The 68,142-nt window shown below is 40.0% G+C and overlaps 3 protein-coding genes across 3 annotated transcripts; 1 reads left to right on the top strand and 2 right to left on the bottom strand.

The window, feature by feature from the left end:
* Positions 1–8,257: 8,257 nt before the first annotated feature.
* LOC148879602 (26S proteasome non-ATPase regulatory subunit 13 homolog B) lies at positions 8,258–43,806 on the bottom strand. The gene is made up of 6 exons (XM_088961171.1): positions 43,484–43,806; positions 33,315–33,761; positions 31,863–31,943; positions 13,471–13,667; positions 13,261–13,360; positions 8,258–8,721 (listed from the first exon to the last, which is right to left on the bottom strand). Exons 1-6 carry the CDS (start codon positions 43,631–43,633, stop codon positions 8,536–8,538), a joined length of 1,161 nt encoding a protein of 386 aa, XP_088817297.1. The 5' UTR covers positions 43,634–43,806; the 3' UTR covers positions 8,258–8,535.
* A 1,299-nt stretch (positions 43,807–45,105) lies between these two features.
* BPG2 (P-loop containing nucleoside triphosphate hydrolases superfamily protein) lies at positions 45,106–52,576 on the top strand. The gene is made up of 4 exons (XM_088961170.1): positions 45,106–45,275; positions 45,387–46,757; positions 49,583–49,746; positions 51,685–52,576. Exons 1-4 carry the CDS (start codon positions 45,152–45,154, stop codon positions 52,018–52,020), a joined length of 1,995 nt encoding a protein of 664 aa, XP_088817296.1. The 5' UTR covers positions 45,106–45,151; the 3' UTR covers positions 52,021–52,576.
* Positions 52,577–58,497: 5,921 nt separating this feature from the next.
* On the bottom strand, positions 58,498–61,039 carry ABCF4 (general control non-repressible 4). Its single transcript, XM_088961169.1, has one exon. It carries the CDS (start codon positions 60,895–60,897, stop codon positions 58,714–58,716), a length of 2,184 nt encoding a protein of 727 aa, XP_088817295.1. The 5' UTR covers positions 60,898–61,039; the 3' UTR covers positions 58,498–58,713.
* Positions 61,040–68,142: the final 7,103 nt, after the last annotated feature.

Here is a 68,142-nt window from a genome sequence, read left to right as displayed (position 1 = left end):
TAAGATGGGACAAAAGTCATCACTGCCTTGCAATTCGTCATAACGATATGGTTGGCATTACAGGGAGGGGGGCATGTTTGATCACCATCAACTGAAGACACATCCTTGCCGCTTCAAAAACATTTCTCGTCTTCTACTTTGTTTTAAAGATATGTCAGTAACCAAGAATCAAAACGGATAACTTTGCTTCCCAGCTGAAAGTAAAGGTGCCCCACAAACTACGTCTATATTTGAATTGCACAGAAAATCATAAATTCGAATTCCCACACAAATGTGTAGCAAATCTCCTCCATTGTACTGCTTTTTTATAAGCTTACCTGTGTTCCCACTTCCCACATGTATCCTGAATTCTAATACCCTTAATGGAATTGCCTTCTCGAAAATTCTACGAGAAGGGGAGAGGGGGAGAGGGGGAGGAGCTGAGATGGGAGAGGAACTGTGTTTTCATCTGGTGCCATTGTCTGAGATGGTGAGAGGGTGAGAGGGTGAAGGAAAGAGAAGGTTGCCGAGAGGGTGAGAGGGAGAGGAACTGTGTTTTCATCTGGTGCCATTGCCTGAGTTGGTGAGAGGGTGAGAGGGTGAGAGGGGGAAGAGCTGAGATGGGAGAATTTGTGGAGGTAGGCAGTTGGAAAAAAGTTTTGAAGATTGAATCTAAGGAACTCCTATTTGAGGAACAGAGATTAAATGGTCAGCTGAGCTTGAAGATCAGGGAAGCAAAAAGAGGATGGTGCTGTTAGAAGGATTGGGGGTAATTGAAGGGCTCAAGGAGTTTGTGGAAGGTGCAAGTAACAAAGGCAAGCAAAATAGTTGGAAAGAGCTTTTCTCAGAATCTGGAAGAAGGGTTGTTGTAGAGTGTAAGACAAACCTTAAAGGTTATTTTATCTCCTTGACAGAATTTTTTGGCAAGGGTAGAAAGCAGATCTACTTTCCAGAAGGAAGGAAGAGTCAGGGCTGGAAGGTAGTTCTTGGCGCCTTATGTGAACTGCTGAAACGCATGAGTGTAAAAAGAGAATCAATAGTAAAAAGGAAGTTAAGCAGGTCTAGTAATATGGTGAACAAGACTAAGCAAGAGACTCCTTTAGTGTTAGCTGGGGTAGGTAATTACAGAATGGGAGTAAACATACAGAGAGGGGATTGGGAAAGTAAATTGATAGTCGAAGCTTCAGCTCCCATTCTTGACTGGAGGAAAGTTGCAGATCTGTTAATAGCAAGGTTAAAGTTGAAGAGCACATTTATTTTAACATCCTTTGAGAAGAACAAGGCTTTGCTGGATTTGCTTGAGAACAGAGTAGAAGTTGAGGCTTTAAACATCCAAGCTAAGCTTGGAAATTTCACAGTATCAAGATGGTGTCCGGGATCAAACTCCAAAGATTTCTTTGTTGAAGATGGAGTGGTGGTGCGTCTGTTAGGTCTTCCCTTTCATTTGTGGAAGCAAGAAATTGCTGAAGCCTTTGCTTTGATATGTGGAGGATCACTAGGAGGGGCCTTTTGGGGAGACCTTCGTTCAGCTTCCATTTCATTGAATGGAGTAAAACCTGAGGACGTACCTCGGAAGATAGAGGTGCTAGTCGAAAGGCAGTGCTACTCAGTGTGGCTGGCTTCATCCTCTGATTCGATGCTCTGGAAAGAGGCTCGTTTGGAGGGAGATGAGAAGGTTGGAGAAGAAGAACTGCATGGCAAGAAAGGGTTGGAGGATTCAAACAAGAAAAACACTTTCACTAAAATGGAAAAACATTTGCTGGAGAAACAAAAGGGTAGTAGGCAGGGGGTGGGATTTTCGCGTGTGGAAGAAGTAAGCAGTCTGGAGGGTGGCAGGTCCTTTGCACAGGTTGTAACTGGCGCCAAGGCTGTTCTGAACAGGGAAAAGGGGTTGGGCCAAGTAAGATTTGAACATAAACCTGTTAGAACCAAACCGGGGTCGGGGCTGGACGCGCGTGACCTTCTTAAAAGTCACATGAGCTCACGGGTGCTTACAAATGGGCCAAAGCAAAAGCCCATGTGGACTGCTAATGGTATTCTTAAAGGCCCAAACAGGCCAGTGGGCCCGACCCAGATTGTTAATAAGTCGCGTGAGCCACTAAAGAAACACGTGACTGGGGTTTCGACTATGATAGACATCAGTTTCGGCCTATCATCGTCCCCAGTCGTGAGCCAAAAGGGGGAATGCGCACCGCGTCGAAAACCAAGAAAGAAGAGGGCGTTACAGTGGGTTTCCCGACACAACTTGAAGGAGCTTAGCTCCATGCAAGGCTTCTCAGAGAGGCTAGAGCTAAGTTTCACTAGGGGAAGAACTGAAGAGAAGAAAGAGAAGTTTGAAGGGTGGGTGCAGTGCGATGAAGACGATGGTGAACCGGAGGACCTTTCTGTCGATGGCTCTAGCGTGGGCAGCGTAAACGATGAAGGCAGCTGTGCTGGAGGTGATATGGAATGGTGGAATATTGCAAGATTATTCCAGGGTGAAAATTGCAATCGGATTATCTCATTCCCAAGACCACAGAGTGCCCAAGGTTTATCAGAAGGGGAAAATTGGGAGAACCGGAAGCAGAGCAGGAATATGCTATCTAAGGGTGACCCAGGGGTAGAGTGGAAAGATCACCAGGTTAACTGAAAGACAGAAGTACTTCCCAACCAACTCGGGAAGATAATTATTTACCAACCTTCGAAACAAGAGAAGGATTTCGGAAGCAGTCCTATTCTAGCTTGTCCTTCAGTCCCAGGTAACCATGTGATTTCGGTTTATGCTACTAATGTGTCTCCTGTGTCTTTGGTTCTAGATTACGTTCCTGTACCATGTTCTGTAGCCCATGAATATGCAGTCGAGCTAGTAGGTGGGCTCTTTGAGGAGGGGGAGAGGGGAAGGAAGGATTGTAGGAAGGAGCGGGAAGAAAGGTATAGAAGTGGACAAGTGTGGGAAATCATTGAAAGAGTGTTTAAGGATGTGGAATGGCAGCTGATATGGAGGAGGAAAGGGGAGGAAGGAAGAGAGGAGGGACAGGAATGAGGGTAGAGATGGAGAGGTTTACGGGGAGAAAGCAAGGAAGGAGGGAGGTAACAGTAAGAGGAGGAAGGTTGGAGAGGAAAGAAGTGAGGTGGGAATAGAGAAGAGGAAGGAAAGGCAGGTGGACAAAGATGGAGGGGATTCTGTAGGAAGGGTAGGGGTGGTGGAATCGGTGAGAGAAGACACGATAGCAGAATTTGTAGGGAAGTTGGGTTGTAGGCTGGAGGATTTGAACGAGTTGAAAGAAAGTTTACAGAAGAGGAAGATGCAGATCATAACAAAGAAGAGGAGGTTGAGTGAAGTAGAGAGACTAAAGAGAGATGTAGAAGGAGACAAGAAGCTCGAGGTAAATGGAAATAGAAGGAAAGGGGGAAAGTAGCGGGTATGTGGCAAGGGGTTTGTAAAAGAAGCGGAATGAAGATTCTTAGTTGGAATGTGAGGGGAATTGGGAGTGCGAAGAAGAGAGCAACAATAAAAGAGGTAATAAGATGGTATGACCCAGACATTGTGTTGTTGCAAGATTCTAAGAGAATGGAGTTTAGTGACAAATGGGCAAGGAGTGTATGGAAAGCCAGGGGGATTAGCTAGGTGGCGGCTCCATCGTGGGGTGCTTCTGGGGGGATTGTAACAATGTAGAAGAGGGATGTGATTGAAGGGATGGAGGAGTTGATTGGAAAGTACTTGATTTCCATGAAGTTTAAGCAGCGAGAGGATGATTATATGTGGATGCTCACAAATGTTTACGAACTAAATGATCACAGAGAGAGAAAGGAGCTGTGGGAGGAATTGGCTGATGTTAAAGGGTTGTGGGATGGGCCTTGGTGCATGGGTGGGGACTTCAATGTGATAAGGTTCTCGGAAGAGTCCAATGAGGGTGACAAAAAGCATGAGGAAGTTTAACAGTTTTGTGGATGCCTTTGAACTTAAAGAGATTCCCCTAGCGCATAAGGCATTTACATGGTCAAATCTCCAATCTAGACCCATTTGCTCTAAGCTGGATAGATTATTGTTCTCTTTGGATTGGGAAGAACATTGGGGAACCTTGGATGCTAGAGCTCTCCCAAGGGTGACCTCGGATCACTGGCCCATAGTGTTATGCAAGGAGGAAAGAAGGTGTGGAGGTCCTACCCCCTTTAGATTTGAAAATATGTGGTTACTGCATTCAGGGTTTACTAACAAAGTGAGGGAGTGGTGGCATGAGTGTAACCCGTCGGTGGAGTGGGAGGGGATATAATTCCATAAAAACTACAATTCTTGAAAGCAAGAATTAAGGAGTGGAACTTGATGGAGTTCGGGAGGATAGAAGAAAGAAAGGGAGACTTTATGAAGAAGATTGAAAGCCTTGACTTTAAAGAGGAAATGGGAGAATTTGGAGAGGAAGACAATGACCTCACGAGAGAATTGAGAAGACAGTTAGAGGATTGCCTGCACAAGGAGGAAATTAGCTGGAGGCAAAAATCTCAGTGTAAATGGTTGCATGAGGGAGATAGAAACACTAGGTATTTCCACTCTCTAGCAGATGGCAAGAGAAGGAAGAACTTTATCTCCAAATTGGTAGTAGATGCAGTTGAGTTAGTACAGCAAGAGGAGATTGCCAGGGCCTGTGTGGAGCATTTCAAATCTATTCTAAGAAGGCTTGTGAGTAGAAGGGTGTGGGTAGAAGGTTTGGATTGGCCAGATGTAGGGGTGGAGAACAGGAGAAGGATGGAAAGAAGCTTTAATATAGAAGAGATCAAGGAGGCTATGTTTTCTATGGATAGAACAAAAGTTCCAGGGCCGGATGGGTTTACAATGGCTTTTTATCAGGATTGTTGGGATATTTTGAAAGATGATCTCTTGCGAGTGTTTGAGTTTTTCAGGAGAGGAATTGTCAATCCGGGTGTGAACTCTACATTTATAACCTTAATTCCCAAAATGAAAGATGCATCCCACCCGAAGGATTTTAGGCCAATAAGCTTGGTGAATAGCTTGTACAAGATCATTGCAAAAGTGTCGTCTTTGAGGCTGAAGAAGGTAATGTCGGATATCATTGAACACTATCAAGGAGCTTTTGTGAGTGGAAGACAATTTACAGACCAGATTTTAATTACTAATGAGAGTGTGGAGAACTTTAAGAGGGATAAGAAGAAGGGAGTGGTCTATAAGATGGACTTGGAAAAGGCTTATGACTTGGTGGACTGGGAGTTCTTGAGGAAAGTTTTAACCAAATTCGGGTTTGGGGCTAGATGGTGTAAGTGGATCATGGGTTGTGTCTGGAATTGTCATTATTCAGTGCTAGTGAATGGGGCAGTGGTAGATTTCTTTCCAACCAATAGGGGTATAAGACAAGGAGACCCCCTTTCTCCTTTCTTGTTCATTTTAATTACAAAGGTTTTGACGAAATTGATTCACAGAACAGATTCTAGGGGTCTCATTAGAGGCTGGAGGGTTGGGAGGATGGAAACCCCCCTCACACATTTACAGTTTGCTGATGACACGATTCTGTTTTGTGAAGGTGGTAATGTGAGGTTTATCAGGAATTTAAAGTCGATGATACAACTGTTTGAGCAACTGTCCAATTTGAAGGTTAACCTTGGGAAAAGCTATATAGTGGGGGTGAATTTGGAGGAGGGAGAGATCAGGGAGAGTGCTAAAATGTTGGGGTGTGAAGTCACGGGGTGGCCTCTGAACTATTTAGGATTATCATTAGGTGATAATCCCAAGAGAGAGAGATTCTAGAACCCGGTGATGAAAAAGTTTGAAAAAAGATTGGTATCCTGGAAAAAGAATTACCTCTCTCTTGGCGGGAGAATTACATTAATTAAGGCCACGCTTGTTAACTTACCCATCTTCTTCATGTCGGTGTTTAAAATCCCAGTGAAGATTGCTAACAGATTAAAGAAGTTAATGAGAGATTTCCTGTGAGAGCCGGGAGAAGAGAAGAGGGATCATAGATTTAGCTAGGAAATAGTGTGCAGGAGTAAGTCGTGTGGTGGTTTGGGGCTTGGGAGTATTAGGAGAAGGAATGACTATGCTGGGGAAGTGGTTGTGGAGGTTTCCTATGGAGAAGGATAAGCTATGGGCTAGAATAGTGGCAAGTATTCTTGGGCCGGAGCACAACGAATGGGACGCTAGAATCAAAGCTAGGATCACAAGCAATTCTCCTTGGAAAGCCATTCATGACATGCTACTAGTTTTCATTCCTAATATCATGTATGACTTGAATTTCGGTAATTCCATAAAATTTTGGGAACAAACCTGGGTGGGGAGCGCCCCTCTAAAGAATCAGTTTCCGTCTTTGTACGCTCTTTCTGATTTGAAAAATGAGTCGATCACGTCTTTCACCACCCCGTCCTCTTTCAATTCTGGGATTTGGTGCAACTTTGGTCTAAGAACGGATTTGAGGGATTCAGACTTCGACTGTATTTTGAGCCTTCTTGCAATTCTTGATAACGTTGTCTTAGACCCCACTAGGGTGGATTCTAGAATTTGGACACCTAACCCCAATGACATATTCTCTTGTGCTTCTTTCTTTAAAGTCTTAAGTCAGTCCACCAGTCCTACCATGTCCCCTTTTCCTGTTGGTGAGGTCTGGTGCAAAGCTATACCTCCTAGGGTTGGTAGTTTTTGTTGGGAAGCCTATCTGGAAAGAATCAACACCGGTGATCTACTCCAAAAGAAGAAACCCAATACTTCCTTGTCACCTCAGTGGTGTGTTCTGTGTAAAGCAGATGGGGAGACTGGTTTTCACCTAATGGTGTCGTGCCACTTCGCGAGGTCATTGTGGGGTTGGGCTTTTTCCTTATTTGGACGCAGCTGGAATCCCCCATCAGACATGCAGGGCCTTTTCGCCCCCTCCTCCTTCGGGTGGCGGTTAAAAAGGGGAAGGACAATGTGGAGAGGACTAAGGGCTGCAATATGTTGGACACTGTGGGAAGAAAGGAACTCCAGGATATTCTTAGAAACTCGGAGAGGGACAGCAGATTTGAGGACTATCATACAGTTTAGGGCGGTATAGTGGCTGAAATCTATGGAAATATTCACATATTACATTGTGGATGACATGTTGAGGAAGTGGGGTGAAATTGCAAGTTGCACGCAGACCAAGTCAGTAATGAGTGTGGCTTGGACCCCCCAACCTAGTGGATTCTTGAAATTAAACTTTGATGGATGTAGTAGGGGAAACCCGGGACAATCAGGGATTGGGGGTGTTTTTAGATATGAAAATGGAATCATCTCTGCTATGTTCTCAGGCCCAATTGGAGTGGGTGACTCCCTTAGATCTAAGATATGTGCAGTTATGGAAAGAGCCCGGAAAGCTAAGGAATTAAACATCAAGAAACTTATAATTGAAGGGGATTCAGAGGTGGTGATAAGGTGGCTGACCAAAGAATAAAATGATCTTTGGAAGTATAACAATGAGAAGAGGAAATTCAAATGGCTGGTGCGGGAGATGGAAGTTAAGACATATTGGATTAAGATATCAGCTAATTCCCTAGTTGACGGTTTAGCAAAACAAGGGGCAGAAAGGGATTCCTTGTTTTGGGCTAAGTTGTAATGTTAGTGTCCTTGTATCTTTGTATTTTATTCTTTCATTTCTTGAAGTTCTTTGTGACTCTTGGAAGATAAGTGTGTTTATCATACACTTGTAAATTTTTTACTGATGAATTAATGAAAGTGTTATTGATCAAAAAAATAAATTTCTACGAGATGGATAATGTGAACTTTGGGTGCAGTGATGTAGGTATTCTGTATTTACTCCAATCCAACCCAATCGAGTGAGAAAGCAGCTGGAGAGAGCCATGTAATTTTGAATCCAATGGCATCATATACCAGCTTACACATTTCTAGTTGCCATTTCTCTGTTCTTCGGCAAAGACGAGCAAATCTTGGTTCATTAGTTTTCTAACCTAGTAAGGCAATAACTAATACAACGTGCATCTCGGTCAAATGGTGGTGGTTGGACATTGCTGTTTGGTCCAAAATTGGCCCAAGCATTTAAGTGAATGACACAGGTAGCACATGTCAAATTGGGTCGGCATTTTTTATTTTTTACATCACAAGATAGACACGGAGCTTACGTGATTTGAGCTCAGAAATACAACCTTAATCAGGAAGTGACAACCTCTATTGGCAATTGGCAAAGCATTAGCAATTTTATCCGAGCAAAACAACATCGCACGCTCAGAGCTAATCAACGGTTTGGGGGATATGAGCATGAATCGGCAATGTTCTTCATCCAATGTAATATTACCGAAAAGTGTAGGAACTTGGAACATATAAATTTAAGCATCATTCATTAGAATAAAGATAGATATTTTCTGAAAGCACTACTCAACATGTCTCTTAATCATGCCCTCGTGAATCCAACTCCAACGAATAAAAAAAAATACAAGACATTAGGCTGCACCTTCCAAAAAATGATTCAAGAAAGATTAGCCAAAAATGTAAGTGCCTTGAGTCCAACAAGCAACTAGCATTTCCCCCATCATTTTTTCTTTGACCTTTTCAGGGTGCCACATTGATACAAGCATAAAAAAGATACTAGCAACATACAATCACGACGCCACTAGGTCGGGTGTTTCCGCCTCAACAGACAACAAAGCAGTATGAACTTTGTCCAACCAGTTGTCCAGACGGTCACGCAAGGATTTGATCTGGGGTATCCCCAAAACCCTTGGTTGCACCCAAGAAACGTGAACCGTTCCCTCAACTTGATCAATTATCCCCTCAATAAGATGAACCTGCAAATGAAATTCTTGAGTTAACTAATCAAGAAAGCTTCCAAAGCATGTCAAATATCACCCAAATATAGAAGGATGATAACGGCTACTTTGTAATTGCAGAATGCAGACTAATCGTTTCTAGATCAATGCATGACCAAGTCTTTGTTAGAAAACTTGAATACAAGTAAAAACATTCAATCATGTTATAACCTTGTACTTTGTAATTGCAGGGCATGTTGTCAAGTTATAACCTTGTACTGCATTTTTTTATATTACTTCTGCTAACTTCCATCTCATTCTCAGTGGCTCAATGCAGGCAGGCATATGGAAGATGCATATCAAGCAATTAGATTTACTTTGACAAAAAGATTTCAGTTTGTTATAAACTGAATACATAAATATAAACCAACAAGCCCTCTAAAAGAACAAAGCATATTTCCAATTATTATATCACAATAAAAAAAAAAAAAAACATTTTCCAACATCATGTTTCTCCGTTTCATTTCTCATTCAGATCTCAAGCAATTATTATTTTGGACTCTCCCACCAGACCTGTCAATATTAAATTAACACACTTAAGAGACTACTAACCATCCTTTCATCCATTGGCCCAATAGAACCAGAGATAATTATTGTTACATACTGTACCTAGTTTTTGATACAATTTTGTGTTCTTTTGATAATTAACTTTTTTACCAAAGTTAAGGCATTGGAGCATAAGATAGTTGGAGCATTTATTGATGGGCCCACTCTTTGCACCGAAAAAAAGTAAATATGTAGTGTACATATTTACATTTGGATTGCAACCAAGCGCAGCCTAAAGTCTCTGAATGTTAAGTTAGGAATATTCAAGGTCAGTTAAGGACACTTTGGACAGCTGGCATCAGTAATCCACATTCCATATGGATCCAAGAATGGAGTCATTCCAGCCGCTGTTATCTGGACTGTCTGGTTGGAACATCACTCAAGAATTTTTCAAAATGAATTGCACAAAAAGGATGAAATACTGAAGAAAGCAGTAGCCATGGCAATCTCTCCTTTCATGAAGAGTCTTACAGTTTTTGTACAGTTCCCTGTCGAATAGATTTTGGGGGTCCAGCTTTTTGAGATCATCTTTTAGATTGTATACACACATTAACAATTACGAAGAGTTTTCAGTAAACATGTACAGAACTCCTTGGTCATAAATAGACATTTAACAATTACAAAGAGTTTTTTTTTTTTTTATCAATAACACTTTCATTAATTCATCAGTAAAAAATTTACAAGTGGAAGACAAACACACTCATCTTCCAAGAGTCACAAAAAACTCCAAGAAATGAAAGAATAAAATACAAAGATACAAAGACACTAACATTATAACTTAGCCCAAAACAAGGAATCCCTTCCTGCCCCTTGTTTTGCTAAACCGTCAGCTAGGAAATTAGCTGATCTCTTAATCCAACAAGTCTTAACTTCCATCTCCCGCACCAGCCATTTGAATTTCCTCTTCTCATTGTTATACTTCATAAGATCATTTTGTTCTTTGGTCAGCCACCTTATCACCACCTCTGAATCCCCTTCAATTATAATTTTCTTGATGTTCAATTCCTTAGCTTTCCGGGCTCCTTCCATAACTGCACATATCTCAGCTCTAAGGGAGTCACCCACTCCAATTGGGCATGAGAACATAGCAGAGAAGACCCCATTTTCATCTCTAAAAACACCCCCAATCCCTGATTGTCTCGGGTTTCCCCTACTTCATCGATCAAAGTTTAATTTCAAGAATCCACTAGGTGGGGGGTGGGGGGGGGGATCCAAGCCACACTCATTACTGACTTGGTCTGCGTGCAACTTGCAATTTCACCCCACTTCCTCAACATGTCATCCACAGTGTAATCTATGAATATTTCCAGAGATTTCAGCCACTGTACCACCCTAAACTATATGATAGTCCTCAAATCTGCTGTCACTCTCTGAGTTTCTGAGAATATCCTGGAGTTCCTTTCTTCCCACAGTGTCCAACATACTGCAACCCTTAGTCCTCTCCACATTGTCCTTCCCCTTTTTAACCGCCACCTGAAGGAGGGGGCGAAAAGGCCTTGCATGTCTGATGGGGGATTCCAGCTGCATCCAAACAAGGAGAAAGCCCAATCCCACAACGATCTCGCGAAGTGGCACGACACCATTAGGTGAAAACCAGTCTCCCCATCTACTTTGCACAGAACACACCACTGAGGTGACAAGCAAGTATTGGGTCTCTTCTTTTGGAGTAGATCACCAGTGTTGATTCTTTCTAGATAGGCTTCCCAACAAAAACTACCAACCCTATGAGGTATAGCTCTGCACCAAACCTCACCAACAGGAAAAGGGGACAGGGTAGGACTAGTGGACTGACTTAAGACTTTGAAGAACGAAGCACAAGAGAAAATTCCATTGGGGTTAGGTGTCCAAATTCTAGAATCCACCCTAGTGGGGTGTAAGATAATGTTATCAAGAATTGCAAGAAGGCTCGAAATACAGTCGAAGTCTGAATCCCTCAAATCCCTTCTTAGACCCAAGTTGCACCAAATCCCAGAATTGGAAGAGGACGGGGTGGTGAAAGACGAGATCGACTCATTTTTCAAATCAGAAAGAGCGTACAAAAACGGAAACTGATTCTTTAGAGGGGCGCTCCCCACCCAGGTTTGTTCCCAAAATTTTATGGAATACCGGAATTCAAGTCATACCTGATATTAGGAATGAAAACTGGTAGCAGGTCATAAATGGCTTTCCAAGGAGAATTGCTTGTGATCCTAGCTCTGATTCCAGCGTCCCATCCGTTGTGCTCCAGCCCATGAATACTTGCCACTCTAGCCCATAGCTTCTCCTTCTCCATAGGAAACCTCCACAACCACTTCTCCAACAGAGTCATATTCCTTCTCCTAATACTCCCAAGCCCCAAACCACCACACGACTTACTCCTGCACACTATTTCCCAGCTAACTCTATGATCCCTCTTCTCTTCTCCCGGCTCCCACAGGAAATCTCTCATTAACTTCTCTAATCAGTTAGCAATCTTCACTGGGACTTTAAACACCAACATGAAGAAGATGGGTAAGTTAACAAGCGTGGCCTTAATAAATGTAATTCTCCCGCCAAGAGAGAGGTAATTCTTTTTCCAGGATACCAATCTTTTTTCAAACCTTTCCATCACTGGGTTCCAGAAGCTCTCTCTCTTGGGATTATCACTTAATGGTAATCCTAAATAGTTCAGAGGCCACCCCGTGACTTCACACCCCAACACTTCAGCACTCTCCCTGATCTCTCCCTCCTCCAAATTCACCCCCACTACACAGCTTTTCCCAAGGTTAACCTTCAAATTGGACAGTTGCTCAAACAGTTGTATCACTGACTTTAAATTCCTGATAAACCTCACAATACCACCTTCACAAAACAAAATCCTGTCATCAGCAAACTGTAGATGTGTGAGGGGGGTTTCCATCCTCCCAACCCTCCAACCTCTAATGAGCACCCTAGAATCTGCTCTGTGAATCAATTTCCCCAAAACCTCTGCAATTAAAATGAACAAGAAAGGAGAAAGGGGGTCTCCTTGTCTTATACCCCTACTGGCTAGAAAGAAATCTACCACTGTCCCATTCACTAGCACTGAATAATGACAATTCCGGACACAACCCATGATCCACTTACACCATTTAGCCCCAAACCCGAATTTGGTTAAAACTTTCCTCAAGAACTCCCAGTCCACCAAGTCATAAGCCTTTTCCAAGTCCAGCTTACAAACCACTCCCTTCTTCTTATCCCTCTTAAAGTTCTCCATTCTCATTAGCAGTTAAAATATGGTCTGTAATTTGTCTTCCACTCACAAAAGCTCCTTGATAGTGTTCAATGATATCTGGAATTACCTTCTTCAGCCTCAAAGAACACTTTTACAATGATCTTGTACAAGCTATTCACCAAACTTATTGGCCTAAAATCCTTCGGGTGGGATGCATATTTCTTTTTGGGAATTAAGGCTACAATGATCTTTTGCAATTACAAAGAGTTTTCAATAAGATCATACATGTCAATAGAAAACCTAAGATACACATATTTTCTTTTTAATATATTTCTTCTCTTGTTATGCTCTTTGTTTTTGTTTCCCCCTTGTGTCCATATATTGGAGAGGGGGGGTTATTTCACCTAAAACTTAGGGATCGTTCATTTTTCAGGAAATAGGAGGGGAGAAAGTTAGTCAACGGGAAAGTGATTCCCATTGACCAACTATATAGTTTTCTATTTACAGTAAAATCAGGGCCCCATGGTAAAAGCTAGTTTCCCTGGGTATCACTTACCCAGGTAAGTGATACCTATCTCCTAGGTGTAACTTTCCCAAAAAATAATGGGACAAACTTGCCCATTCTAACATTGGCCTTTTATGGGTAAAAAAAGTTGCTATATAACTTAACTAGGAATCAAAAGAACATTTCCCGGTAAGTGTTTCCCAGGAAATATTTACCTGGGTAAGTTCACTTACCCAGATAAATGTAAGTGACCTTTTGAAAAACGAACAAGGCCTTAAGGATAGCATCCACTTACAGAAAGGCTCTTCATTAGAAGGTATTCTACATCTTCTATGGAAAGTTTGGTTCTCTCTGCAATGACACTTAATGGAATAGTGCGATCTTCCGAGGGACGACTGCAATATAAGAAAATTTGCTTAAATGCAGCAATAGTATAAAGAACAAACAGTAATAACTTAACCTTGCCCAGACAAATTCTTAACTAATACTGCTCTCCAATACACACCTGAAGATGATTTCCATTAAACAGAGAATGTTAATTTTTTCCAACAGTTTCTTTTCATTCTCTACTAATGCTGGCTGAGACATCAAAGCAGCTTTATGAACATGGCAGAGTTCTTGATAACGACCTAAATCACCAAAATTGAAAGCCTGGAGAATGTAGTAGAGCCATTCCACTTTTGTCCCTAGAAGGCACTTTATCTGCACAGTCATTAAGAGAGGTTAATACCTGGAATTAGCAAATACCCACACTCAGAAAAGAAATTGACCAGAGGGTCACTGGATGAGAAAACAATAAAGTAGCTTCCAGGTAACAAACCAGAATTCAACCTCTCCCTCACCCACACTGACCATGCATCAAGAAAATAAAAAGGCACATTCTGCTTTTAACCAGCCTCTTTTACAGATCAGCAGGAGTCAAAAAAATGCATAAGATAATCCCATCCAATAGAAATCAACTAATAAAAGGATGCACGGTCTAGCAATTCAGTAACATTCATAATGGTCCTTACAGCAAACCCTTGGTGCATAACCCAAGGTATCAATCAAGGCAATAAAAAGGCAGTGGGATATAAGAGGAAGATGCTCTAACCCCGCAACTAGACTTCATTTACAATGTTCATTATAAAAAAGCCACTGAGGTTTATATACGAAAAAAACAATAACTATTAGTATGCAAATTCCATTTTAACAATATACAAGGTCAAAAAAATATTTACTAACATCAAACATCAAAAACTCAACCACATACAAGCAGCACTGCAGCAGGTTTTCCATTTTACTAATAAATTTCCAATTATTTCCCATTGTGTCAAATCATGTTGAGGGTGATTCAGATCAACGTGATAATCTGGCTGCTATAGTGGTATTTAGCCCCTGTTTGATATCACTTAAAATAAAAAATAAGTGATGGGACCACAAATAAGTGCAAATAAGTACTTATTCCTGTTTGGCAAAAAAGACGACAATAAGTACTTGTTTCGAAAATAAGTGCTTAAAAAATAAGCAGGTCCAGGGCTGCTATTTTTTTTTTTGATCAATAACACTTTCATTAAATCATCAGTAGAAAATTTACAGGAGGAAGACAAACACACTTATCTTCCAAGAGCCACAAAGAACCTCATGAAAGGAAAAAAAGAAGAGGAAGAGAAAAGAAGACGACACTAAAGTTACAGCTTAGCCCAAAACAGTGAATCCCTTTCTGCCCCTTGTTTAGCTAAACCGTCAGCTAGGGAATTAGCCTATCTTTTAACCCAAAATGTCTTAACTTCCATCTCCCGCACCAGCCACATGAATTTCCTCCTCTCATTGTTGTTTCCATAAACAATCTTGATCTTTAGTCAGCCACCCTATCACCACCTCTGAATCCCCTTCAATTATGAGTTTCTTGATGTTCAACTCCTTAGCTTTCCAGACTCCTTCCATAACTGCAAAGATCTCAGCTCTAAGGGAGTCACCCACTCCAATTGGGCCTGAGAACATGGCAGAGATGACCCCATTTTCGTCCCGAAAAACACCTCCGATCCCCGATTGTCTTGGATTTCCCCTACTACATCCATCAAAGTTTAATTTCAAGAATCCACTAGGTGGGGGAGTCCAAGCCACATTCATTACTGACTTGGTCTGTGTGCAATTTGCCCCACTTCCTCAACATGCCATCCACAGTGACTGTGAATAGTTCCAAAGATTTCAGCCACTATACTGCCCTAATATGTATGATAGCCCTCAGATCTGCTGCTCCTCTCTGGGTTTCTGAGAATATCCTAGAGTTTCTTTCTTCCCACAGTGTCCAACATACTACAGCCCTTGGTCCTCTCCACATTATCCTTCCCCTTTTTATCTGCCACCTGAAAAAGGTAAGGGAGAAAAGGCCCTGCAAGTCTAATGGGGTATTCCAACTACATCCAAATAAGGAGGAAGTCAAATCCCAAATTGACCTCGCAAAGCGGCAAGACACTTTTTCTTTTTTTGGTTAATAATACTTTCATTAAATCATCAATAGAAGATTTACAAAAGGAAGACAAACACGCTTATCTTCCAAGAGCACCAAAGAACCTCAAAAAAAGGAAAAAAAAAAGGAAAAGAAAAGAAAGAAAGAAAAAAAACACACTACAGTTACAGCTTGGCCCAAAAAAGTGAGTCCCTTTATGCCCCTTGTTTAGCTAAACCATCAGCTAGGGAATTAGCCGATCTTTTAACCCAACGTATCTTAACTTCCATCTCCCGCACCAGCCACTTGAATTTCCTCCTCTCATTATTGTACTTCCATAAACCATTGTAATCTTTAAGCATCCACCTATCACCACCTCTGAATCCCCTTCAATTGAGAGTTTCCTGATGTCCAACTCCTTAGCTTTTTGGACTCCTTCCATAACTGCAAAGATCTCAGCTCTAAGGGAGTCACCCACTCCAATTGAGCCTAAGAACATGGCAGAAATGACCCCATTTTCATCCCTAAAAACACCCCCAATCCCTGATTGTCCCGGATTTCCCCCGCTACACCCATCGAAGTTTAGTTTCACGAAGCCACTAGGTGGAGGGGTCCAAGCACACACATTACTGACTTAGTTTGTGTGCAACTTGCAATTTCACCCCACTTCCTTATCAGCCACCTGAAAAAAGAAGGGGGAAAAAGGCCTTGCAAGTCTGATGGGGGGGGGGGGGGGGGGTTCCAACTGCAACCAAAAAGGGACAAAGCCCATTCCCAAATTAATCTCGCAAAATGGCAAGACACCAGTAGGTGAAAACCAATCTCCCCATCCGCTTTACAAAGAACACACCACTGAGGTGACAAACAAGTATTGGGTCTCTTCTTTTGGAGTAAATCACCAGTGTTGATTCTTTCCAGATAGGCTTCCCAACAAAAATTACCAACCCTAGGAGGTATTGCTCTGCACCAAACCTCATCGACAGGAAAAGGAAGGAAGGTAGGACTAGTGGACTGACTTAAGACTTTGAAGAAAGAGGCACAAGAAAAAATGCCATTGGGAGAAGGTGTCCAAATTCTAGAATCCGCCCTAGTGGGGTCTAAGACAACGTTATCAAGAATTGCAATAAGGCTCAAAATAGTGTCAAAGTCTGAGTCCCTCAAATCCCTTCTTAGACCCAAGTTCCACCCAATCCCAAAAATGGAAGAGGACGGGGTGGTAAAAGACGAGATTGGCTCATTTTTCAAATAAGAAAGAGCAAACAAAGAAGGAAACTGATCCTTTAGAGGGGCACTCCCCACCCAGGTTTGTTCCCAAAAATTTATGGATTTACCGGAATTCAAATCATACCTGATATTAGGGGAGAAAACTGGTAGCAAGGCACGAATGGCTTTCCAAGGAGAATTGCTTGTGGTCCTAGCTCGGATTCCAGCGTCCCATCCATTATGCTCCAGCCCATGAATACTTGCCACTATTCTAGCCCAAAGCTTGTCCTTCTCCAAGGGGAATCTCCACAACCACTTTCCCAACAAAGTCATATTCCTTCTCCTAATATTCCCAAGCCCCAAACCACCACAAGTCTTACGCCTACAAACTATCTCCTAGCTCACTCTATGATCCCTCTTTTCCTCTCCCGGTTCCCACAGGAAATCTCTCATTAACTTCTCCAATCTATTAGCAACCTTCACTAAGATTTTAAACACCGACAGCAAAAGATAGGGAAATTAGCAAGTGTGGCCTTAATAAGAGTAATTCTCCCACCAAGAGAGAGGTAGTTCTTTTTCCTTGACACCAGTCTTTTTTCGAACCTTTCCACCACCGGGTTCCAAAAGCTCTCTCTCAGGGAAATATCCCATAAAGGCAACGCTAAGTAGTTCAAAGGCCAACCCGAGACTTCACACCCCAACATTTCAGCACTCTCCCTGATCTCTCCCTCCTCCAAATTCACCCCCACAACACAACTTTTCCCAAGGTTAACTTTCAAGTTGGATATTTGCTCAAACAGTTGTATCACTGACTTCAAATTCCTAATAAAGCTCACATTACCTCCTTCACAAAACAGAATCATGTCGTCAGCAAACTGCAAGTGAGTAAGAGGGGTTTACGCCTTCCCCACTCTCCAGCCTATAATGAGCCCCCTAGAATCTGCTCTGTGAATCAATTTCCCCAAAACCTCCGCAATTAGAGTGAACAAGAAAGAAGAAAGGGGGTCTCCTTGTCTTATACCCCTATTGGCTGGAAAGAAGTCTACCATTGTCCCATTCACTAGCACTGAGTAATGACAATTCCAGACACAACCCATGATCCACTTGCACCATCTAGCCCCGAACCCAAATTTAGTCAAAACTTTCCTCAAAAATTCCCATTCCACCAAGTCATAAGCCTTTTCCAAGTCCAACTTACAAACCACTCCCTTCTTATCCCATTTAAAGTTCTCCACACTCTCATTAGCAATTAAAATCTGATCAGTAATTTGTCTTCCACTCACAAAAGCTCCTTGGAAGTGTGCAATGATATCTGGCAAAACCTTCTTCAGCCTCAAAGACAACATTTTTGCAATGATCTTATACAAGCTATTAACCAAGCTAATTGGCCTAAAATCCTTCTGGTGGGAAGCATCTTTCTTTTTTGGAATTAAGGCTATAAATGTAGAGTTCACACCCGGATTGACAATTCCTCTCCTGTAAAACTCCTCAAAAACCTGCAAAAGATCATCTTTCAAAATGTCCCAAAGTGGCAAGACACCAGTAGGTGAAAAACAGTCTCCCCATCCGCTTTACATAGAACACACCACTGAGGTGACAAGCAAGTATTGGGTCTCTTCTTTTGGAGTAGATCACCTATGTTGATTCTTTCCAGATAGGCTTCCCAACAAAAAACTACCAACCTTAGGAGACATTGCTCTGCACCAAACCTCACCAACAGGGAAAGAGGGGGGAAGGTAGGATTGGTGGACTAACTTAAGACTTTGAAGAGCGAAGCACAAGAGAAAATGCCATTGGGGATAGGTGTCGAGGTCTAAGTCCCTCAAATCCCTTCTTAGACCCAAATTCCACCCAATCCCAAAAGTGGAAGAGGACGGGGTGGTGAAAGACGAGATCGGCTCATTTTTCAAATCAGAAAGAGCATACACAGAAGGAAACTGATCCTTTAAAGGGGCACTCCCCACCCAAGTTTGTTCCCAAAATTTTATGGAGTTACCGGAATTCAAGTCATACCTGATATTAGGGGAGAAAACTGGTAGCATGTCATGAATGGCTTTCCAAGGAGAATTGCTTGTGGTCCTAGCTCTGATTCCAGCATCCCATCCATTGTGCTCCAGCCCACGTATACTTGCCACTATTCTAGCCCATAGCTTCTCCTTCTCCATAGGGAACCTCCATAACCACTTCCCCAACAGAGTCATATTCCTTCTCCTGATACTCCCAAGCCCCACGCCACCACAAGACTTACTCCTACATACAATCTCCCAGCTAACTCTATGATCCCTCTTCTCCTCTCCTAGCTCCCACAGGAAATCTCTCATAAGCTTCTCCAATCTGTTAGCAACCTTCACTAGGATTTTAAACACCGACAGGAAAAATAACCAGGGTTGCTTATTTTAAGTATTTATTCTATTTTTCTGGGACAAGAGTGTCACTATAAACTTTTCAAATTTTCATGGAATGACCCTATGAAGAACCGTCTTCTCCATTTGCCCGTGAAGAACTATCTCCATTTTCACTGTAGACAATGCAAAGAAGGCAAAAGTCTCGTCTGTTGCTGCTGGTATAGAGCATATGTTCATAGAGGATTTTGAAATCTACACAGGCATCCACATGTTCGTCGGTGCCGACATTCTACAGATTGTGTTTAAGCAAAGCCCCAACTTTGGATGGGAAATTGAGCAATGGCATGAAGAGGCCCATATGGGAACAAATGTCTCTACAAAGACAATGCAGGCCTGATCATGAGACAAATAGCAAAAGCCAAAAAGGAATAGGCTAGTCGAAGAAGTAGCACGAGATATTATCAGTAGCTACCAGCAGAAGAAGACCGATTTCAATATTAGAGATGTTGATATAGATGATTGTGATGAAAACGACGATATTGTAGTGAGCTATGCAAGTTCTGATCTTTTCGAGCTCAATAACTTAGCTGTAATTGGTATAGACAGGTATAGAGAAGAGTTGCCAATGTATGAAACAACCCGTCTCGCTACCAATCACGCCATCACTAGTGGCTTGATTTTTTAGTTGTTCAACAGTATTATAAAAAAGATTAAAGAAAAAAAATTTGATCAGCAAAAGAGAAATTTAGCTTTTTAATAAACTGAAAAACATATTACAGTTTCTTTATCTACTCTGCACTCCAGAGTATTACAATATGCAAATAAACCCAAATTATATGGACCAACATCCCACTATTGTGAACTTGTGATACAGCCAGCTACAATTTAGCCCAAAATAGAGTAGGTCTATCAACTCCCTGTACTCTAAAAGATGAAAGATGATGAAAGAAATATTGTCATCCTTTTTCAAATTTTAATGGTTTGGAGGTTTATTTTACATTAGGGAATAATTAAGTGCTTACCTTTCTTTGGTTTTTGTACAAGACCTTCTATTTTGGGTTAATTTTTTAATTTATTATTATTATTATTGTTGTTGTTAATATTATTACTACTATTAATATTATAATTACAAGAATTTTTTATTATTTGAAAGTACTATATTATTTTGTAAAAGTACTTTTTGAATGTAATATAAATTATCATTATCATTATTATTATAATATTGTTATTATTCTTAATTTTATTATTATTATTGTATTTTCTCATATAATATAAATTATTTAATAGCACCACGTGTAACATGTGCAGTGCCATGTGATGACATGTGGGCCCATGTGTATTGTGAGGGGTAGAGTTATCATTTCCACTGAAATAGTTTAATATAATATTCATAAAATAACATTTATGTGCATTTGTTATGTTGGGGATATAATTGTCATTTCCACAAAAATAAGTACTTATTGGTTAAATGGCTTACCAAACCCCGAATAAGTACTTTAAATAAGTAAAATAAGTGTAAGTGGTTTGGAAAAGAACCCCAAACACCAAATAAGTACTTATTTCTCAAACCACTTATTCGCCAAACACAGCCTTAGCCCAGTAGAGATGGATCAAGAATGGGTTTGCAGTCCAAGAGACTACTAATCAATAGACACTCTGTGCTATATTTTACTAAACTTGCAACCCTAAATGTTGACAAATAACAACATATTTTCAACCCTAAATGTGTCCAGCATTGTAGGCCTTAAGCTCAACGGAAAGACCATTATTAGAATTCATATGATCAGAATACTAAAATCCTTCCCACCCGAAAGATTTTAGGCCAATTAGCTTGGTTAATAACTTGTATAAGATCATTGCAAAAGTGTTGTCTTTGAGGCTGAAGAAGATTTTGCCAGATATCATTGCACACTACCAAGGAGCTTTTGTGAGTGGAAGACAAATTACTTATCAGATTTTAATTGCTAATGAGAGTGTGGAGAACTTTAAGAAGGATAAGAAGAAGGGAGTGGTTTGTAAGCTGGACTTGGAAAAGGCTTATGACTTGGTGGACTAGGAATTTTTGAGGAAAGTTTTGACTAAATTTGGGTTCGAGGCTAGATGGTGTAAGTGGATCATAGGTTGTGTCCGGAATTGTCATTACTCAGTGCTAGTGCATGGGACAGTAGTAGACTTCTTTCCAGCCAATAGGGGTATAAGACAAGGAGACCCCCTTTCTCCTTTCTTGTTCATTTTAATTGTGGAGGTTTTGGGGAAATTGATTCACGGAACAGATTCTAGGGGGCTCATTAGAGGCTGGAGGGTTGGGAGGATGGAAACCCCCCTCACACATTTACAGTTTGCTGATGAAGTATGAGGTGTCGGGGAGGTGTATAGGATTGCAACAAGATTTCTTTGGAGACCACAAAGGACACTCCACAAAAAGCTTCAGAATTAAGAGCCTAAGAATTGCAAAGGTGGATTATGTGTGCTTTCAAATCTTCATATTCAGCAGCCTCGTTGTCAAAAGATCCCCCCCGATGCCTATACCTTGAAAATGCCATTGAGACATCACATCAAGGATATGCTCAGAAGCTACCCAGCTACCACCAATCAGGTTTAGGAAGAAGTTCCTTAAGCATCTTGCAATCGGGCATTGAAGAAAAAGATGGTTTGCAAATCCAGTGTCCTGCAAGCCATGATAAAGACCTGAGGGGGAATCCACAATCTATCCAAGTTCTTCCTTTGCAGCAGATCAGAAGTATTGGTTCTCCTTAGAACACACCTCCCAAACAAAAAAGGACACTATCAGGGGATAACGGGGTTCCATACCTTCTTGTCCTGAAACATAGAATCATGTGGGCCTGAAACAAGTCTTGAAGAAAGAGTTGGTAGTAAATTTAGGGTGGACCTTCCAGATTATGAGGTCACAAGAAGGAGAAATATAAATTTCCTTGAGAGAATCTAGGAAGGTGGCAACTCCAGTGATTTCATGGTTCCTAAAGGGTCTTCTAAGAGCTAAATTCCACAAGTTGCCTTGAACAAAAGGAGTTATGCAGGAGGAAATAACAGTATTTTTGTTTAGAAACAAGCTTAAGATATGGGGAAAAGATACAGCCAAAGTTCTCTAACCCCACCACCAAAGGCCAGTCCACAACTTGATTTTATTACCTTTACCCACTTGGAATCTAAGTGAAATTGATGAAAGGTTATAGGTTTGAGGGATGCCTTTCCACAGGTTGGTGTATTTGACCCAGTCCAAGTGGTGATTGTATTCCCAACCATTGGCATCCCTCCCATACTTATGATCACCACAGCCCACAGAGCATTTGTTTTAATGGGGAACCTTCAATCTCCAAAGCCATTTTCCCAACAGAGCTAAATTCCTTTCCTTGATATGCCTGATCCCCAGCCCACCAGCCTCCTTTTGCTTACACACCTTTTCCCACTTCTTTTTTTATCGGTAAACACAAGTCCCACTTCACCAAATGGTTTCTTCTCGCACTATCACCTTCCCACAATAAGTCCCATTGCAGCTTTTTAAATCAGTCATTCACATTAGCAGGAATGCAAAATACCAAAACGTGATTGGAAGGTTAGATAGATTAATTTGGATGGGGGAGAAATCAGGAATTTTCAGTCAAATCCTTTTATAACAGATTGTGCAATGATGAGGAAAGTTTTCCTGAAAACAGGATCTGGAGATCAGCAGCTCACTTCAAAGATTCTTTTTTATGTGGGTGGCAGTTTAGGGGAAGTGCTTAACAGCTAGCAACTTATCAAAGAGAAGGATGGCGGTGGAACCTAGCAGATGTGTGATGTGTGGTGAAAATTCTGAGGGGGCGGAGCATCCTTTCATTTACTGCAGTTTTGCATGGGAGATATGGATGAAATCTTGATGTTTGGAGTACATTTCTGTTTCCCAAGAGACCTGTTGGCATTACTATGGAGTTGGAATGTGTTGGGGAGATAGTTCCAGCAACAGTGCTGTGGTCAATCCGGATAGAAAGAAATAGGAGGTTTTTTTTAAAACAATTTCATTACAGTAAATACAGTAGCTGGGGAAGGATATACTCATGGACAGCAATACTATGTTTTTTTTTTTGATAACTGAAAAAGGATTTATTAATGATATATCAGAAATGTTACAAGTACCCCAAGGAGAGGCACGAGGTGCAACCTCCTTTGATATTAAAGTGTAAAAGCTACACCAAAAACATTACAATGTTGCCCAGTACAGATGTTCCCTCAAAACCTTTTTTTATCAGCAAAAGAGAATTTTATTTGAAGTTAGGATCAAAAATTAAAATAAGGTTTTACAGCTTTGTGTATGGGATTAAACTCCCACATTACTGCATATTTCTGTCCCACTTTACATTGCAGCCCAAAACAATTGTTGCCTCAAAGCCCCTTGTTTAGCAAGATGTTCCCTCAAAACCTTATAGCTATTTTTTTATCTCAGTTATCTTTTTGTATGCAATTAATCAAAGTGGAATTTGGGTTGTACAAAGAAAATACCTGCCTTGCCCAGTACCTTAATGTGTGTAGAGAAGATGGGCCGAATGGCCCATAGGCTGTTACTGTATGTTATCTCTATGTTCTTCTCTGTAATGGGCCTTATTCTGGGCCCATACTCTTTTATGTTCCTTTTTTGTAATTTCTTGTCCAACTAAGGACCTCTCTTGTAATTACAAAAAGATTAACTTAATAAAAGTGTATTAGAGAGTTAGAGGGAGGTTATGTTCGAAACACTCATCCTCTAACTCTCCTTGCCGCAGCTCTCTCTTCTTCTCTAATCTCTCTTGCTAGTCTCCTTTGTTTCAAACACAGTCCCCACTTCTAGGACTGTTTTTCAACTTGGTATCAGAGCAGGCCACTGCTTGGCGTGTCCCTCATGTGGTTCTAGTCCAGCCAACTACATGAGGAGGTTCTAGGGCTGAGAGTTTACAGTCATCCGCCTGATTCTTGGAGGTCATTGGAGGGTTCCCAAGCTTCTACACACTTGGAGAAGGGTTCGGTGGCTAGGAAGAATCAGAGAACAAGTTGCTTTGCCTGATTTAAAATCAGAGAAAAGGGTTTTTCGAAGTCATCCTAGAGGACAAGTGTTCGGCCTGGTTTATTGTACAAACCAGAGACTCTCTTACTGTAAGTCTTTGCTCAGTTGTTTCTGGGTTAATTTTTCACTGTTCTGGACTGTTAAAAGGGGCCGAAGTTTCCTTGAAAACAGTGCTACTATTCGGCTATCCTCTGGTCTGACTTAATCCAGAGATTTCTGGGTTGTTTTTATCTCTTTTCCGGACTGTCAAGTAGCTGAAATACCCATGGAATCACTGCTACTGAGACTACATCATTCGGCCACTGTTGCAGGACTGCTCCTACCCAGAAATCTCTGGGTTGTTTTTGGAGGTCCTATTCGGCTGATTATTGGGGTTGGGAAGTTGCTGAGACTGTTAAAACTAAGAGGTACTAGTCTCATCTTCATTCCAGCCCCTTCTTGAAGGCTGAAACAGTAAACAGTACCCTATACTTTGAGGGTTGAAACAGTAAACAGTGTGTTGTCAAGTATTGCACACTGAGTGTTCGACAGAAGGTGTCTCAAGGACTGTATTTCTTTTGCCTTCCTCTTGGGACATCGACTGTTAGAATCAGAAATATCTTGTATTTGGAGGTTGTTGGGTGTCTTTTGGAGGCTGAAACAGAAAAGAAAAGAATTATCATCGAACTTTGCAAAATGGATTTCTCAAACTTTGAAAACAAGAATACTGCTGAATATGGGCAGATGTTGGGAACCCCAACCGATTCTATGCTAGCTGTAACTACAGTCAAGCTTGATGGGACCAATTACTTAGCTTGGTCACAATCAGTGAAAATCCATATTTGTAGCAAGGGAAAATGGGGTTTTATTTCTGGGAGCAAGAAAGCTCCTTCAGAAGATGATCCATCTTATGAGAAATGGGTACAAGAAAACTACACTGTGATTGGGTGGCTTGTGAACTCAATGCAGCCACAGATCAGTCAACATTATCTGTGGATGAATTCGGCTAAAGAGATCTGGGATAGTGTTGCAGAGACTTATTCCCAGAAGTTGAATGTTGCTAGAGCTTACAAACTGAGAAGTGATGTGAAAAATCTAAGACAGTGGGAGAAGTCACTTGCAGCATACTTCTCAATCTTAAAATCTATATGGCAAGAGATTGATTTGATAGAGGCCGTGACTTGGGATACCCCCAAGGATGCTGAAACATACAAAAAATTGGTTGAGCGGAATAGGATGTTTGAGTTCTTGACAGGGCTGAATTCTGAAATATGATATTACAAAGCAAAACATCTTGTCCAAGGAAGATGTTTCATTGTCACAAGCCTATACTCTGGTCAGCAGTGAAGAAAGTAGAAGGCAAATGCTGGTTCAAAGATTTGGTATTAATGATCATTTTGCAAATATGGGAATTAAACCCAAAGGGGTTACAAAAGCTCACAGTGGCTCAGGAAGGAAAGAAGTGGTGTGTGAATATTGTAAGAAACCGAAACATTCAAAGGACAAGTGCTGGAAGTTGCATCCCAATCTTGTACCTATCAGATTCCAGAAGAAGATTGATAGTAGAAAGACAGGAAGTGCACATTCAGCCGCAGGCACAGATACAGAGGTTGAATCTACCAGTGCACAGTTGGCAGCCATGAAAGCTGGTTATGAGAAGTTTGGAAAGATGATCAGTCAGCTTGAAGGTGCATCTTCATCATCCATCCCTTCTGGAAGTTCAGCCACCATTGCCTTTGCTCACTCAGGTATAAGGCCTTCTGCTAACCATGCATCCACCTCAGGTAAACACAAAACCCCTTGGATCATAGACTCAGGTGCTTCTGATCACATGACCAACATTTCCACTTTATTTGTTTCATATGACTTACTTCCTGGCCATGACAAAATCACCTTAGTTGATAGTTCTCTTGCCCCTATTTCCGGCAAGGGAACTGTCAAGGCTACAGACTCCTTACTCTTACCTTCCACTCTTCATGTGCCTAAATTAAATACCAATTTGTTATCTGTAAGTAGCCTGACCAAATCATTGAATTGTTGTGTAACATTTTTCCCTTCTCACTGTGTGTTTCAAGACCTGAAGTCTCAGAAGGTGATTGGGAGTGGCCATTAAGCGAATGGAATATACTTGCTCGACACCCCTGGCCAATGTTGTGATCATCCCAAGAATGTTGCTTTTGGTTCTACCTTTTCAGAGTCTGTTAGTCAAATTATGTTGAGTCATTGTCGGTTGGGTCATTTACCTTTTTCTGCTTTAAGCCATTTGTTTCTAAAACTGTTTAAGGAAGTCAGTGTGTCCAGTCTCAATTGTGAGTCTTGTCAGTTGTCAAAGCATTGTAGAAAAAATTACCCTATGAGCAATAAAAGATCCTCTTTTCTTTTTCATATTGTGCACTCTGATGTGTGGGGGCCATACCATTTATCCTCTATGGGGGGTTACAGATATTTTATCTTGTTCATTGATGACTTCTCTAGATTCACCTGGATATACTTAATGAAATCCCGGGATGAAGTCCCAAGACTTGTGAGGCAATTTCATGAGCTTGTTCTAACTCAATTTGGTACCAGAATTAAGGTTTTCAGATCTGACAATGCAAAAGAGTACTTTGAGAAGAGTTTATCCTTGTATCTTTCGGACATGGGGGTTATTCATCAAAGCTCCTGTGTTAGAACCCCTGAACAAAATGGAGTTGTTGAGAGGAAAAATAGACATATTGTTGAAGTTGCAAGGAGCCTTTTGTTTGCCTCACATGTTCCCACAAGATTTTGGGATGATGCTGTACTTACTGCTACTTATCTCATAAACTATATGCCTTCAAGGGTTCTAGGGTTCAAATCCCCCTTCAGTCTTCTTCATCTAGACAAGGATCTCTTCCCAATTCCTCTTCGTGTGTTTGGTTGTACCTGCTATGTTCACATTCCAAGTGTGCAAAGACACAGGTTTGAACCGAAAGCCCACAAATGTATCTTCCTTGGTTACTCCCCCACACAAAAGGGTTATTGCTGTTTTGATCCAAAGACTGGCACCCGACATGTCTCTATGGATGTTACATTTAATGAACTTTCTCCTTTTTATAGTTCCTCTCAGGATGGACTTTGTCCACAGGGGGAGAGTCTGTCACAAGTTTTTGCTCTTCCTCTTCCTGTCCCAGTTGAGCCTCTTGACAAACCTGTATCCTCACCAAATGAGTCAAAGGAGGATTAATCACTTCATACCTCTTGTCCAGGGAGCCCTATTTCTTTACCCCCTCGCCCTATCCATAATCCCAAAGTGTATCAAAGACAGAGATCCAGGAATGAGCAAGTGGTTTCCCTTACAACAAATAAAGCTCATACATTCCCAATCACAGATGAGATAACAGGTACTGCTTCAACTCCTTTAGAATCATCTTTTCTAGACCTTGATGTCCCCATTGCTGTTAGGAAAGGGAAGCGGAAATGTACTGCACACTGCATTTCCAAACACCTTTCTTATGACCTGCTTTCTCCTTCATACTTTGCCTATCTCTCTTCTGTTGCTTCTAACCCCATTCCTAGGTCTGTCTCAGAAGCTCTTGGGATTCCAGAATGGAAAGATGCTATGGAAACCGAAATGGATGCTCTACATGCAAATGGTACTTGGGAGGTGGTGGATTTGCCTGAAGGGAAGGATCCGATTGGGTGCAAGTGGATTTTCACCATTAAATACAGGGCTGATGGAACTATTGAGAGGTACAAGGCTAGGCTTGTTGCAAAAGGGTATACACAGACATATGGAATTGACTACCTGGAGACTTTTGCCCCTGTTGCCAAGATGACATCTGTGAGGGTTCTTTTATCTCTGGCAACTCACTTTGATTGGCCTCTCTATCAGTTGGATGTAAAAAATGCATTCCTGAATGGTGACTTACATGAGGAAGTCTACATGTGCCTTCCCCCAGGGATGTATGGGAAAGATATGCAAGGAAAGGTATGCAGATTGAAGAAATCTCTTTATGGTCTCAAACAATCTCCTAGAGCCTGGTTTGAGAGATTTAGAGCTGCATTTGTTAGATTCGGCTATGTTCAGACACAGTCGGATCATACTCTGTTTGTGAAGAGAAGTAGATCCTTGGCAGTGTATCTCATTGTGTATGTTGATGACATTACAGTGACTAATGATGATGCCTCAGGCATTCTGGCTCTTAAGTCTTTCCTCCATACAGAATTTGAGATTAAGGATCTGGGGGAGTTGAGATACTTCCTTGGCATAGAAGTTGCCAGATCCAAGGATGGGATCCTTATTTCCCAAAGGAAATATGTTCTTGATTTATTGTCTGAAACTGGAAAACTGGGTGCAAGACCAACTACAACTCCCATTGATATGAGTCACAAACTTTCAGCTACAGATGGAACTCTGTTGGAAGACAAAGGGGTTTTTCAGAGACTTCTTGGGAAGCTCTTGTACCTGTGTATGACTAGACCAGACATTGCGTATGTTGTCAGTTGCATTAGCCAATTCATGCATGCTCCTAGAGATACTCATATGACAACAGCAAAATGGATTTTGTGCTATCTGAAAGGCTCTCCAGGGAAAGGAATCCTATTTACCAAGCATGACCACTTGAAACTTGAAGCCTATACTGATGCTGATTGGGCTGGAAATATGGATGACAGAAGATCTACTTCAGGATATTGCAGTCTGGTGGCTGGTAATGTTGTCTCTTGGAGGAGTAAGAAACAATCTGTTGTGGCCAGATCTTCTGCAGAAGCAGAGTATAGGGTCATGGCACATGGGGTCTCAGAATTGTTGTGGCTAAGGTCCTTAATGGAAGAACTTGGGATTGATCATGACAGACCCATGATGTTGTACTGTGATAATCAGGCTGCCATCAACATTGCTCACAACCCGGTACAACATGATCGAACCAAACATATTGAAGTTGATAGACATTTTATCCGAGAAAGAGTCTCCTCCGGAGAAGTGTGCCTTCCATCCGTTACCTCTGAAGGCCAATTGGCAGACTTTCTAACCAAAGGCATCTCCAAGGCAAGACTTCATCATGACACTGGCAAGCTGGGCATGATTGACATCTATGCTCAGCTTGAGGGGGAGTGTAGAGAAGATGGGCCGAATGGCCCATATGCTGTTACTGTATGTTATCTCTATGTTCTTCTCTGTAATGGGCCTTATTTTGGGCACATACTCTTTTATGTTCCTTTTTTGTAATTTCTTGTCCAACTAAGGACCTCTTTTGTAATTACTAAAAGATTAACTTAATAAAAGTGTATTAGAGAGTTAGAGGGAGGTTATGTTCGAAACACTCATCCTCTAACTCTCCTTGCCGCAGCTCTCTCTTCTTCTCTAATCTCTCTTGCTAGTCTCCTTTGTTTCAAACACAGTCCCCACTTCTAGGACTGTTTTTCAACTGCAAAGGCTTTGTACAGGCTTTGTTTCTTTAATGAAATACTTTATCTTTCCCTCAAAATAAGGAAGGTTTGATAGAGCTGACTTGCTCAAGGTTAATCCACCACCTTTTGAAATGTAGCTTTTCTTTCATTAAGGTAGTCTCTCCTTACACTTTTCTATGACCAGGTCCCAGCGTCCCAGAAGCTCACACACCTCAGATTTCCTCCAAGAGGCATATGGCACACCCAAATACACTATTGGTCAGTTATCCACATTACAACCAACTAACCAAGAGTGTGTTGTAATCTAACACTCTAAGGATCTTAGAATGTGTCATTCTTTACCCCTACAAACTCTACAAGAATTCAAGACTACAAATATTGCCCACCCCACCACTTTCCAGTAGAACTACTTTATCCTCAAAATTTCATCAAGTAACTCCTTCAAAATAGTCCAACATAAGACAAACAGCAGCCAATTCCATAACATAGTTGCCAAAGCACCTTTGTGAAGTTAGGCAACATGGCAATAGGTGCCCACCTAGGCAATGGATTTAAAAAAAAAAAATAAAGAAAAAAGAAAAAAAAAGGTATTGAGGTAATACCCTAGGTTTAATAGAATCCAGCAAATCACCTTTCACTTATAATTACCAATAATCTTCACTAAATAAGCATAAAATTCATATCAAAGCACAGAAAATTAACATATTCATGATCGATCAAAAAATTAACATATTCATGAGATAAGAAATCTCAGAAAACTATAGGGTAGAGCCCCTGTTTTTGTCCCAAGAAAAAAAAGGGGGTGGAAGAAGAAGATTGTCTTAGAAAAAAAGGAAAATACTTAAAAATAAAAAGATGACATAATTTGGTTTCTCTTGTGTTGATCAAATAAAACTTTCAAGTTCTTCCTTTCTTTTCAGTTCTGGTTTTGAAGTCTTCAAGGGTTCAAGGTAGTGTCCACCGACTTATGTATCCCTGATAAATAAGGAAAAAGAAACTAGTAATATGAATTATTAAAATATTATAAGCCCACAAAATGAATAATTTAGTTTATAACATCCACTTTTGTTGATAGATAAAATATCACATTTCCATTAACTCAAAGACAGATTACATGAACAGACCCTTAGAAAGGCATGACATGCTGTCTCTCCAAACAGAATACACATAAGTTAAAGCAAAAAGTACAAGAGTGCTAATAGAAAATTACAGTTGAGCCCAGAATAAGGTTTCCCTATTTGTCCCTTGTTTTGCCAAGACATCAGCAAATGCATTAGCTGATCTCCACACCCACTGTATTGTTACAGACATATTCCTTGTCAGCCATATGAATTTCTTTAGCTCACTTCTGTAACCCCACACGACATCCTCCGGATTATTTAACCAATCCACCACTATCTTAGAGTCCCCTTCAATCAGCAGCTGCTCCACACCCAATTCTTTTGCGAGAAGTACTCCTTGTATTGCAGCTAACAATTCTGCCTGAACAGAGTTCCCAACACCTAATGGACCAGAGTAGAGTAGAACAACCTCTCCAGCCTCTCAGAACACCTCCCAACACAGAGGGCCCCGGGTTGCCCTGGCTAGTCCCATCAAAATTCAGCCTCATTGAACCTTGAGGAGGGGGCACAACTTGGTTTATAATACCAACTTCTTCTATTTAGAATAAATTTAATTATTATATCATACAAATTGTTGCTATTTTAGATATAAATATTATTTTATTACATATGAGCATGCTTCTCATGCTATAAGAGTTTAAAATACTATTAAATCATGTATAGTTTAATATATTTCATAAAGAAAATTTAAAAAAAAAAAATTATACTGATAAGCTTAAAAATAGTGTTTTAAAAGAAAAAGTATCATATCAAAACAAATTATTTAAATGATAATTGCTTACATATAAATTGAAACCTTAAATTAATATAGTTAACAAAATAAAATTTGTTGAAAACAATATAAAAGACTTTTAGCACAGAGTAATATGTCGAGATATATTTCAATAATATTTCATATCAGCACCCATGGAAATGGAAGTATATAATTTTTAAAATTATGAATGCAAATAAGGAAATCAATTACAGAAGCCTTTCCTATGTTATCAGGATACATCCAATTTCTTTTCACCAGTGACCATGTAATACTAAAATGACCCTAGCTGTTTCCTAATTGAAAAACCACAACAGAAACTTTTGGCATGGGGAAAAAAAAGATAATTTTCAACTGGATTAGAACAAGAAAAGAAATTTTGGCATTAGGGCTCTCTGAAGAGATATGGTGGAGCAGCAATGAGTTAACTCAATTGTAAATATGTTAATGTGGTACAATGCAATAACTCAATTGTAAATAGAAACTACACTTTATAATCAATTAAGTTCTTACTAGTTCTTGAAATAAAAACCATAATTTTACAACAAAATGCAAGAAAGAAGTTTCTAAAACAAAGAAAAGAAAATCACTGCAGTCAACATAACAACCCCTGAAGCCATAAAAAGGTCAAAATGTAACAATTTATATGGAAATGCTCTTACGATTGGATGTGCAAGCAATTCTCCAAAGTTGTAGATGTTATCTCCAAGCAGAGCTGAAAGGGACAAATCAAATGCCAAATCCTGAAATAAGATAACAACAATATTAATTAAAAAAAGTGTAATCACAAAAAGAAACCAGGCCCCCCTGTGCATGAATCTTTGGAAAACAAAAAACTGAACCTAATATTAAGCATAACTACTTCTGAAATGTAGATCTAAAGAATATTAAATCAATTTCAAAACCAACAATTTAAAAGGAAGGGGCTGTTAGCAGTTATTTGGAAACTTGGGAATCATAAGTTATAATTTGTTATTGGACTCATAAAAAGAGAAAGTAATCAGAACCATTGATCCCATGATTACTTCATTAATCTCAGCTGTCCTACATGTTACTACTCCGTTACAAAGGATAAAAAATGAAAGAAGCATACATTATCTACATTCCTATGTTCATATAATGCTACTCAGCATTTTTCTATTAGAACATGCCAACATCTGAACAATGTTTTGTAAGATTAGTAGCAATGATTTCGAAGGCATTTGAGGCATACACCTAGAGGCACACCTCCAAGCAAGGCACACTCAAAACACCCTGAGGCATAAAGATGTCTCTAAGGCATACCCTTCAAATGTCTTTTGCATGAGGAGGTTTATCTCTTGCATTCTGAAATCTGAACTACAACACATGCCTAAGGGTAGTGGTATGCCTCATGTCACACCTTCACGTTTTAAAACATTGATAATTAGAGCTTTTTGTGGGACAGTTGTCTTTTGGTGTATAGGTAGATGTTTATAGACTAAGCTCTCGGGGTTGGTATGTTCTGTTTGTTTCTAGGTTGGTTGGCATTGTGTAAGGTCCAGCTTGCTTGTAGTGGTGGGTTTATAATGGTCTTTGACACATACTTGTAGGTGGTGTTTCCTTTTTGATTTCTGCATTTTGTTTTTGGTGCCATTGCTGTGTGGTTGTATCTGTGAGGTGCCTAGGCCACAAAGCCAGTTCATGACTTGTATACCCTCTCTCTCTTTTTCTGATTGTAAATTTTTTACTTTACTATCAATAACAATAACAATAACAACAACAAATAATGATGAAAGACACAAGCAGAGTTTGAAGTGGATGGAACTCCTGGTTTGGTTGTTTGATGCATTCAGATGGCTGGGCAATCTATTTGGGACACATGCACATCTATTTCTGTCATGACTTTATTGATTTTATTTTTATTTCCAGGTGGGGTGGGGAGGTGTATATATTTGTATATCAAGGACTGGCTCCACCATTTTTGCTTGGGCTGCAAATTCCTCTCTTCCCTTTTTATTTTCTTATAAATTTTTTACTATTACCATAAAAAAATGATTGTGATGATGATAACTAAGGTAATAAGAACTTTTGAGTATTTGACTATAAACATTCTGGATTTCACATTTGCATAGCACTAACTAAAAAAAATGTACCAGCTTGAACGTTTCTGAAAGGGACTCCACTGATGTGTATGCTAGATAAAGAAGTGCACTTTTATAGAATTCTGCAAATTCCTGACGAGATTTATGGTACTGAGATAAAACCCAGTAATAGCTTGCATATACTGATGGATCAATATCAGTCATGCCATCAAGTGTAGTCTTCCCATCTTCCAACAGTTTCTTGCACTCTTTTTGGTCCCCTTGCTCAAGTTTGAAAGCAGCAATCTGCATCTTGACATAAAGGATCGGCTCCTCTATACGTAATTCCCTTGTAGCTCGAAGTTTATCAACCACTCCCTCAAGATAAACAATAGCAGCTTCTTTTTCAGGATATTGCCGAGAAACTATTACAGCAAAATGGGCAAGCTTGAGCAGATTGATCTTTGTCTCAAAGTCAGTGATAAAATTATGATACAACTGTATTAAAGCATCTCCAGCCTGATGAGCAAAAGCAAAAAAGTAAGCCCTCATGAATATCTGATCATTAATGGAAGAAGAAGAAGGGGGGAAAAGTAGAAAATGTAAACCCTCGATATTAGGGGTGTCAATTGGACCGGATTTGGTCCAGTCCAATATGAGTCCATTACAGATGGACCAGGTCCAATCCAGTCCAATGAATACTCTGGACCGTTTTAGACCAATCCAATTCAATGTCTGGACCGTCCAATCTGTTCAAAATGGTTTTAATTTAGATTGTTCCAACCTAAACCTGGTCCATTGACACTTGTATTTTTATCTTCTATCAATGGACTGGATATTGATTCAATCAGAGCTAATCCAATATAAATCCTTTACTTATGGACCAGGTCCAATCCAATCCAATAGCTACTTTGGACCATTAAGTCTGGACTGGTCCAATTGAATATGTCTTATCAGCCCATCCAATCTGTCCAAATTGACTTTGATTTGGACATGTTCCAACCCAAAACTGGTCCATTGACACCCTACCCTCAATCTCTCCCAATTAAAGCAGAAATACAGATAGCAAGTTAGTATCACAACCAACATATGTAAAAAGGTGCATAAAGCAGTACACAACACCATTAACAGAAAAAATAGCCCCATCAGTTCATGTGACATTTAAGCATAGTTGCACAACTAGATAAGCAGCAAGTATGCATCACAATCAACATCTGAGTAAGAGTTCATAAAGTATTACACAGAAACACACTTCCAAATTCCACCAAATTCATAGATACTACGTATAACCCATTTATGGGTGAACATCTGTGTTCTGTTGGCAATTAACATGGGAGTCATTTCTATGTCAGACATGGACACTTCAATTTTTCATGGAAATTATGTATCCACTAGTACCTTGCCCATATTCTGTCCTCGCCTTGTTTTTATGCCATAGGAGGTTATTATCTTTATTAACACATGACCGACAAAGGAAACCAGGGAGACCTAGGTGCCTGGGAGCTGGCTTAGGCATTGACTTTTGAAAGTACAAAATTTAACAAAAAAGCCTTTAAGTCCTAAGTTATTTATTATTTTGCATTTCACAAGAAAACATGAGAGTTGAATTCTTATTAGTAAGGTAAAATTCAGAGAATTTATACTACAGATTTCAGAAAATACATTAATTAAATAACTAAGATAGGGTGGAGCCCCTATTTTGGTACCAAATAAGGGACAGTGCCCCTGTTTTAACCCAAGAAGAAGGGTGGAGACCTTGTTTTGGGACCAAGAAGAAAATGAAAAATTACACATAAAATTTGCAATTGGAATGCAAATGGTTCCACTCCCTTTCTTCCAAAAATGATTGTTCAAGTTCAAGAGAGGAACTTTAACAAGCAAGCACTTCAGTTTCTTGTGTTTGTTACTCCTTTTTTTATTTGAGACAACAAGATAAAAATTATTCACTATATCGATTTTATTTTACTACAAATCATCCCATCTCAACCAATTAAAATATATTGATTTTTTTTTATGAATAATAATAAGTTTATTGATTCAGAAGCAAATTAGAGTGAGTTCATACATCATCCCAGTGAGAGGCGCGAGCTGCAGCCCCTCCTTGAAACTTGCAAGTAAAATAGGAAAGAAAAACAAGAATCACAACTGAGCCCAAAATAATTCTTCCCTATTTACCCCTTGCTTAGCTAACACATTTGACAAGGTATTTGCTGATCTCCCCACCCACTGTATAGTGACCAACATATTCCTTGTCAACCAACTGAATTTCTTCATTTCATTCTTGTATCGCCACATAGCCTCTTCAGAATTTTTCAACCAACCCACCACCACTTTGAAATCCCCCTCGATTATTAGTTGTTGTACCCCCAGCTGGTTTGCAAATTGGACCCCTTGTACAGCAGCTAAAAGTTCTGCCCGATGGAATTCCCAATTCCCGAAGGACCTGAGTAGAGCAACAAAATCTCTCCCTTCTCATTTCTCAAAGCACCCCCCACTCCGGATAATCCTAGATTACCCATGCTGCTTCCATCAAAGTTCAACTTAATTGAGCCTTTGGATGGAGGAGACCAGCTTGTAATTGATTTGGCCTTTAAAGATGAACACCTTGCTACTGCTGACCAATTTCTCCAAATGTCATTAAAGGAGAATTGATGAAAGATTTCCAAGGTCTTCAACCAATGTATTGCCCTGTTTAACACACAGTCTTTCAAATCTTGGTTGTTCATTTCCTTATCTTGAAAAATTTTGAGATTCCTTTCTTCCCAAAGAGTCCAAGTCAAGGCAGCATGAGCACATCTCCACATAATTCTCCTTATTTTTGTAGGCCAATAAAAAGTAGAATGGTTGAAGAGCATGTGAACTTCTGCTGGTAGACTCCAACTACCCCCAAACAACAAAAGTAGCCAAGCCCAAAGGTCTGCAGAAAAGGGACAACATACTAATAGATGGTAACAATCATCACCGTGAGCTCTACAAAGGATACACCAATTAGGAGAAATACAGAGAAAAGGTCTTCTCTTTTGTAGGTTGTCTAAAGTGTTTACTTTCCCATGGAAAACTTCCCAACAAAAAGCCATAATTTTGGGGGGGGACTGGCCTAAACCAAATTTCTTTTGACAAAAAAGGTTGGTGAGTAGAAAGTTGAGAGATGGACTTGAAAAAAGAAGCACAAGTGAAGGTTCCATTGGGTCTAGGAGTCCAAACCCTCTTATCTGGCTTGGAGGGATCCAAACAAACCTGATTAAGACACCCAAGCAAAAAAGAAAGAGACTCAATTTCGGCATCCCTAAGTCCTCTACGAAAACCAAAATCCCAAATAGGATCTAAGGGTGTTCCCAAGGGTGAAACAAATTTTGAGACCACCTCTTTTTTGTACAAAGAAATAGAAAAAAGCGAGGGGAACAAATCCTTTAACGATGAGTCTCCTACCCAAATATCCTCCCAAAAAAGGATAGAGTTGCCGGAACAAACTTCATACCTGATAAAATTGAAGAATTGAGGAAGGGTGTTGTGAATAGCCTTCCAAGGTGCTACTAGGTTAGCTTGCCTCGATACACCAGCATCCCATCCATTCTCAGACCTCCCATGAATGCTTCCCACCACCTCATGCCACAATCTCTCCCTTTCCAAAGGCCATCTCCACAACCATTTCCCTAAAAGAGCTTGATTCTTTCTAGTTACCCTCCCAATTCCCAAACCCCCCTCTTCTTTACTTCTGCACACAATTTCCCAATTAACCAAGTGGTCATTTTTCTCTTGTCCCGGCTCCCATAAAAAGCCTCTCATCAACTTCTCCAGCTTCCTAGCTTCCCTAACTGGTATCCTAAAGACAGACAAATAATAGGTAGGTAAGTTAGCCAAGGTAGCTCTTATTAGGGTAATTCTTCCTCCTAAAGAGATATAGTTCCTCTTCCATGAGACTAATATCTTCTCCAATTTTTCTAACATTGGGGTCCAAAATCTACTCTCCCTAGGATTTGCCCCTAAAGAAAGCCCTAAATATGACATAGGCCAAGCAGAGGTGGAACACTCAAGACACTCCGCAATAGCCTCAACCTCCCCTACCTCCAAATTTATACCTGCTATGCAACTCTTTTCTAGATTTATTCTCAAATTAGAGACACTTTCAAATCCTTTTATTAGCTCCTTTAGGTTTGCTACCTTATCACTAAGACCTTCACAAAAAATCATTAGGTCGTCTGCAAACTGAAGGTGGGTGATAGGGACTTGGTGTCTCCCTATTCTCCAACCCCTAATGGCATCTTCGTTGTCAGCCTTGGTAATGATCCTACTAATCACACCAGCTACTAAGGTAAGAAGGAAAGGTGAAAGTGGATCCCCTTGCCTAACACCCCTGCAAGCTGGAAAAAAATCCTTCATCGTACCATTTACCAGAATAGAGTAGTGACAAGTACTGATACACCCAAATATCCAACTACACCATTTGTCCCCAAATCCACCATTTCGCATAACCTCTAATAGAAACTCCCAGTCCACCAAATCATAGGCCTTTTCGAGATCCAATTTACAAATGAATCATTTCCTACTAGACCTTTTCATTTCCTCCACACACTCATTCGCAATTAAGATTTGATCTGTTATTTGTCGCCTTTGAATGAAAGCCCCCTGAGTTTCACTAATGATGGTAGGGAGGACTGTTTTGATCCTCAATGAGAGCACTTAAGCCAGAATTTTATAGATGCTTGTCACCAGACTAATAGGCCTATAATCTTTTGGGTGGTTGGCATCATTCTTCTTAGGTATCAAGGCCAAAAAGGTGGCATTAATTCCAGGGCTTATAGTGTGATTGTCTGCAAATTCCTTAAAGACTTCAGCTAGATCCTCTTTCAACACCTCCCAACAATCTTGATAAAAACCCATTGTAAAACCATCTGGACCCGGAGCCTTGGATCTATCCATTAGAAAGACAGCTTTCTTAATCTCTTCTTCCTCGAAATCCCTTTCCAGCCACCTTGCCACTCCATCAATTCTTCGCCAATCCACCCTTTCCATGATTGTTCTCTCACTCAAAGGCCTTCTATAAATTGATTTGAAGTGGTCCACAATTTTCCTGGCTATGTCATCCTGGTTGGTAATCACCTCCTCTCCTATCTCTAGCTTGGTCACAAAATTCTTTCTTCGTCTCCCATTTGCCAAATCATGGAAGAATCTAGTGTTCCCATCGCCTTCCTTAATCCACTTGTGTCTAGATTTTTGTCTCCAACTGATTTCTTCCCTCAATAACACTTCTTCCAAGTCCTTTTTCAATTGGCTCCTTAACACTTTGTCCTCCTCGGTCAGCCCATTGTGAGATTCCTTTACATCCAAATTCTCTATTCGAGAGATTAGGCCCAATGTTTGCTCCTCAATTCTACCAAACTGATCTCTATTCCACTCTTTTATTTTGGCTCTCAACCTTTTTAATTTCTTGTGGAACTTGATTCCCTTCCATCTTACCCCCCTCTCCTCCTCACCCCACCACTCCTTCACTTTTTTCACAAAATCTGGATGGGTAAGCCACATATTTTCAAATCTAAAAGGTTTGGGTCCTATAGGAAAAGATTCAGTTCCTATTTGGATAGGACAGTGATCGGAGGTGACCTTGGGCAATGCCCTAGCAACCAAGTTTTCCAAACTATTATCCCAGGCAAGGTTAAAAAGGAATCTATCCAACTTCGAGCACAAAGGGGTTTCCTCTTATTTTTGCTACAGCATCTTTCTACGAGTCCTTCCCTTTTATTTTGTTCCTCCATCATTGTACAGATCAACTCCCAAATTCTATCCGCCTCCCCCTTACTACTTCCTTCCAACACCCTCTCTCCTCCTTCCACTATCACCCTCTTGCATCAAAAACTCCTGGATAGGAAGCTGGGATATCTGTTACAGGCATAGCAAACAAGTCAATACCTAAAATAGAATTGACACCCATACCTGATAGAACGGGGGTAGGACTAGAATCACTGAAAATGACTTGCTGACAGGAGGCACATGGTTTTAAGGCCTTTCCCCTTTTTGGACAAGGTTGGGAGGTAGACATGGTGAAAGATTCACTTCCTGACGACCTACCCACTTGGAAAACCTTTCTCTGTGCTTCTGACACTGGAATACTCGCATCCATCCTCACGGCTTATTCTTGTCCCTCTCCACCACCATCCTGTAATTCATTAGACTCAGGGTCAGCTCCCTCGACGAAGGGAGGAGTTTTCACAGCTTTAGAACCAATTTCTTCACCATTCCTAGTCTTCCAGCCACCTGCCTCTTCAGTCTCATCCTCTAAGAACAACTCTGTATGCAAACTTTCTGTTTCAAGAAGATCATTGTTGCTTTTCGAAGACAAACTTCCCAGACATAGCGTTTCGTCCCTATCAGAATCGTCATTGTTGTTTTGTTCACTCAACCAATCTTCAAGCCTTGTTTTGTTCTCATCACTAGGCTTCATGTATCTCGGGTTGCGCCTATCTGGTGAGAGACGGTTCGCCATGTTGGATGGGACCCACTGTAGGGAGCCTCGAGACTTCAAATCTTGAGACTTTTTTGCGCCTGAACTATTCGGTGGAGAGGAAGGGTTTGGGGTTGAAAAAGATAGATGCTTTATCTCGTCTATCAGCTCATCCCTCCTCCCAGTCATGTGCTTACTTAACATGTCCCTCGGCCCATCTGTCTTATAATGGGCCTTGGGCTCAAGACTATATGAGCCCAACTTTAAGTCCTTTACTTGAAAGCCTTCTCCGGCCCACCATAATAGGGAACCACTCGATTGGGCCCTTCTTTTCGTCCCACGTGATCACTTAAAGAGTCACGCCCCCCCTGTTTTAATGGTCGAACCAGCAACCTTCACTGTCTGAGATTGCTGGTTCAGCCTTCTCCCTTTCGACAGTAGAAGCTTTTTGTCTTTTTCCCCTGATACCACCTGCACAAAGGATCTGCCATTTGTCATACCCTCTTCTTGCTTTCTCCAGGTTTGACCTTCCAACTGCCCCAAAGCTTTTTGGCTTCCCAGAATGTGTTGGCCCTTTTTAGTGAAACATCCTTTCCCATTTGAATTACCCAATCTCACAAGTCCACGTAGTGCTTCTTCTTCCTCCTTCTCCCCTCCTACCAACCGAGCCTCCTTCCACAGCCCTGCTTCAATGGAGGAAGCTAACCACACAGAGACAAAGCTCCCCTCTGTTCGTACCTCTACCTTTCGTGGAATTTCTTCTAGCTTCACACCACTTAGCAGGATTGCTACTGAATAGAGATCGCCCCAGAAAGCACCTTTCAAGATTCCTCCACACAACACAGCTATAGACTCAGATATTTCTTGTTTCCATAGATGGAATGGCAAGCCTATTACACGCACCACCACACCATCTTCAACAAAAAAAAATCCTTGGAGTTGGATGTTGGATTCCATTTGAAGATTGTGAATGATCCGAACTCAGCCTGAACATTGATAGCTAATATTTCCAAATAATTCTCTAATGGATATAGGATGGATTTATAGTTATCGAAGGGGGTTACTATGAAAACACTCTTCAACTTCAACCCGGTTGCCAGTAAGTCAGCTACCCTCCTCCAATCATTAACTTTTTCCTTGGCTTGTATCACAAACTTACTATCACACTCCTCTCTCTCTAGACCTCCCACCATTCTACAATGGCCTTTTGTTTTTGCCATGACCACTGGACCTTGTTGTACCCTACTGTTACTAAGATAAGCCTTCTCCTCCCTTATGAAGGCTTTTTCCTCATTTGCTACTCTTTGAGCTAAGAACTCTTTGAGCAACCAGTCTACTTCCCCCCAGCCTTGGTTTTGTTTTCCTGCTGGTAGACACACCAGTTGCCTCTATCCCTTCCCAAAGAATTCAGTCAAAGCTATGAAGAACCCCTTTCTATTCCTTTTACACTCAACAACATATCTTCTCCCTTCTAGTGTACTAAAATCCTGCCGGTTTATCTACTTACCTTTTAAACAGGCTCCAGCTATGAACTTTCTTAGCCACTCGATCACTTCTAATCCTTCCAGCAATATTTAACGTATTATAAAGCAGCCATGTAGCATATTAGGTACCTGCGTGCCTGCCTTGTTGCCTAGCATGTGTGTAATTGACTAAATAGATGCCTTTCAAAAGTTACTTGAGGTGAAACAAGCAAGCTACCCCTTAAAACTGCCTCATTACCTGCCTAGGCATCACCTTGACAACCATGGCCTCAGTAGTTTAGAAAAGGTGCTTACTCAACCTATCAGGTGCACAACTAGGCATCTGGAAATGATAGGCAGGTGCTTTACAACATGCTCAACACATTTTAATTGGTTGACTCATTCTATTAAAAATAAACATGATACAGTGAACAATAATTAAAAACTCTAAACTCTCATATTTTCTGCATATATATATTTGAATGCTTTTTCTTTGTTGGGAACTTTTGTACTCTAAAATGAATCTAAATTAAGATAATGTAAATAGAACATGTGAATGTTTTGATTGAAGAAAAAATATGTGAAAACTTATCTTAGGGGCTATTTGATAAAAGCTTACGAAAATGGCTGAATCAAAGGTTTATTGGCTTATGGCTATTACCTTGTCTTTTAGTGAATGCTATGTGCTTGGGAATGTTAGAAGAAAAATTATGTGAAGACTTATCTTAGGGGTTGTTTGGTGTGGAAATACTTTTATTTTACATTTGGTGTGGAAGTCCTTATAATGTTTATAGTTTATTTTTAATGCAGTTGCTCTATTGAATTATTATATTGCAAAGCCATATTGAAATTAATACATTTAAATGTCTAGTTGTTTACCTTCTCATGAATATGACAATTTTCTATGTCATAATATAAAACTTATAATTTTTCTGATCATATATATAACTTATAGTTATTTGATGCATATTATTGCTAATTGTTAGCATAGATGATTGTTGGTTACCATGCAAAATAAAAAATCAACTTACAATTTAGGGGTTTTTTACTTGCAAAACTAATCATCTAGGTGCCTATGCATCTTAGGCACTCCCTAATTGCCTAGCTTCAGATTGGCATCTTGAAAACTATGTTTGAGAAAATGTGATTAGGTGACCTCCAAAACTGCCTAGGCATTGCCTTGACAAAATGTGTACTGGACATCCTGTCCAGCTGTGTCCTTGCCGTATCTGGGTAACATGGGCTATAACTCCTACAACTTATATGCAACTCCGATTGCATCAGGCCTTAAATAGTTAAAATCTCCAGATAACAACACAGCTAATAAAACTAAATAGGAAAGTGAAGATAGTTATACTTGTGAACCTAATTTTTACATTTATATTTTATCCATTGTGTACGAAATACACACAGGCAGCTGCCTCCTCATATACACAAATTGGATTTCAGCAAGCTCTTTTGAAAAGTGGATAAAAATGAAACTTACCAAATATATCAGGAGAGAACATCAAATAAATACAAACGAAGCAAGATGGTTCAACATTCTGACCATCTCGTGTGCAATAAAGCAGTTCCTAATACGTGGTCCACACACGTAACTACTGAAGCCAACTCCACTACATTTTAATGTATTCTTTGTGGGGGTGCCTATAGGAAGGCTTAACCGTGTGATTGTAGAGAAGCTCTATCTTAACACCCTTCAAAATTTTTAAATTAGAAATGCCTACAAGCCCATCTGTAAATATCGCTTACATTATATAACACCTCGAAAAAAAAAAGGATAGAGAGTTCCTAAATTAATCAAAGCGGATGCTTTAAACGCATTCCTAAACGATCAAACCATTATTTAGACCTACACATCTAAGTCAAAATCCAGCCTACCTACACTACGAGGGAACTTACCAAGTAACAGATGGGCAATTCCTCGAACCCAAATCTCACGGGAAAACCAACAAAGACCAATCTTATATATTACTAACTACTAGAGTGAACAGAACAACCTTTATTCAATAGGGTAAAAGGCAAAACCATACCTTCACAACACAATAAGATAGAAACCCTAATTTTCTCAACAATTAGAAACCCCGCTCCCGTCTGAGACCTCAAAGCATAAGTATTCCGTCAGGAACTTACATTCTAGCAGATCAACTAATAGGAAGAAAGTAACTTTTAGCGGTTCCAAAAAGATCCACTAAAGAGATAAGCGAATTCATATATCATAAAGACTTCGTTCGCAAAATCAAATCTAGTAAAATAACAAAACAAAAAGGAGAACATGGGAGAGTAGACTAAAGCACAACTGAGGAAACAATTAAGATGCACAAAACAGACTGACTGACCTGAAATACAGCTAGGGCAACGAACTGCTCAAGCTTGAGGGTAAGTTGGTGCCAAAGCTTCTTCTGATACAAATCTTCCAACGCATTGTACCAATCGGCAAGCTCCGGCTGAGCGTTACGCTGAGATTCGAGATACTTGAGAGCGGACATGGCGAAAACACGATGAGAAACCAGTATTGGGAACCAATGACAGGATAATTTGTAGGGAGAACAAACTTGAGGCGAGTTTCAGAAGGAAAACCCAAACCCTGCTTTTCCTCGTCTCTCTTTTCTTCTGCAGAAAGAAAGATACAAAGGACACCTTGCTATAAATCTGCCGCATTGAAAATGAAAATCCGAGTTTGGTCCGGTTTGGTTCGCTAACCTGGTGCTGGACTGGTTGACCCAATAGATGTCATCGCTCGTCGGGCCTTAATCGACCATTGGAATGATAAAATGGGCTTGGGCCCTAAAAAGTATAATTCCAATAGAAACTTTTGGGCTTAAAGGTCTCGACAATGGCTTGGGCTGAGCCTTAGGGGTATTTGACTTTTTTAGTAGACCCCGTGGACCAGAATGTAGCCGAACAAATCTTAACCCAATATCAAATATGTATGGTAGCATATAGAGAATCTTCTGATCTAGTGTAGTCTCCTCAATACAACTATGCAAGGGAGCAAACAGAAATGAAATGGGCTGGGCCTACAGTATATCCATCAAAAATCCAAATTCATGTCTTATGGATTTCAGATGCATGTATATTTTCTTTACCTATTAACTTATTGACATGAACAAACATAAAAAATTCTAATTATTTGAATAAATGTTTAATAAATATTTAAACTATCAATTATCTTTCACATGAAATTCAAAATATTATACATTCAACACTTACTACACAAGTTCATATGCCTTCCAATAATAAATAAGTCGGTGGAGTTTTACTTTTTTTAACATTGAATGTTTATTCATCATCTTACATGGGATAAGGTAAAAATTGCCATCTCTAAGCTTGATCAATTAAGATGGGGTGTCAAATGGGTGGATTGAGATCAGGTTGAATGTTGATTGACTATTAATCCACCTATATTGACCCTTTAACCCATTTCCACCCATAATGGGTCACAAGCTGGAGTTTAAATCAACCCCCCACAAGATTGTTCCACACAATGTCCCATAGCACATCCCCATAATGTATTGGAAACATCACCCAATGATAACATCATCATTTCTGGTATATCATTGGGAGATGTTCCCCATACACAACGGGCTGTGGGACATTGTGGGGGCAATCTTGTGTGAGGGGCACAAGTTGACCCTAATGGATCACTTGACCAGATTGACACAATGGATGGATCTTCATGTGGGTGGATTGGTGGATCAAATGAATTAACGTCAAAATTGCTAGCCCAGCTTACTTCCAACACTATGGTAGATTATTAAAATACCTATAGCATTAATGTTAATTTAAATACCCTATGTTCATATGATCCTATTTTCCCTAAATTCCCAAAACATTCAGATTCCATAACACATACCCCCAAATCTTAATGTCGGGTCAACCGGGAAAGGGCTAAACGGGTTTGGGCATACTACGGACAAATCATTGTCTTTATACTTTCTCCTATATGCAGAGTTGGCCGAAATCCCTGCCTGCAGCTGCAGTGCTGCAATACGCTTTGCAGAGAAATGGCTATCCTACTCTCCCCTGCATCATATCTCTCGACAACAACCACTACCCTGAGGTTTAAGCTCCCCAATAATGGCGGCGACGGGAGAGGAGGAGACCCATCAACGAGTCGTTTATTTACTGGTAAGTTATCCAAGTTATCCCGCTAATGTCCCTTGTCTCACATTTCCATTGTTCTTATTTGTTTCAACCAAAAGATTTAAAGCCAATCCATAAACATTAACCTCCTATCAGGCGTGAGGAGGAAGGAGAGCAACAACAGAAGGTCTTCTTGGCAGCTATGTTGTTCGTGGAACGGAGAAAAACGCACTTCAACAACACAGACCCAGCTCGTGAAAGGTTCGGGAAAAGGCCCTCGTTACCCAATCCTGAGTGAAGGGAGAGATGAAGATGAGAGCCTTGGCCATGTCTGTCCTGGCTGTGGAGTTTTTATGCAAGATAAAGACCCAAATCTCCCCGGTTTCTTCCAGAAAAGGAGGGCCCCTCAGAAAGAAACAGCTGAAGACGAAGACGAGGAGGCTTTTTCGGATCAATTCGATGATGAATTGGAAGAATTTGATGAAGGGGAGGACGAGGAAGAGTTATCAGAAGGGTTCCAGAGTAAACTTGAAAGAAGCGATGAAGAAGGAGATGAATTGGAGAAGGATGATGGGATTGATTGGAGCTCTGACGATTGGGAATTTGAAATTGAAGATGAAGACGAGAAGCGGAAGAAGGAGTTGGACGGGTTTGCGCCTGCTGGAGTTGGGTATGGCAACATTACTGAAGAGACGTTGAGGAAGGTAAAAAAGCAGAAGGTTTCAAAAGCTGAGAAGAAGCGGAAGGCTAGAGAAGCTCTCAGAAACGAAGAAGTAGTGGCTACTGTTTGTGCTCGGTGCCATTCGTTAAGAAATTATGGGCAGGTGAAGAACCAGAAAGCAGAGAACTTGATACCTGATTTCGACTTTGAGCGATTGATAACCACTCGGTTGATGAAAACCTCCAGTACCTCCGATGCTGCAGTTGTAGTTATGGTGGTTGATTGCGTTGATTTTGATGGTTCGTTCCCCAAACGGGCAGCAAAATCATTGTTCAAGGCATTGGAAGGAAGCAAGAAGGACCCAAAGCTCGGCAAGAACTTACCGAAGCTAGTCCTGGTCGCAACAAAGGTCGATCTTCTTCCGTCTCAGGTTTCACCGTCAAGATTAGATAGGTGGGTTCGAAATCGTGCTAAGGCTGGAGGGGCACCCAAATTAAGTGGTGTTTATCTGGTCAGTGCACGTAAGGATCTTGGTGTTAGGAATTTGTTGTCATTCATCAAAGAGTTGGCAGGCCCTCGAGGGAATGTATGGGTGATTGGGGCTCAGAATGCAGGTAAATCTACTCTTATTAATGCATTTGCCAAGAAAGAAGGTGCAAAGGTTACAAAGCTAACTGAAGCTGCGGTTCCTGGCACAACGCTTGGGATCATAAGAATTCGAGGGATTTTACCTGCCAAAGCAAAGATGTATGACACTCCTGGCCTCCTGCATCCATATTTGATGTCGATGAGATTGAACAGGGAGGAGCAGAAGATGGTTGAGGTCCGGAAGGAGCTGCAGCCTCGAACTTACCGGATAAAGGCAAGTTTATCCACCAGGTCCACCACTTTATGTTTTTCTTTTGCTTTTGCAACGAATTTTACTCCTTTGCTATAGTAGTGCAAACTGCAGCTAACTGATTGGACCTACTATAATCAATTGAGGTTCTGATCTGCTGATGATAATGAGCAATCTATAACATTGTTTGTTGAAGCCAATATGAGTGTGCAAGCTGAAGCAAAAGAGGGGGGGGGTGGGAAGAAGAAGTCAACTTTTTCTCGTTAGAAAGATAGCTAACTAGATCACTAACATTTAGGGTCCAAACATCCTTGGTTTTAAGTTGTGGTCTTCTTATTTAAGCTACTTGGCCCTTTTGTACCATGTTATTTTATCACTGATGGATATGTAATGAAATATTAGAGTTAAACGTCATATTAAAGCACCAAAGGGAAGTACAAAGCAGTGTCCATCACTGACTTCTACATAGAATCAAAGAGCTAAAGTAAAAACAATAATCAGCACTAGTTCAACAGCTCCCAAAAGAGACCCTTTTTATCTACTCCTCAAGCAAGACTATCAGCCAATACATCATTAGATCTTGGAATCTGGTTGAATGAGAGGCCAAGTACCTTGCATTTCTAATGCATGTCTTACACCCAAAGCCCATCCTCAGATGAATGCATCCAGCTAATTATAACTTGATTGTAGTCTAAATACTCCAAACCCTACTTGAATGTAGGGTTTAGACTACGTGAATGCCTTATACCCAAGGTCCCACTCTTCTACTTGAGTGCAGTCTAAACCCTACGCAAACCCACCTTTAAGCCTTCAAGAATAGGGGTCAATTATGCCTTTATTTTATTCCCTTCACCCATATGTCCTGAATATATTAAAATGGTATCCCCTTTTGATCTTCTATAGCAACATCCAAACCCAATATGCCCAGGGCAGGTTGCCTAGTGTAGTCATCAAAGTTTACTTGGCTTTTCCCATCATTTGAGTCTGGAGGTTCCCATTCCTGAAGTACATGTTGCATGGGTGTAGCAAAGCTGGCCGCCTGGCCATTGGTTGCCATCCTTTGGTGATTGCATCTGCTGACACCCCATGAAATTCTTTGCTTGTGAGTTCTTAAGTTTGATCATGGTGGAATTGACGTTGTTGTTGAGATAGATGGGGGTTCTTGTTATTTTTTTTCCTTTGGGTGTTATTCCTTATCACCTATTTTTATGCCCTCTTTCTCTTTGAATGAATTTTATCTTTAGTACAATAGAAATCAGATCATTGAAAAAGTATTTTTGACAAAGTAAAAAATGAGTTTGGAGGAAACAGTAGTGGAGGGATGATGGTTGCATCTGCAAATTAAGTTACATAGTTCTCTAAATTGTTTAGCATATTTAGCATTAACTATTTTTTCCCAAGGTTGAACATTACATTGTGAGCATCCTTTTCCTTTCATGGGCAAGGTCTGAAGTCTCTACCTAGGCAAATTAGCTTAGTTCTTTGTCAACATTTACTGTTTTCCTTTCTTATTATCTACTTGAATATTTTCATTTGGTTTTCTTACTCTTTAAGATTGTATCACTTTTTATGATTCTACTGGTGAATATCTCCAATACTTTTGTTAAGCTTTAGTCAGATCTGCAACTAATTCTTATCATAGAAAAAAGATGTGCCCACTGGTTCAAATGCTTCTGGTTGGAGGAGAGAATAGCAAGAACCTTCCAAGATAAAACAATGAAGCCAAATTCCATCGTTGAGGTGGTCACAATAAGAACAGAGAATTGGACATCTATGAGAGAAGAATTTGAAGAGGTTTGCATCTATCAATGTTTTAAAACATGGAGGTGTGTCATGAGGCATTCCACTACCTGGAGGCGTGAGGCATAGTTCAGAATGTAAGAGGAGGGTGGGGTGAGGAAAAAGAGGAAGGAGGATCTCATCTATTTATTTTATTTTATTTTATTTTGTGAAAGATGCCTCATATTGAGAAGAATGAAGATGCATAACACTAGTTGACTTTTCTTTTCTTTTTCTCTTTTTTTCTTCTCTTTATTTTTTTTTTCTTTTTCTTTCCCTCCTTTCTTTTTTTTCCCTGTCTTTTGTACGAGGTGTGAATGAGGCACATTAGGCATACACATCTAGCACACCTCATGCATAAGGCGTATGAGGCATCACATCTCTGGTATATGCCTCAGGGTGTTTTTGGGGCACCTTGCCTAGAGGCGAGCCTCTAGGCATATGCCTCCCATGCCTTTTAAAGCACCAGTATCTATTCCATCCTCAGAAGATGGAAGTAATAGTATCTTTTGCTTGGCCAAGTCAAGCACTACAAGGGGAATGGATTCCCCTGCCTCAAGGTCAGGGAGAATTCAATTTCAATGATAGGCAACCAAGAGGCCTTGAGGACACTTTTTGATGTCATAGAGGATAGATGATGGCAGCATATTCTGGTGTCTAGTCTCATTGGAGAAGCAACAGCAATGAGAATAAAAACTGTACCTTAGCTGCATGGTCTATGGATAATCTACTTTGTAGGCATGAAAGGCATAGAGGTTGAAGAATTTTCATCAGTTGTCATAGTCTGGATAGACTCCACATCAGAAGGTCCTTGGGAAGTGGAAAGTACACCATCATATGAGAAAAGCAACATTATTCACAATAAGGATGAAAATACCTTACTCAGCATTTCAACTGGATCCCAAGATAAGCAAACTCTCTAGCAGATGGACCAGCCAGAAGTTCTATTTCCGGTTCTTTATTACTGGCCATTCCTCTCAACTTTAGAGTAGGAAGGCTTTGTATTTTTGACTATCTTTATAAATAATGCACTCTCTTCATTAATGATAAAAAATGTGTTTCTTTTGCAGGCAGGGCAGGCAGTCCATGTTGGTGGTTTAATGCGGCTGGACTTGAATCAAGCTTCAGTACAAACCATTTATGTAACAATATGGGCATCGCCAAATGTTTCCCTTCACTTGGGAAAAATAGAAAATGCAGATGAAATCTGGAGAAAGCATGTGGGCACCAGGTTACAGGTAAAACTTTACCATCCAAATAATTAGAGATGCATCAATGGACAGCTCAAAATTGAGTTAGCTGCATTGCCACCTGATTATGAACTTCCAAAAGAATTAATCACCACAAAACAGTAGCTGTTATTGTAACAATCTGAACAATTAATACAATAACCATTAAATGGCCTCATCATGTCCTTGATCCTTAATTATTTTGAGTTGGGAGGGAGATGTGAACCTGCATCTCTGCCTCCTAAGTTCTGCTTGTGAAATTCTTTGTGCTTAGAGATCTCAACTATATTCAAACACCAACACTTACTAATGCTCCTACTCTTATGCCCTAATTTTGGCTTTTGACCCTACAAACTATCTTGTAGTCTTCGTTAGACGCTCAGATCTGCTACCCACATCTACCTGCAAGACACTGCAGTCATACATCAGGAATATCTCCTTGTTTGAATGTTATCATTCATAGGGAATGTTCCTGATGTGCGGCTGTAGTGTCTTGTGGGTAGCAGATCTGGAGTCTTTGGTTAGCTATGCGCTGTATTTTCTAATGCTCCTACTCTTATGCCCTAATTTTGGCTTTTGACCCTACAAACTATCTTGTAGTCTTCGTTAGACGCTCAGATCTGCTACCCACATCTACCTGCAAGACACTGCAGTCATACATCAGGAATATCTCCTTGTTTGAATGTTATCATTCATAGGGAATGTTCCTGATGTGCGGCTGTAGTGTCTTGTGGGTAGCAGATCTGGAGTCTTTGGTTAGCTATGCGCTGTATTTTCTAATACTTGTTACTGTACAGTTTTGTACTTATCTCCAATTAGTAGCAGTTCTGATTGCTTTATTTAATAAAATCTCTCTGGTTGGTTTAATGATAAAAGAAAACTTTTGTGAAGAATCATTCACAAAGTATTTTCGTCTTGTGCATCTTATGAAGATAGAATATATATAGTAGGTGAAGCATACAGATGCTAGAAATAAAGACTTTGTTCTCTAATATGGTTTCAAATGTTGATGGAATTTGCAAAATTTCAGTTTCATATAAAGCCACCAACACAATTATGAAAATATATTGGGCAGATTTATGTAGGCTGAAATCCCAATGAAACCTCAGAATTTCATTGAAAATATAGGACTTCGGCCATTTATTTTGCCCAAAATTTTAGATTATCAAAATAACATAAAGTCAACAATATAGACATAAAAATACTCCTACAAATATTAGTAAAACAATTGAAATTGATAAAAAAATCTCCCAAAGCTAAAAAATTTAAAACCTTGATGCAAAGAGCTCTTTTGGGATGGGCTTTCCCCTAGTTCAAGGATAACTAGTCAATTCATGGAGATGAAATGAACTGTAAGTGGAGGGACTGCCAAGTGGAGATTAGCTGGTTTTTAACAAGAGAAGATTGCCCTTGGACGGCACAGTCTTCTAACCTGAACTGTTTGTTCGGGTAGGCACCTATATTAGCAAACACTTTTTTGTAACACTACAAGGGGAGGGGCGACTAGGGGAAATCTGGTATGGGGGCACTAGGCCTGGGCGTTAATTTGTAACAAGGTGAAATTTTCTGGTTTTTGATGAAATGACAGGTTGTCGGCCTTCCATTGTTGCACATGTTCCTTCACTTTGATATATTATATTGAAAGTGGGATTTTTTATGCATTAATAAAATAATGGTTGCAGTTAATGATGATTAAGATGATTAAGATGATGATAACAATAATGGCAACAAAAATTAACCAACCAATCAACATTGTTGCCACAGAAACAATGGGACTTGCAAGTTCGATAATAATTTCCCTTTTCTTTGCCCAAGTAATAGTAATTCCTAAATGTATTTCATTTGCAACTCATTCTAACCAGCATGCATCGATCATTCTGTACTTATATATTGTTCAATTTTGTTTGTGCCAAATGCATGACATATTTCACCTCTTTGTTCAATCAGCCTCCCGGCAGTGTAGATCGGGTACCTGAACTTGGGAAATGGGAGCAGAGAGAAATTAAGGTATCTGGCAACAGCTGGGATGTGAACAGTATTGATGTTGCAGCTGCTGGGCTTGGTTGGTTTTCTTTAGGACTCAAAGGGGAGGCAACCTTGACAATAGGGACATATGATGGCATTGAGATGACAGTGCGTGAGCCATTGGTTCTTGATCGGGCACCATTCCTTGAGAGATCTGGCTTCCTACTACCCAAGGCAATATCTGATGCTATTGGCAACCAAACTAAGCTTGAAGCAGAAGCCAGGAAGAAGCTTGAAGAAGAGAGTGTTGAGGTTTAATCACTTTAAGAGATTAGAACTTCTCTTTCAGAAATTATCGTCTGAACTATGAAGGCAGAAGGAAAAAGATGCCCAACCCCATGCACCCATGTCAGCAACCAAGACAGGGAGTTAGAAAAATGTGAAGAAGCTTCAAGATGAGAGAATGGAGTCTATTCTGGAAGCAATCATTTGGAGAAACAATGCTGCTCAGTTTTTCTGCACTGTGTTCAGAATTCAAATTCTGGCCACGTTAATGAAACACCATGTTAAATGTTCCTCACCGGGTTTTCTGTGTATAGTGAAGGGAGCTATTACCCAATTCTCGTGTTAGTACCATGTCAAGAGGGGCATCAACATTACCATAAAAAGTAACTCAGATCCTGATTACACCCCAAACATGTGTATGAATTAGGTTTTGACTGGCTAGAGGGACCATCATCAACTCATACTTTTGATAATTTATGGCAAAACCTGGTTCAAATCTCTTGTTCTTCCAATTTACTTTCATGAGTCAATTTGAAATGTTCGACAATTTGATTTTATTCTTTTGATATTAGACAATTTGGCATTCCAATCAGTGTTCGAAATGTTCTACAATTTACTTTCATGAGTCAATTTTTTTGGTATTCCAATCAGTGTTTTAAAAGCACAAGGCGCAAGGGCCAATTTGTGCCTGGGGCGAAATTCAAAAGAAAATGCCAAAAAATTAAAAAATATATTAAGCATAATATTAATAAGAAATATAAACTTAAATTTTAAAATTAATGATTTAAAAAATTGATTATCTAAAATTAAAATACATAAACATAACATCTAAAGTATATTCAAATGAAATTTTAAAAATAAAATCAAACATATAAAACATTTTCAAGCATGTTAAGCTCACAATCTCTTTTTTTTAGCTAATGTGGTGTAAAACATATTATATTCAAGTAGCTAATGTGATGTAAAACATATTATTACATTCTCGATTCTACGAGTCGCCTTTGTGTCACGACACTCGAGGCAAGCCCAAACAAGTTCATGTTTGCATCTTAAATTCTTAATTTTCGCACAAAAAATAATAATTTTATATTTTTAACTGCCTTTTAAGAAAATGTTTTATTAAGATGAATGAATGGATAACACTAGCAAATAGGGGGTTCTTAGAGCCTTGGTGAGCGAGCAAAGCAAGCGGCTAAGGTGCATGGCCCAAAAAAAGTAAAAATGTACAATTTTCAAAAGTAAAAAAAAAAAAAAAAGAAAAGAAAACAGCTGCTAGGTTCAAAAAAAAATACAGTTTTCAAAAGGTGCACACCTAGGCCAAGGTGCAAGGCACATCAGGTGCACGCCTTTGAAAGTATTGAGCCTACCCTAAAATGTGCCTGTGCACCTAGGCACGCCTTTTAAATCACTAATTCCAATTTGGAAATTCCTTTGAACATAGTCAAATTGTTGTCATATTTTTAAAATTTGAGGGGTAAAATAGTTACCCAAGCATTGGAATCTTTTCAGTAGTTAGACTTAGTTTGCCATCAGCCAATACGGAATTCCTTTTGTGCTGGGGATAGAATAAAGTGGAACGAACTTCATAGAAAAACAGTACCTTGTACAAGTCAACAAACTATGTCATAATGTTTTGTATTAACTAAACTTGGAGTTTGGATAGAAAAGTTTTCACGGGTAACAGCAATATAGTATCTGGCCACAAATTGTTGGTAAATAAAAGAGCACAAGAGGATCTTCAGCAGAGTTACCAGACAACCACGGAAGTGTTCCAGCCATGCTGACTATAGGATGCCATGGTAACAATTGGAACTTGGGATAACAGTCATAACACTAGCATTTTGATGATGCTTGAAGCCAAGGTCACCCAAAAAATAAAAATAGAAAATAAAAAACTTGACACTGAGTACTCATAAACAAGAAGATATCACAACAAAGGACACATCCAATGAATCTACACATTGATTTTTCTTGTTATACTATATTTTAAAATCATTTATGTTGTTAAATATTATTTCCAGTTGCATCCCCATGCAATGATTTTTGAAGGTTGGCATTCCGGGTACCTGGAGATTCCTGATTACTTGGCACTTGTGTCAAATATCAAGGTAAAACTGCTGTCACAGGATTGACTACTGTAGATGCAACCACAACTATGATACAAGAAGATAGAAAGTTAATAAAACTTTTTTTTTATCAATGGAGTTCATAAACTTTGCAATACAGAAGTGAAACTTGAGAATGTAAAAGATCAATACACAGACATAATTATAAACATTGGAAATTTTCTATTAAAAATCAAAATCATTAAAGGTTCATTTACCAGGTATCAATGTAGACAACACTAAAAGATTTTTTAGAAGGACAACAGTCTAAAAGATTTGCAGTTGAAAAGGCTTCAATGATCAAGTGTTTGCTGAAGAATAGAGGAACTAGAATTCCTCAAAACTTCAAACCCTGGGTTAGGATGACAAATCATTTTCTTTTGAATTTTCTGACATTTTTTGGGCATTTTTGTATTTTTGTGCCTTGCACCTCAGGCGCAAATTGCCCCTGTGCTTTTTTTTGCGCCTTGCAGTTTTAAAACGCTAGTGAAGACACCTCATTCAAATAGCTTAGACACAGCTCCATAACTGTCCAGAAGCCTTGCAAAAGAGTTCGGATCTGCTCCTCACAAAGTGTGCCTCGCACAGTCACACCATCCTCACAATGCATTGCAGCCGTGCATTGGGAACATCTTCCCATGAATGGTAACATCATGTACGGGAGATGTTCTCAACGCACAGCTGTGATGCACTGTGAGGTTGGTGTGATGCACGCTCTGTAAGGAGAAGATCCAATCTCCTTGCAAATAGTTTCATATGGACCATTCATCTAGTAGCCTTGCATTGTTAATAGCACAACAGAGGCCCAGGGAAAGGTGAAGAAAGAAAGCAACCAACCCCGGCCAATAAAACTCAAACTACAACTCCCAAGATTCTTAGATTTTGAACAAGGGATAATTTACACACATTGGTTCTATTTTAGCATCATTCCTGAAAACTTGATGTTTCAATCTCTCACATAGGGCTGTTTCCAGTAGCTTGGTTTTTTGGTGGAGCTACTATGATGGGTGATACGTATGTCCAGCTTAACTAATTTAAAACTTGATAGAACAAATTTTCTAGTGTGGTCTCAGATTTGCAGTTCAATCAAGATTTATACAAGTGAATGAAGGAAACTTAGGTATTTGAATTCTATGCAAGAGAGCATGGCAATGATATCATGGTTTATTGAATTCTATGCAGCCTCTAGCTACTCGTTTTGTTCCTTGTACTGCTGCTCGTCTTTGGGACAGGGTAGACATATTCATAGAAAAAAGTTGTCAGGATTTTACTAGCTCCAGCAAGACATTGCTTCTTTTTGTCAAAGGGGGTTGAATTGAATTTTTCATTTTGCTACCTTACAAAGTATGTGGGATGAGTTTGATCACCACCAAACATAGACATGGCATGACCCAAGAGATGCAGAACTCTGTAACTTCCTTAATGAGCAAAAGAAGGCTTTTGAATTCCTCAGAACTAAGAAAGAGATAACTCAGATTCAAATCGTTGAGAAAGGGGAAAGTCCCTTCTATTGATGAGGTGTATTCCCTAGTTTTTTTATCATTAGACGTATTCCCTAGTTTGAGGTGAGGCTAGCTGGAGATCAATTATGAGAAACCCATGGGGAGAATACTGAACATGCCTCCTAGCCTGAAATATTTAGAACCATTTCAAGCTGCATGACATAGTTGTCAAGGCGCCTAGGCGACAAGGCACCCTTGGAGGCCCGCCTCACCCAGTCGCCTAGCAGTTTTGTATAGCGTCTTATAAAATACTTTTATATTGTTATTTTTTTAGATTATAATTATAAAATTGACATTATTAAACAAAAATATTTGTTTTTTGTATTTATAAACTGATTTCTTTTTATTATTTTCTTATTTGTTAGGGTTTAATCAACACAAAACATTGCTAACTGCTGTATTGAACCCTCAAAGACTTCAGAATTTGAACCAATAAAGGAAAAACTTAAAGTTTTGTCTAATCAGCACATTTCTTCCTCCACATCTCCTTCTTCTTCTTCTTCCACCTTTTCTTTTCTTCTTTTCCTATAACAAAAATAGGGGTTCAGTCCCCATATTTTTTGAACTTTCTTTTCTTTCTTCTTTTTCTTCTCATAAATATTGTTGATTTTCTAGACATAAACATGAAGTTTATAAGAAAATTATGGATAGTTATTAAGGAAAGATTATGGAACCTAGGGAACTACCTAGGATATGTATTTTTCACTTAAAAAAATCCATCGCCTAGGCGACTAGGCGACAAGGCGCCCCCCTGTCGCCTAGCCTCACCTTGGCGCCTTGAAAACTATGCTGCATGAAATCCTTCCTAGATTCAAGAAGGGGAAACTAAGCCTGTCAATGATACATGAAACTCTGTGGCCCGATCTGGCATCTGATCCAATTATCCCATATTCGGATTGTGTTTATGTAATTGAATCAGATTCGGATTTGACTCCAATCAATCCTATTAAAAACTGAATCTGATTGTATTATGATATTTATTGATTTTAATATATAAAACTTATATAATTATATTTAAAAATATAAAAAATATATTTATATATTATATTATATATTAATTTATATGTATAATAAATTAAGTATGCTATATTTACATTCAACCTATTATGTATAATAAAAGTTGAAAAGCAATTAACTTTTCAATTTTTTCTGTATTTTAAAAAATTCAGGTGTAGTCGGATTAAATTCAAATCCAATTTGATTCTGTTAGGATCAGATCAAATTCAGATGCTAGCTTGCAATGATTGGATCAGATTCGGATTTTGCTGAATCTGATCCGAATCAGATCCATTTCAGGTCTATGGGAAACAGCAGGAAAAGCCTAACATAAACATTTTTTCCTTGGAGACTCCAATGGATCACAACCCATTCCCAGTGCAGGGACCCAATCTTCTTCAACTACTTCTGGTTCATCTGCAGATTTCTTAGCTCAGGCTTTTTCTTTTATCAATAACAACATTTCATTACTTAATCACAAAAGAATTACAGAGGAAGATAAACTTTCTTATCTTCCCAAGGGAGCAAAACACTCCCAAGAACAAAAAGGAAAAATTACACTTGTGCCCAAAACATTGACTCCCTCACGACTCCTTGCTTACCTAAGGAAGATAAACTTTCTTAGCTCAGGCTATAGAAGAGATGAATCGCTCTAGTCAACTAATCACACAATTAGAAGCTAACTTCAATTGTGGTATGACTTCCTCTACGTCATTTGGTGGATAACCATGCCTTTGCACATTGCCTTTGTCTCACCTTGTCCACTTTCACTTGTGTAATGGATTCAAGTGCTTCCAACCATATGACATATATCATCTTTGTTCTATCAGATTGTAGATAGTATGGATGAAGTTAAGATTGTTGATGGTTTTTTCGCACCAGTTCCAGAAAGAGAGACATCAAACTTCATGATTATCTTACTTTGTTTTTAGTTCTCCATACAGTGTTGCATGGACACGGACATGAGAACTAGAATCTGACACATGACTGGGAGTCAAGAGGACCAAAGAACAAGGATGGAGGGACATCTATAAAAAAGTGTAAGGCTATAAGCTATTAAATAGCCCACATTTTCTTAATTCTATCATTATATACCTTTAGAAAAGGGTCTATAAGTTTGTCTTTGTCAATAACATTTTATAGGAAGTACGGTATTCATTGTATAGATTAGCTATTAATTTATGTCAATAAGAAAGGAAAAGTGTTGCATAAAAGTAATAAAGTATCTCTCAAGAATCCAAGGAGTGACAAAATCCAAAACATGTCCAACATTAGGCACTTCATCCATTTAGAAGAATAAGAGGTATCTATGTCCATTCAAGGCAGAATATAGGATTTTTTTCTTTTTTTGCTTATTTTTGCTTAACTACTAATAGGGGCAATTCTATCATTTTGTACCTATTATAAATAGTGTATAATATCAACAGAACAGGTGTGCACGCAATAATTTCTTTTCACCCCAAATATTTTCTCCGATATTTCCTCCTCTCTTCTCTACCAGAACTAAATCAACAGGAATCAGTGGCTAAAACTATTCTTCATAATCTTCTAAAATCTTTAGAGAAGACAACATATGGATTTGCACAATTGAAGATTTCATTTTATTTACTAGTGCTAAGGAGCCTAGCAAGCATAATACACATTCTAGCATCAATAGTAGCATTTGCAACTCACAATTGAAGATTTCATTTTTGCCAGTCAAGTTGCAAAACGGTTATATTGCCCCCGGCCACTTCATGCACATTGCACACTAAGTGATAGCCAACATCTTCATGTTGAATTGAACTTCCAGTTTCAAATGTTGCCACCAATTGCAGAGATGGGTTTTTTATTGGTATTTGCAGAGAGAGGAATATTGTAATTATATAATGTCATAACTTAGTCTCAATGCTAATCCCAAAAAAATGTGGATACCAAGTAATCAAACTCATTCCATATTTAGAGATGTTTTTCACATCAGTAGAAAAACCCAAACATAAACACATAGGGTTTGTTTTTCCTACATCTCCGCAACAATAAAGACACTCCTCACAAATAACAAGGGGAAACAAAGAATATTTTCTTAAATTCGCCTCACTTATTATAAATCAAAAGAAAGAATAGCCAATGCCTTGAACTTTAACTCACTCATCGACCTCTGCTTTGATTTCTCTTTGAAGCTCCTCCTTGTACTCCTCAAAAGTCCCAGGAAAAGTCTTTACAGTGCCATTTTCTACTATCCAGATTTCACTCTTCTCTTCATCCTCGCATACCCGGGATATTAACCTGGAATCATGACTGACCAAGACAACTCCACCAGTGAACTCATCCAGAGCATCAGCCAGTGCATCAATACTCTGCATGTCTAAATGATTTGTTGGCTCATCCAATAGCAAAATGTGGGGCTTTGACATGGAAATTGAAGTGAAAACTACTCGGGCTTTCTGGCCTCCTGATAATTTTGCAATAGGGGTAAGGTGGTTATGACTGGGAAGACCAAATTTCCCAAGCTTTGCACGGACAGCCTCCTGTTTGCTAAGCCCTTCTTGCTCAGGATGAAGCCGGAGAAGATATTGAACCGGGGTTTCCTCCATTGTCAACAGGTCCACAAAATGCTGTGAATATCTCCCAATTCTTAGCTTTTGACTCCTCCTTACTTCTCCCTCAGTCGGAACTAAATCACCAGCAAGAAGATTGAGTAAAGTCGATTTCCCCGCTCCATTAGGCCCCACTATAGCTACACGAGTTCCCATATCAATACCCACATCAACATTCGATAGCCTGAAATCCTCCCTGTTTGGATAACAAAAACTGACTTCAATGAGTTGCAACAGAGGCGGGGTGAGTTCGGTAGGCTCGGGAAAGTGGAATTCTACAGTGTAATCTCTCCACTTCTTTGGTGCCTCTGGAGGAGTCTCGTCCTCGTCAACTTTGCCTTTTGCCTTATTCTTCGAGGCTTCCTTGGCAGCATTGAACTTGGCTCGATCCTTGACCTTCTCCTGCTGAACCCGATTACCAGATCTCTTCGCCGCCTTCACCTGTTTGTCGTAGATCTCGAACTTCTTGTTCATCTCCTTGCGCCGTTGCTCATACCCGCTTTCAAAATCATCAAAATTTCCACGGTAAAAGTGGAGTTTTAAGTCATGAAGATGGATAATCTCATTACAGACAGTATTAAGAAAATCCCGATCGTGCGACACCACGACAAGAGTCTTCTTCCACCGGCACAAGTATTCCTCCAACCACAGAACAGCTCGAAGGTCAAGATGGTTGGTAGGTTCATCAAGCAACAGAAGGGTCGGCTGCACAAATAACGCCCTAGCCAATGAAATTCTCATTCTCCAACCACCACTAAACGACCGAGTAGCCCTGCCCTGCATATCTTTGGTGAATCCCAAACCAGCAAGAATCTTAGACGCCTGAGCCTCGGCCGCATCAGACCCCAACAACTGCAACCTCTCATACAACTCAGTCAGCTTCTCTCCTACATCATCATCGTTATCGTTGTTCTCATCTCCAGCAGAAGCCGACGAATTCTGCAGAGACGCAACCTCCTGCCGGAGCCTCACAAGCTCTTCATTCGCCGAGACAACAGCTTCCAACGCTGTCCTCTCATCACCAACAATCTCCTGTTCAACCAAAAGCACATCGATGTTCTTTGGCACCGGAATCTTCCTCCAGGCAAGAAGCTTCAACAGTGTAGATTTGCCCTTCCCATTGGGTCCAACCAGCCCATACCTCTTCCCGTGCGAAATCTTAACCGAAGCATTCTTCAAGAGCTCCTTCCCCCTCGCAGACACAGAGAAATTATCAATCGTGATATCCTTCACATTAGCATCAGCACCATCCTCGCCATCAAGGACGGAAGCACGGCTACCGATGACAACAGTGAAAGCGTCGCGGTCGTCCTTCAGAGCGTCCTGCTTGGCCTGCTCGGCGGCATGCGCAGCAAGTAAATCCTTTTTCTCTCTCTTCTTCAACTCTTTTTCGGATACTGTGATGTCAAGAGGCTTTGACTCGGGCCGGCGCTGAACGGGTTTCTTGGAGTCCTCTTCGCCGAAGCCATAGTCGGGTACATCCTCGTCTTCGTCATCAGAGGGAGGCAGATCGATGCCGTCGGTGTAAGAGGGGAGCTTAGGAGCTGCTTTTGCCTTGGGCTTGGCAGCCGAGGAAGAGGGTTTCTTGGGCTTATCGGATTTCTGGTCCATGCTGGCAAGCATGGCGGAGACGGAGAACTTCTCTTTCTTACTATCTTTGCCGGAGGAAGAGTCCTTGCTGGGTTTGCCCTTCGGTGCTGTACCAGAATCATCGGGCTTCTTCTTTCCCATCTGCAGAAGTAGAATCGATCAGATATGTTTTTGGAGCTCGGTAGAGGCTAGAGAGAAGCTGGATTTATTTTCTAGGGTTTGCTAGGATGTTTGGGCAGTTTTATATATAGGAGGTGGAAGAATTTGGAAACACTGGGAGTCCGAGTCCGAGTCTGAGAAGATTTGGAAACCTTGATCATGAACCGGACCGGGCCGGGATTCCGAGACATATGCCTAAGGCAAAGCGGGGTACCGGGTGCCCGCGCCCAGGTTATTAATAGTTCTCTCAGTTGTGGCCTTCTTTTTACAAATAGAACCGATCCTTTGGTTTTTGGAAAACTGCAACTAAAACCAATTCAGTTTCTAGCTTTTATGGATTTATATAATGCTAACGGATGGGCCCCTCCGAAATTGCAACATTTCTATTTGCTATATTATAAAAAATAATGGTTTCTTAATATAAGAAATTTGTAATTATAAGTATTCAAGTTTTGAAATTAAGACTTAAAACAAATGAGCATATGCTCGTTTTTTAAATATTGTCTCAGCAAAGCATTTCATATAAAAGAATACGATCATACAATGATAATTTTAAGTTCTACTTCATAGTTGTCCTTTGTTTTGCATCGAGAACTCCTAGTTGACCTGAACAATAGGACCGTTCAGCCTGAGAACCGTCCAGGCAATCAGTTCTATTTTACCCCAAAACCAGTCCTTGGCCAAAAATCGTTGAATCAGTCAACGACTCGTTGACTCGGGTGATCGAACTGTCTACCCGTTCAATGGCTTTGACCATTTTTTATTTTTTATTTTTAAAATTTATATTTTTATTTTTTAATTTTTGATGTTAGAACAGACCATCTGTTCGAACCGGATGGTCGAACCATCAACCTAGAAACCAGTGGCCAGAACGGTTCCGTTTCCGAGTCATTTTTTCTAGATGCCAATAATTAGACAAAATAACTTTGTAGTCATAGCCATGGGAAGGCTAGACATTGCAAGGGATTCCAAAACCTTGGAAGATAAATCCAAAGTGACCTTAAACAAAACAAAACAAAAAAAAAAAGTGGTAAATCGCAATTGGTTCCGTTTTACCCCAATCCCAGTCCCTGGCCAAAAACCATTGAATCGATTAACGACCCATTGGCCTGGGCGGTCGAATTGTCGACCCATTGACCCGTTCAATGGTTTTGACCATTTTTTATTTTTTAATTGTGAATCGTCCAGGCAACCGGTTCTGTTTTATCCTAATCCCGGTCCATGGCCAAAAACTGTTGAATCGATCAACGACCCATTGACATGGGCGGTCAAACCATCGACCCATTGACCCATTCAATGTTTTTTGGTTGTTTTTCTTTCATTTTTTAATTTTTGTTGTTAGGACAAACCGTTTGTTTGAATTGGATGGTCAAACCATCAACCCAAAAACCGGTGGCCATAACGGTTCTGTTCATTAGAGGCTAATTCATATTAGGGTCGACTGATAGGGTTTAAGCTATCAGATTCGACTGTTCATTTTCTTCTTCTTCCTCTGGTTCGAACTGCTGAAGCCACTGAGATAACATGGTATCAGAGCAGGATGTTGCTCTTTAAATCTCTGCTCGTGACTACTGCTCCTTTCTATTTGTGACTTCTTTTTCTTCTCTCTGGACTACAAATGGAGAACACAAACTCAACCTAGGTTTGAGAACACTTTGGCCTCTCTTTCTCTGCTTAGAACTTGATTGCCTTTCAAGAGAATAACTCCAGAAATAAGTGGATGGTCAACTGAAGCTCTCCATCAAGGTTGGTTATCCTTTTTTTTTGTGTTATTGGTGTTTCTGGGTTGGAAAACCCTAAAAAATCTATTTGGACTAATCAGAACTTAAAGAACTAGGTTATTTGTAGCCTTGGTTCTCGGCAAAAGGCCCAAGAATAGGTTGTGTTTACAGTGATCGAATGGTGTAAGGGTTATTGTAGTGGTTGTAGTTGATGTCCTTGGACTAGTAGTGACCTTTAAAAAGAAAAAAGGTCAGACAGACATGTACCATGTGGGACAGAGATGGTTGTGTGGTGATGCTTTTGATGTTCACCCTTTATTGAGTAGCTTCAAGAGGGCTTGCATGTGGTTAGTAAATTGCTGAATTACTGTAGTGGTGATTTATGGCTCTATGTAATTAGTAGTGGTGTGAGCAAGAACAAAAATTGTTTTTTTTTTTGGTTAGAAGGAATGGTCGAATTGCCTACATCAATTTTCTACCTTGTTGGTGTTGTATGAATGTTGGTTTACCTGTTTTTCTTAATCTGAATGGTAGTTTGTGCACAGTGGTGACTGATTGTGACTTGTTATGAACCTATCACCTGAGTTTAGAGATTGTTGTAGTGTTGCCTTGGCTGTTGTAGTATTTGGTTGGTGACTGAGAGTTATGCATTAGAGATAGCAGTGGGGGAGACATAATTGCAGCAATGGGAGGTGGTTCTAGTGATCAGAAACTGAGTGTGATGATCCCCTCCGATTATTTGGGTGTGCATATGACCTCCATTAAACTTAATGGTGAGAAATGTATGCCATGGGCCAAGTCAGGGGAAGTTTTCCTCAAAGCAAAGAGGAAAGTGAAACACGTAAAGGAAGATAAACCATCAACTGACTCTCTAGGATTTGATGACTGTGAACCAGAAGATGCTCAAATCATGACATGGTTATGGAATAGTATGGAACCCAAAGTAAGTGCCAACTTTATGTTCTTAGATACAACTAAGGACATATGGGAACATGCCAATAAGCTTTATTTTTGGTAGGATAATACTACAAGGGTATATCATCTCTATCAGGAGTATTTCGATATCCATTAAGGGAATAAAACCCTAGAAGAGTGTTATGCCAGTTTGAAGAACCTCATAAATGAACTTAATGTCTATCTTCCCCTTACTCCAGATGTTAAGGTTCAACAACAACAGAGGGAACAACTAGATGTCACTAGGTTCTTAGTGGGGTTGAAATCAGAATATGAACTAGTTAGGGCCCAAATATTGGGAGGTTCTACTCATCCTACACTTGAAGAAGTTTTTGCACGGCTTCGTAGGATTTTTTTGGGATCTATAGAGAATCCCACACAATCTGACAAATCAGCATTTGTGATAGCTAGAGGGGAAGGACATGCCTCTCGAGGAGGTCGTGGTGGTTCCATATTTGGCTGTGGTGGTAGTCGTGACTTAGGGGGAGGCTGTGGTAAAAGAAAAAGTAACTCTACAAGGAAATGTATCCATTGTGGCAGGGACGGACATTCAATGAATTTCTGTTATGATCTCCATGACCCTCATTTTACATGGGCTAATCATATAGTAGTTGGTGGGGTTGATGTCAGTGATAACCGGCAAGCAGATCTAACACCTTCCACATCTACAGCATACTACAACCACCCTTGCCCACTCAGGAATAACTTGTCTGGCATCTAAACCCTCTTCCTAGATTATTGACTCTGGAGCCTCTGATCACATGACCGGGACTCCAGGTGTGTTCTCTTCCCTCTCTGAAACTTTCGCATCTCAACTTGTTACCCTTGCCAATGGTTCCTCTTCTCCCATCTGTGGTGTTGGTAATGTTGGCACGACTTCTCTTTCTTTATCATCTGTTCTATATGTCCCTAAGTTTCCATTCAATTTTATGTCTGTTAGTAAATTAACCAAGACTCTTAATTATTCTATTACATTTTCCCTTCCTTTTGTGTTTTTTAGGATATCAAGACGGGGAAGAAGATTGGTGGGGGGCATGAGGCTTGTGGATTGTATTACATTGAAGGTGGTGGATCGTCAGTTGCACTTCAGACTTCACTCACCCCTCTATAGTGGCATTGTCGACTAGGACATCCATTTCTTAAGGCACTCAAGATACTGGTTCCGTCTTTGAGTCATTTGTTGTCTTTACAGTGTGAGTCGTGTCAGTATGGGAAACATCATCGAGTTCCCTTCAGTCTTAGAGTTGATAATCGTATGTTGAGTCATTTTGCTTTGGTTCATTCAGATGTTTGGGGTCTGATTAAAATAGTCTTATAATGGTTACAAGTATTTTGTCACTTTTAGTGATGATTGTTCAAGGATGACATGAATTTATTTAATGAAAAAATGAGTGAATTATTTTCCATTTTTCAAAAAATTCATGCTTTAATACGTACACAATTTGGTATTCCAATCAAAATTCTTCGTTCAAATAACGATCGTGAGTACTTTCTTACTTCCTTTCAACAGTATTTAGAACAACATGACATCATTCATCAAACTTCATGTGCATCCACTCCTCAACAAAATGGGGTGGCTGAACGAAAGAACTGTCATCTCCTTGAAACTGCTCGGTCTATTCTTCATCATATGAGTGTTCATAAACGATTTTGGAGTGATGTTGTACTTACTACGTGTTTTCTTATTAATCAGGTGCCTTCCTTCATTCTTTATAGTCGGTCTCTCTTTTCTATTTTGTTCCCCACCTTGTCTCCCTTTCCATTAACACCCCGCATCTTTGGTTGTGCGTGCTTTGTTCACAATTTGAGTCATAGGATAGACAAACTGGATGCACGCTCTATTAAGTGTGTCTTTTTTGGCTACTCTCGGACTCAAAAATGGTATAAGTGTTACAATCTCACTACTTGGAAGTGTTATGCCTATCCTGATGTCACCTTTTTTGAGTCTGCCCCCTTCTTCTTTGGATCTGAAGCATCAGTGTCTCCATCTTTGCTTCCTTTTCCTCTTCCAATCCGTGATCCCGTTCTGGTTGTTCCAATTGGGGTTGACCCTTCACCTCCTCCAGTGCAGATCCCTACTTAACAACCACCGATCTGGCACGTGTATACTCATCGCCAGACACCGGATCCTCCTCTAGCTTCTACCTTATTTGCGGATCCTGTTGTTGCTCCTGTTCCAAAACCTTCAAGACTTGATCTTTCCATTGCTTTACGAAAAGATAAGCGTAGTTGTACCTTTCATCCAATTTCCAATTTTATTTCAGTCTCTCGCCTTTCTGCTTCACATCGCTAGTTTGTTTCACTATTGTCATCTATTTCTATACATAAGAATGTCCAAGAGGCTCTTATCTCACCTGGGTGGTGGCAGGCAATGGGGGAGGAACTCTCTGCCCTTCAACATACTCAAATGTGGGAACACTCTACTCTTCCTCCCGGTAAGCATGTTGTGAGTTCTAAATGGGTGTATACTGTTAAATACTTGCCGGATGGTAGTGTGGAGCATCTAAAGGCCAGATTTGTTGCTAAAGGTTATTCACAGTTGTATGGGGTGGACTATATGGAGACCTTATCTCCAATGGCTAAGACTGGCTCTGTCCGTGTCTTAATTTCCCTTGTAGTTATGTATGATTGGCCCTTGTTTCAACTTGACATTAAAAATGTCTTCCTTCATGGTGACCTTATGGAGGAGGTACATATGGAGAAACCACCTGGGTTTTTTGCTCTGGGGAGGATGGTTAGGTGCGCAGATTGAAAAAGAAAAATTATGGGTTGAAACAATTGCCTCGTGCTTGGTTTGGGAAGTTTAGTGAAGTGGTGAAGAATTTTGGAATTAAACAATGCCAGGTTGACCACTCGGTGTTCAACTATGATTCAGAAGACGGAAAGATTTTATTAGTGGTCTATGTGGATGATATTGTCATAACTAGTAGTGAAAATTGGGGATCGATAAACTAAAGGTCTTTCTGCAAAACCATTTTCAAACAAAAGACCTTGGGACATTGAAGTATTTCTTGGGTATAGAAGTTGCTAGATCAAAACTAGGTGTAAACCTGTGCCAAAGAAAATATGTTCTTGATCTACTAGATGAAACAAGATTGTTAGGTGCAAAACTGGCTGAAAACTCCCATGGAGCCAAATGCTAAGTTGAGCAGTGATACATGGGAAATATTTGATGATCCTTGAAGGTATAAACGGTTAGTTGGGAAGCTGAACTATTTGACTATCACGAGACCAGACATCTCCTTTGTAGTTAGTGTGGTGAGCCAATTTATGCAGAACTCTTAGATACCTCATTGGGATGCAGTTCTTAGAATTGTAAGGTACTTGAAGGGAGCTCTAAGCTGGGTATACAGATGCAAATTGGGCAGGCTCTTTGTTTGATAGAAGATCTATTACAGGTTACTGCACATTTCTTGGAGGAAATCTTGTGACATGGAAGAGTAAGAAGCAAACGGTTGTGGCAAGGAGCAGTGCTAAAGCCAAATACGGAGCCATGACACACACTACATGTGAATTAGTATGGCTGAGGAATTTCCCACAAGAAATCAGGTTTTCCATGGATAGACCTATGAAATTGTACTGTGACAATCAAGTTGCACTCCACATCTCATCTAACCATGTTTTTCATGAGAGAACAAAGCACATAGAGATTGATTGCCACTTTGTGAGGGAGAAGGTCCTTATTGGAGAGATAAGCACAGAACGTGTGGGCCCAGGTGATCAATGGGCATATTTGTTTACAAAAGGCTTAAGCTCAGGGAGAGTGAACTATATATGTTACAAGTTGGGATTATATGACATGTATTATCCAGCTTGAAGGGGAGTGTTAGAGCTAGCCAAATAAGGGTAGATTAGTCATTTTATTTTTGTTAAGTTATGTGCTTACGTGATAGTTTTAATAGAGACTTCCTATCCCATACTTAAGTGGGGGCAGTTTAGTCTTTGTACAACTAATTAGAGGCTAATTCATATTGGGGTCGACTGGTAGGGTTTAAACTATCAAATTCAATTGTTCATTTTCTTCTTCTTCTTCCTCTGGCTCAAATTGTTGAGCCACTGAGATAACAACCTCAATCCTGGTCCCTGGCCAAAAACTGTTGAATCGATCAACAACCCATTGACCTGAGCGGTTGAGCCATCGACCCGTTCAATGATTTTGGTCATTTTTTTATTCTTTTTTTAATTTGTGTTGTCAGAACGAGCCGTCCATTTGAACAAGACGGTTGAACCGTCAACCCAAAAACCAGTGGCCAGAACGGTTCCGTTTTGTAGGTCGTATGAGTCACGCACTTGAATGGCATAACATGTATAATACTACTTAATGGACATCACACACAATTTTTTCCCCGTAATTTTTGTTGTCAGAATGGGCTGTCCATTCAAACCGCCGACCTGAATATCAGTGGCCATAACGGTTTTATAATTTTTTGCTTGTGATTTTTGTTATCAGAACAAGCCATTCATTCAAACCGAACGGTCGAACCGTCAACATGAAACCAATGGCAAAAGGGGAGACCACCCCTATATATTCTATTGACAGGGGGTATAAATG

This window comes from Nelumbo lutea, chromosome 1 (genome assembly GCF_056320005.1).
Source record: "Nelumbo lutea isolate HS-2025 chromosome 1, American lotus-T2T, whole genome shotgun sequence".
Classification (NCBI taxonomy): Eukaryota; Viridiplantae; Streptophyta; class Magnoliopsida; order Proteales; family Nelumbonaceae; genus Nelumbo; species Nelumbo lutea.
This window is presented reverse-complemented; position numbering and strand designations above follow the sequence as displayed.

Excerpts from the sequence above, each read along its gene's own strand:
- ABCF4 (XM_088961169.1), bottom strand. The coding sequence starts at position 60,897 with ATGGGAAAGAAGAAGCCCGATGATTCTGGTACAGCACCGAAGGGCAAA.
- LOC148879602 (XM_088961171.1), bottom strand. The coding sequence starts at position 43,633 with ATGTCCGCTCTCAAGTATCTCGAATCTCAGCGTAACGCTCAGCCGGAG. Across the intron at positions 31,944-33,314 it reads TTTCAGAAACGTTCAAGCTG|GATTTGGCATTTGATTTGTC; the intron begins GTACATTTTTTT and ends ATCTTATTTCAG. Across the intron at positions 13,668-31,862 it reads AATTGCTTGCACATCCAATC|ATAAAGTGCCTTCTAGGGAC; the intron begins GTAAGAGCATTT and ends ATGACTGTGCAG.
- BPG2 (XM_088961170.1), top strand. The coding sequence starts at position 45,152 with ATGGCTATCCTACTCTCCCCTGCATCATATCTCTCGACAACAACCACT. Across the intron at positions 46,758-49,582 it reads AACTTACCGGATAAAGGCAA|GGCAGGCAGTCCATGTTGGT; the intron begins GTTTATCCACCA and ends TTTTGCAGGCAG. Across the intron at positions 49,747-51,684 it reads ATGTGGGCACCAGGTTACAG|CCTCCCGGCAGTGTAGATCG; the intron begins GTAAAACTTTAC and ends TTGTTCAATCAG.